Below are 70,627 nucleotides of genomic sequence, written 5' to 3'. Positions count from 1 at the left end.
GTGCACAAGGGTGTGTACTTGCAGGAACAATGTACAAAACTCGTTTTTATTTTATTTGGATTTGATATCCCACTTTATCACTACCCGAAGGAGTCTCAAAGTGGCTAACATTCTCCTTTCCCTTCCTCCCCCACAACAAATACTCTGTGAGGTGAGTGGGGCTGAGAGACTTTAAAGAAGTGTGACTAGCCCAAGGTCACCCAGCTGCTGCATGTGGAGGAGCGGGGAAGCGAACCCGGTTCACCAGATCATGAGTCTACTGCTCTTAACCACTACACCACACAGGCTCTTAATTTGTGCAGAACATGGTGATATCTATCTATCTATCTATCATCTATCTATCTATCTATCTATCGATTCAGACTGACTCAAATCCCCTGGACATATATTTCCAGACACAATAAAAGTATACATTTATCATAAGCAACAGCCAAGCACTCAATTTATTAGCACTGTACATTTCCTACCTAAGAGCTATTTTTGCAATATAAAAAATCCTTCCAGTAGCACCTTAGAGACCAACTAGGTGCTACTGGAAGGAGGGTTTTTTATTTTGTTTCTACTACGGCAGACCAACACGGCTACCTACCTGCGATATAAAAATTGTGAGAGATGCATGATGGAAATCTGCTTTGATTTTAAATAATAATAATAATAATAATAATAATAATAATAATAATTTATTATTTATACCCCGCCCATCTGGCTGGGTTTCCCCAGCCACTCTGGGCTGCTTCCAAAAGAATATTAAAATACTGTGATACATCAAACATTAAAAGCTTCCCTAAACAGGGCTGCCTTCAGATGTCTTCTAAAAGTCTGGTAGTTGTTCTTTTTGACATCTGGTGGGAGGGCGTTCCACAGGGAGGGCACCACTACCGAGAAGGCCCTCTGCCTGGTTCCCTGTAACTTGGCTTCTCGCAGTGAGGGAACCGCCAGAAGGCCCTCGGTGCTGGACCTCAGTGTCCGGGTAGAACGATGGAGGTGGAGATGCTCCTTTAGGTATACTGGACCAAGGCCATTTAGGGCTTTAAAGGTCAGCACCAACACTTTGAATTGTGCTCGGAAATGTACTGGGAGCCAATGTAGGTCTTTCAAGACCGGTGTTATATGGTCTCGGCGGCCGCTCCCAGTCACCAGTCTGGCTGCTGCATTCTGGATTAGTTGTAGTTTCCGGGTCACCTTCAAAGGTAGCCCCACGTAGAGCGCATTGCAGTAGTCCAAGTGGGAGATAACCAGAGCATGCACCACTCTGGCGAGGCAGTCCGCGGGCAGATACGGTCTCAGCCTACGTACCAGATGGAGCTGGTAAACAGCTGCCCTGGACACGGATTTAACCTGTGCCTCCATGGACAGCTGTGAGTCCAAAATGACTCCCAGGCTGCGCACCTGGTCCTTCAGGGGCACAGTTACCCCATTCAGGACCAGGGAATCCTCCACACCTGCCCGCCTCCTGTCCCCCAGAAACAGTACTTCTGTCTTGTCAGGATTCAATCTCAATCTGTTTGCCGCCATCCATCCTCCAACCGCCTCCAGACACTCACACAGGACCGTCACTGCCTTCACTGGTTCTGATTTAAAAGAGAGGTAGAAAAAAAACATTGTGGCTACAATCCAGAAAATGTGTTCAGTTTAATTATATCTTCCATGCTATAAACAAAGCACACATTCGACAGCCCTGCTGGTGATTTAAAAGGTGACTAAATCTGGGGTGGAGGAAAAATGCCACTTCACGATCTGAAAGGCCAAAACAAATTGAAGCTGTAACTTGCCATAGTTACAGTGATAAAAAGAAAGTCTGCCAACATTCTGGAACAAAGAGAAATGTATGCCATAGGTCATTTGCTCATAATTCTTTTAAAAACCGCCAACTGAAGTTAAACAAATATCAACCAAGCAAAGGTGGAGCTCAAAAAAGTGACCCGCTGGCTTAAAACCAAGGGGAGAAGATTGTTCAATTAACCTTCATTTTCTGTATCCCTGTGATCATCTATCTTAATGGTTGTTTTTTTTTTTTTAAAAAAAGGAACACTTTTCACATACTATTAAAACTGAAAGAGGAAGGAAATGGGATTACAGCAAGGAGGGAAAGAAAGTTTTAACCATTGGAATGCATAAGCAATATGTTGCTCTTTTTCAAAATTACCAAGAGCATTCTTAGAGCCAGCTGATGAGCTGGTGGATATGGGACAAGTGTTGCTCAGTAGCCGGGCAGGTGACAGGTTTTACACTATTGGAGGTCTCCAGTACAGCCATACTCTTCCAGAGTTTGGAACCCAAGCAGAAGCATATTAGTGGTGCATCAAAGGAACATAAGAAGCTGTCTTGTACAGTGGTAGCTCAGGTTACATACGCTTCAGGTTACATACACTTCAGGTAACAGACTCTGCTAACCCAGAAATATTACCTCGGGTTAATAACTTTGCTTCAGGATGAGAACAGAAATCATGCTCCGGTGGCACGGTGGCAGCAGGAGGCCCCATTAGCTAAAATGGTGCTTCAGGTTAAGAACAGTTTCAGGTTAAGTACGGACCTCCAGAACGAATTAAGTACTTAACCAGAGGTACCACTGTATTGTTATACATTGGGTTTATATCCCATCTTCGGCAAGGAGCCCGGGGCAGCAAACAGATACACAATTTAAAAACAAAAACATTCTAAAACAGTTAAAGCACTCTTTAAAAAACCAATTACAATTAAAGACATCAAAAAGTAGTTACAGATGAAAACTTTATTCCATCCAATGATCTTGGGGTTGCCAGGAAAAGTATTCTTTAGCCACCAACTGATGGCTGAAAGTTAATACAGCAGTAGAGACAGGTGAACCTCACTAAGGAGGGTCTATTGAGGAAGGACATTTTTTAGTGATACGAAACGGAAGGGGGGGGCTCCTTTCCCCCTTCCTTCTAGGAACATCCGAGGCCCCGCTTATTCCTATGGCCCCGCTTTAGCCAATCACAGCCATGCATTCGTCCTGCAGAAGCTAGCTCAGGGAGCTCCTGCACGCCTCATTTCACCCCAACGTCAAAATCCTGTTACAATGTATCCATTCTGTTTCTGCTTTTGCCCTATAGTACAGAATGGGTTTGAAATCATTGAAATCTTTAGAAATTGATATAAAATCAACCGTAACTCCGATTTCTTCGCTCTCGGTGTCATTCAACTCAGTTCCCCGTGGACTCCATGATGCTATCCCTACTTCCATAATCCCCGAAGCGGCAGGTCACGTACACAGGAACTTCTTAATCCTGTCAGATCGTTTCGCCAAACCTTTCCTCTAGGCAATATTAGGTGGCAGACGATGCATATCTCTGACCCATTGTCTTGCCACCACCGGTACTCAATAAATGTGTATCTATGTATATTTCCCGCTCCGCATGTCCCCCTCCCTCATCCGAAAATGCTAATTAATGTAATCCCACCTTTTCATAATGTATTCATGACGTGTAAAGTATATTCATGATGTAACTTGCGAAACCCAACCTTCCCATAATGTATTCGTGACGTTTCATGCACTGTATTCTGGGATATGGAGGGAAATTTCAAAAGTTCATGTCACCCCTTTCTCTCTGTTCAATCTCGCCTTGAACCTGTTGCGCAATAAACTTGGATCTTCTGCAGTTTGCTCCTGCGTCCGGCTGAGCTCATTTTCTTCCGCAGGGACCCACGGACTTAGTCCGATGAGCTGGGTGGCAGAGTAACCCTGCACCCAGATTTTAGCTGTAACAGTTGGCGCCCAACGTGGGGCTTGCGGTTCTCCCGAGCTGCTGACTGGGGGCCCCGAAATCTTCAGCCGGCTCCGGGCCATTTTGCCTGGGAAGATCCTTTTGGACCCCCAGCCATCTTCCGGGCGGTAATCGAAAGCGCTAGGAGTTCAGCCGGGGAGCAAAAGAGGGATCCAGCCGGCTTATTCATCGATCCCGGGATCATCATAGAAGACGCGTGAGTATAAGGAAAAAGGAAAATCCAGTGCACTGGTGGGAAGGGGGTGGAATCTCCTGGCAACTGAATTCTCTGCCCTCCTCTCTATCGCTCCTTCTTGCCTTTCTCTTGGTCCGGTTAGTGAGAGAGACCGTGGACCGCTGCTCAACCCGAAAAGGGGGTTCTGAGCTCTATCTCTTTTCCTTAAAATCTCCAGCCAGCCGCACCAATTGGGAGCCCGAAAGTAAGACGGAGAGACCCGACTTGAAAGATAGCCGACTCTCTGCAACGGGCATCCCAGTTGAAAGCAAGGGGTTGGAGTTCTCTTTCCGAACTTCCCGAGCGTCCTTGCTAGGGGGCAGGAAGTGGTCTTGCTTTCTGTATCAATCCCAGCTGCACCGGTCGGAGCTACGTACCACGTGTATCGTAAGCCCGCTTCCGAAAGCAAGGGGGATTTTCGATTCAAAAGTCTATCCAGGGATCACCTGATCTGGCACCGCATGGCGCGGGCATCCAGTAGGGCCCCTTTTCCTGAGATGTGACGATAGGTAGGAGGTTGCCAGGAGGGATAGCCCATGAGGAATTGGGCAGGACCGGCAGAGTGGAAAGAGACCCCAGGTTATAGGAAATAAGGAAATAAGGAAATAAGGAAATAAGGAAATAAGGAAATAGGAAATAAGGAAATAGGAAAGGGAACGCAAGGAACCGGATAGCTAGAGCTCTCTAAAACCCACTAAGGAAGTTGCCAGGCAACTAGAAGCCCCCTCTCTTTACTATACGTCCCTGTACTAAGCATACCAAACCCCTAGACATACCAATCCTAATCAACCCCTCTCTTTCCCCCTTCTCTATCCCAGACACCCCCCCCCAAAAAAAGGAAAAAGCAAAAAAGCAACAACAGCAACGCATGCATCTATAAAGGGGTACCCAGTCAACCAAGCGTTGTGAGCCCTACCAGTTTGATTAACTGGTGGTGTGTTTGAAGAGGCAAGGAGGCTCATAAAACCATGTGGGACCTTCCTACTAATTTCACTTAATGAAGCCAAAGGTAGTGGCCCAACTCCTTGCAATAACCAACTAAAGGATGAGAATATATATGTTTACATGTTGTCTGTTATGTGTGTTGTCTGTTAATACATATATGAGAATATGTATGTTTACATGTTGTCTGTTATGTGTGTTGTCTGTTCCTTCTGTCTCTGGCAGACTGCCTTTCTTAAGTGTGCATAGTTTAAACTGCAAGCTTGCTTCAAAATTTTAATCTAAGGAAGCCATGCTGGATCTTAGCAGTCCTAAATAAGAGAAAATGAGAATGAAGTGTGCAAATGTTTACCCCACCTCTTGCTTTGCCCCAACTTTTGAGATTGTGAGTCTACAGTCTTATTTTGGAAGGTGCTGATAACCTAATGTTTCTGCTGCAAAAGCCAACTTGAGCCAACTGCTCTCTCAAGCAAAAATGCAGTGTATGTACTTCATTAAGCATATGCCTATGAAAGTATGGTGTTCCTTCTAAGAAAATTATGTGAGTCCAGTTTTAACTTTGATTTGGTTGGACAGAAGAGTTAGGGCTCCTGATATCAGTCTCTATAAGACGTCCTGGCCTCTTTTCTTAGAAAATGCCCCCCCCCCTTGTTTCATTCTGTCTCTTTCAGGGTTTTTTTCCCCCTTCTCCTTCTTATTCTGTGCCAGGTAAATTTACTCCCGATTAAGCTTCCTTTAAAGGAAACTGCAAGGGGGGGGGGACATAGATTAGGCTTACTATTCCTCTGCAAGTTCAGGAAAAATTGTCACTTTTGTATTCCTTTAAATCAAATCTATGGCTGTTTTAACGATGCTTTATAAGAGATCCTCTCCCTATCTTAGGAAAAATGTTCACTTCAGTCTTTAAAGATAATTTATCTAGGAACTTTCACTCTTTAGTCTAGAACTTTCACTCTTTAGTCTAAGGAAGTAAACTCTCACTCAAACTAGCTTCAAGATCTGCTAAAAGGGTTCTGTATAGAATTGGGTACTTTTATTTTCCTCTTCCTTAGTACATGATAGGCGCATGGCTTGTGATCTCTTCTCCAGTTGTGTCTGTGTACATAAGTATGTGTGTGTTTCTGGTAGTACAAATCTTGCTATGAACCCTGTATTTTAGGGTTGGACTAGATGACCCCAGGTCCCTTTCAACTTTCCCAATTTGTGGCTGATGAGTTGAAATTCAGCCCAGATTTGCTCTTTGTTTTTTAAAAGGTGTGAGGTGAAGCCATGATGTTTGAAGCAGAACTGGTGATATCAGGCATTTAAGTGATTACAGTGTTTATCGTTTTGTCTATTATTTAAAAAAATCAAACTCAAAAGTCTATTAAAAGTTTAAGCACATAAAAATTCATATAGTCAAGTAGAATTAGCCTTGACCAATCCTGTAAATAAAAGGGCAGTAAAATTTGTCTGCAAATGGTAAGGCTGAAATGACTGAGAATGTTAAAAAAAAAAATCCTATGAATTCTAACTCTCTGGCCATTTTTACTCATAAATAAGAGAGCGGTTGATTGTTCCACGAATGACCAGATAAAATGACCAATAATGATAGCCCTTTCCTGTACATAAAGGAAGCACTCCTTTTTTGCTTGGGCTGAAATTGCTAGCTTTGGTGAATACTTAAATTGCTGAGTTTCTCTTTTTTTGTTTTAAAATCTAACCCTATTTTTAAAATCTACCCCTTACCTTTCCCTTCCTTATTCTAATTGAGCCAAAAGATGCAACATTTTCAATGGTATAAAAGGTTTGCTGAGACATGAACTCTGCACATGCACAGAGGCTAGATCAGCTTACAAAAAAGAGAGTGAGAGAAAGGAGGGGGGAGAGAGAAGGTTTGGAGAGCGTGAAACCTATACAAATTTCCTTATGTAAAACTTGGAACCATAGAGGGAAATCATCCTTAATGTGTTTTGCTCCAGGGGCTACTTAAGACAAAAGAGTTACGTACTGGACATGCCAAATTCTTTTCACAGGTAAATATCAAAGCACTCCCACTGTGAGTTCCTCTCTTGAGCAGTTCCCCAATCTATTTCACAGTTTTCCCACTGAGCTTGTCTTTTATCTCGTTTGGTTTTGTGAGTACTATATACCTATGCATTATAGGAACAGCATTCCTGACAGATTTTCACAGGAAATAAAAATTTCCCTTTCAAACAGGATAGTGAAGAGAATTCGGACCCACATAAGCAAAATGTTTAACAATTTGCCAATTGTGTTCAAATTAACAAAGGTTTTGTCCCTTCGTTTCTTCCACAGCCAAACTAAGTGAAGGAAATTAAATGTAAATGATTATAATATTCAAATGGGTAAAATGCTTAACTATGAGTTTGTATTTACAGCCTCCCAAGAAGAAAATTTTAGAATATTCTCTCCTTTCTTGACTATTATCTTCCTCCTTAAAAGGAAAAGAAGGAAAAAACAACAACTAATTATGTCTTCAGATCCTACAGGCCTATTTCCAAAGGATGCTTTGCGGGAGACCAAAATACTAAGACCATCTCCTCACCAGCTAAGCAACCTGCCAATGCATCACAGTGGCCACAACAATTTCTTCCCATAAAAGACTTGAGAAACTGACTAATTGGATTTTGAAGGAAATGCCCTTGTGCCAAGTTTGGAAATACATGTAAAAGCAGCAAGAATTGCCTCAAGATCACATTATTGCCTCAAGATATAGTGTAGAATTAATAATTCGTACGTTTTGTGTATTATGTGTTATTATGTAGGAATGCTGAAGTGTGTCTGATAATGTGTTATCTCCACAAAGAAAAATTTCTGTGTGTAATCGTTTCTGTATAATGTAGGATACATAACTATGAACAGCAGAAGGATATGGCTTACACCCAAGTTTTCCATGGAGGATTCCCATATATTACAATGCTTTCCAATAGAGCAGACTATATTTAGATTAAGTCAACTGATGATCATATTTCCTTGTCCCACCTGGCACCCTGCAGAGTCCAACCTTCCCTACCTATTTATTTATGTATTTAATGTTTTCCTATACATGAAGTTCCCAGATTTTTACTATTTCCTTCTTTCTGTTCCAGAAAACTATTTCAAATCTTTTCTATGACTTCTCTGCATCTCTTGCAGATTCAGTACTGTCTTCAAGTAGCAATTGTTCTGTATTTATTTACTTATTAATCTTGGTTTTCCCGTATAGCTGTGAAATTAATCTAACCACAACCAAATATTATTATCGGAACCATATTTTATCAGGTAGATTTGAAGCAACGCTCCTTATTATTTGAGATGTTTGATTAGGATGCCAGATGAAATTGGGTGTAGATCATGTCCCAAATTTTATTTATTTATTTGAGGACACGACTACCACATGTTATACTATTATTGATAACAAGAAACGTGTATATGCCTTGATGTAGCAAGAATGGTCCCTTATAGAGTTAAATTGACTCATTTGGACAAATGCCCCCTTAAAGAATGGCTTTGGTTTTAACATATTGGTTTTGAAAAGTTGAGAACCACGGGGCAAGATAAATTCAAATTGGACTCTACTGGAATTGGACACGTGTATCCAGGCTGCAACTAGCTTTTGGTCCTTTAAGAGCAAGTGGACAACTTTCCATGAGTGCGAGACCAGAGCCTGCAATAATGAAAAATCCCATAGCTAAAGGCCAAGGCGAAGACCTCTCCCTCACGAGAGGTCCAAACCTGTGCCAGCTATGGTGAATGCCAGGCGACATGGTAAATTGAAAGCCCTGAGGGGATTCAACAGACAGGATGTGTTGCTGTACCACTATGCTGGTGTGAGACCACAGAAGAGCTAGCTTGGCACCTGAAAACACAAAAACGGTGGGGCTAAAAAGCAAACTGCATTTTTTTTCAGTCAGTAGTGGACCTTCCTGCTAAAATGTAAAGCATACACCACTATTGAAAATATTTCTCCCAAGAGCTAGGGTGCCACAAGTAATTTAGCAACAAAATACAAGAGGTGTTCTTTATATAATACCCTATATGCAGCTACCTGCACTGCTATACTTGCAAATGACCGTAAGAGGCATGGCTTGCAAGTCCCTTTCAGGTTTGCATAAAGCCACACATCCCATTCACCGAGATTTAGGGTGCGGAGAAAAGATTTGCAAGTTCTTACAGAACTTTAATGCAAATCTATCTCCGAATGGGGGACTGATACGGAACGGAAGGGGGGGGCTCCTTTCCCCCTTCCTTCTAGGAACATCCGAGGCCCCGCTTATTCCTATGGCCCCGCTTTAGCCAATCACAGCCATGCATTCGTCCTGCAGAAGCTAGCTCAGGGAGCTCCTGCACGCCTCATTTCACCCCAACGTCAAAATCCTGTTACAATGTATCCATTCTGTTTCTGCTTTTGCCCTATAGTACAGAATGGGTTTGGAATCATTGAAATCTTTAGAAATTGATATAAAATCAACCGTAACTCCGATTTCTTCGCTCTCGGTGTCATTCAACTCAGTTCCCCGTGGACTCCATGATGCTATCCCTACGTCCATAATCCCCGAAGCGGCAGGTCACGTACGCAGGAACTTCTTAATCCTGTCAGATCGTTTCGCCAAACCTTTCCTCTAGGCAATATTAGGTGGCAGACGATGCATATCTCTGACCCATTGTCTTGCCACCACCGGTACTCAATAAATGTGTATCTATGTATATTTCCCGCTCCGCATGTCCCCCCTCCCTCATCCGAAAATGCTAATTAATGTAATCCCACCTTTTCATAATGTATTCATGACGTGTAAAGTATATTCATGATGTAACTTGCGAAACCCAACCTTCCCATAATGTATTCGTGACGTTTCATGCACTGTATTCTGGGATATGGAGGGAAATTTCAAAAGTTCATGTCACCCCTTTCTCTCTGTTCAATCTCGCCTTGAACCTGTTGCGCAATAAACTTGGATCTTCTGCAGTTTGCTCCTGCGTCCGGCTGAGCTCATTTTCTTCCGCAGGGACCCACGGACTTAGTCCGATGAGCTGGGTGGCAGAGTAACCCTGCACCCAGATTTTAGCCGTAACATTAGGAATAGTGGCTAAAATAGTGACTCGGACCTTTGGTCCACCTAGTTCAGTATTATCTAGACCAGGGTTGGGAACCTTCTCAGCCTGAGGTGGTGAGAGAGTAAGCACCCTCACGGGTCACTTTGACAATTTAGGAAGTTCAGGGGGAACCACATACAATGTTTCAAATGATGTATTGCAGAAGATAGACATGCTATACTTTATTGAAAATAAAAGCCAAGGCTTAATTTTGTCACTGTTATTTTTTATTGTTCTGTTTATTATATAATAATATCCAAAACACAGCATATGGAATACTTTCCTCACTTCTTGTATATGAATAATAGTATATGTTACCTTTTTAAAGACCTTCATAACAATGCAATAGTACTAAAGCAGCACTTTTAAAAAAGTATAAGATGGTCAAGAATAAAAGCTGATCCCTTTCATGTAGGGACCTTTCAGCATAGTATTTTAACTTTTCCAATATAGTTAAAGTGTGGGGGCAAGTAGTAAAATATTTGCATTCCGCTGCAACCAGTACAAGTAGATTATTCAATGTTAACCTGCACTGATTTATTAGTAGGCTTCAGTGAGAAAATAACATGTATTTGGAACTAGGGATGCACAGACCCATTAAAGTCCAGTCTATCCCAGTTCTGCATGGGTACAAGGCCATTTCCATCTTCTCAAACCACCTTGTAACGAAATCTGCTTAACTGCAGTTTCAGAAGTGCACTCATTATCTGATCCAAGTTACAGTCTGCCCAAAATGAATTATACGAGTTCAGTCAATTTCTGGAAGTAAGTGCAATTAAAATCTATAAGACCAACTTTAGGTAAAAGTGCATGTGTTTATTATTGAAATATTTTATGTAGGGACTAGAAATTTGTTAAGAGTCCTATTCCTGGACTCTGATTGGTAGCTTAACAAATCTTGAATTGGGCTGAGAGTGCAGTGGAGACGCAGTTGAGAGACAGATTTGATGGACCATATCCTCAATATGACTGGTTATGAAATAAACAGACTTGTGCTTTGCAAACATGGTTTATGGCTTTGAGTTTTGATAGGAACTGTTCAAAAACTGTTCTGGAATTAATCTGCTTGTTATGGATGGCAGCTTAGACAGAAGCGACATAATGGTATGATCTAGTTGGGCTTTGCTTTTGCTACGTTTGATCATGCATGTACACATCCCAAAACTGTGGATCGCCTTTACAATTTGACAGTTGTGCTCTCTTTGTTAGTTTGGGGATGATAAGAGTAGAGTTCTTGTGGAAACTTAACAGCACTTAAGTCTTGCCAATATTATTTTTGGCCAAATATTTATTAAGCAAAGATTTTTTGATGAAGCACAAATAAAAAGTTTGTTTGCAAATTGATTGCCAGTGTGGTTGCTGGCAGGAGGCTCTTCTCTCAACTATCCTACAGAAAGCGTGATTTGAAAAAGTAATGTTTGATGAAGAAAGTATCACTCATGATATGCAGGAGCATCTTTTCTGACAACCCACCCTCCTTTCTAAATCTTTAATTTGTTGGAGGTAGATTACCTATAAGTTATCAAGAAGAGTTCAACAAAATGTAACTGATTGTTTCTATATAATATAGTGGAGTGAGCTGATTGTGGCAGAGCTGGGTTATGAATTTGCTAGTTATTCTTGAGCAAATCACTCACTGTTAGATGTCTGGGTTGTGTTAGCACCTGATAAGGCTGTATAGGACTCAAGACCCATAGATGGTTCAAGGGCTTTGCCCCTGTGCACCTAACATCAGGCTCTTCTGATTTCCCCCTAACAGTTGCATGAGCCACTTGTCCTTTTTATACAGGATGCCTAGAGCAAATTATCCAAGACGAGAGGCTAGCAAGGACAATGGATTAAGGATGACTAAAGCGTGAAGCAAACAGTGCAGTCTTTCTGAGGTGGACACCCATTGTCTGGACTCAGGCCACTTTCTTATTTTTAATAGGATTGCATATAGTTGAACTATGGAACTTACTGCCACAAGATGTAGTGATTTTGCTGGAGAACACAGGTGGGGACAGTGCTCTTCTGCTTGGGTCCTGTTTGTGGGTTTTCCATAGGCATCTGGTTGGCCACTGTGAGAACAGGATGCAGGAGTAGATGGACCACTGCCAAGAGGCTGTTCTATGTTCTTAAGTGATGGTCACCAACTTGGATGGCTTTAAAAAAGATTTATAAAATTTCATGGAAGATAGGGTTGTTGACGATAACTAGTTGTGAATCATGGCTGTGTACTACTTCCATTTCTAAGGAGGCTTCCCCTGTTCCTATGTATATCAGTGGGTAGAATCACAGAATCATAGAATTGCAGAGTTCGAAGGCAACACATGGGTCTTCTAGTCTAACCCCCTGTGATGCAGGAATCTTTTGCCCAATGTGCAAATCCACAACCCTGAGAGTCTCATGCTCTACCAACTGAGCTATCCCAGTGAATACCAGTGGTTGGAAAGCATGACTGTGGCACCCATAACCAGCTTGCGTGCATCTTACATTCCTATGAATAGCAGCCTCAATTCCTCATACAGCATGGATGATATTGGGGTTGCAATCCTGAACACATTTAACGAACACAGTGGGATCTACTTCCAAGTCAAGAGGAAAAGGGTTGCACTGCATGAAGCACTTTATATATGAAAGGTGTCCACAAACAGGAAATGCAGATGCCCAAGAAAACCATGGCTCATTTAGAAACACACAAAGAGCACAGCCCTGAACATATTTCTTCCAAAAACACACAGCAACTTGTGGAATTATGAGTACCAATACGAGCTTTGGAAATACTCTTTGGACTGTTGCATGTGCTGGGCTGACAGATACAGCCTTTGCAAACAAAAACTAGCTTTTAAGTGTTCATGTAGTTAATAATGAAGCTTTTACCTTTGGGCAGCAGGATATCCCTCGCATCAGGCAAAGTTTTCAGCAGGATTTCAGAAGCATTTTTGATGTGTTCCTTTGCATTGGAAAAATATTTAACTGTCTACATATTTAATGATGGCAAATGGGTGCGTTGGCAAACATTTCTGTCTCGTTTCTTGCTGGTTTTGAAAGCTTGAGGTAGGATTTTCAGGAAATGGTATTTATGCAAAATCTGGCCTCTGCTCTGTGAGAAAAGGTTACAATATCTGGGGCTTTTTGGATGAGAAAAAGGCAAATCCGGGGTGTGGGGCATGAGGTATAAAGTGTGTAAGGTTATGCATGGCATGGAAAAAACCAGACAAAATATTTTCCCCCTCTAATAATATGAAAACTCAGAATCATCCAGTGAAGCTGCCTGGTGGGAGATTCAGGACATAGGAGAGGAAGTACTTCTTCATACTACTACTACTAATAATTTATTATTTATACCCCACCCATCTGGCTGGGTTTCCCCAGCCACTCTGGGCAGCTTCCAACAGAACACTAAAATACAATAACCTATTAAACATTAAAAGCTTCCCTAAACAGGGCTGTCTTCAGATGTCTTCTAAAAGTCTGGTAGTTGTTTTTCTCTTTGACATCTGGTGGGAGGGCATTCCACAGGGCGGGTGCCACTACCGAGAAGGCCCTCTGCCTGATTCCCTGTAACTTGGCTTATCACAGCAAGGGAACCGCCAGAAGGCCCTTGGCACTGGAACTCAGTGTCCGGGCAGAACGATGGGGGTGGAGACACTCCTTCAGGTATACTGGACCGAGGCCCATAGTTAAACTATGGGACTGACTACTGCAAGATGTGGTGATGGCAACCAGTTTAAATGGATTTACAAAGAGGATGGATAAGGCTATAAAATGGCCACTAATCGTGATTGCTATATGTTGTCTCTAGGATCGAAGGAAGCAAGTGATTGGCATGGTTGGTATCTAATGCTAAGCCATAGTTTGTTTTAAAAAACCACGAGTTTACCATGCGTCAACCACAGATGCTTTTCATTTCCAGCTGCTGTTGTCCCCTACCTTTATAGTTTGGTGAGCACCTGAGACGGTTAAACAAAGCACGGTTAAGGAAGGGTGCTGTTCCCATGTAACATAAGCCACTATTAAACCAAGGTTCACTAGCCAACAACAAGACATAGATTCAGGTGTAAGACATGGTTCGCACATAACACTAAGGTAAAGGTAAAGGGACCCCTGACCATTAGGTCCAGTCGTGACCGACTCTGGGGTTGCGGCACTCATCTCACTTTATTGGCCGAGGGAGCCGGCGTACAGCTTCCGGGTCATGTGGCCAGCATGACTAAGCCGCTTCTGGCGAACCGGAGCAGCGCACGGAAATGCCGTTTACCTTCCCACTGGAGTGGTACCTATTTATCTACTTGCACTTTGACGTGCTTTTGAATTGCTAGGTTGGCAGGAGCAGGGACCGAGCAACAGGAGCTCACCCCATCACAAGGATTCGAACTGCCGATCTTCTGATCGGCAAGTCCTAGGCTCTGTGGTTTAACCCACAGCGTCCCCCGCGTCCCCAGTGCCACATCTTAATAAACCATCAGTTTAGCCTTATGATTGAACCAGGGTGAACACCACTTGCCAGAGAATAACAACAGGGGTTTATTGTGCTTATATACTGCTTATGGGCTTTCCATAGGCATCTGATTGGCTGTTGTGGGAAGCAAGATAGATAGGCTGGCTAGAGAGGTCTTTCGCCTGATTCTGTACGGCTCTTCTTACATTTTTAATCCATGGCATGCAAGATATGTATACCTTCTTATATGGTTACATATCTAAGGAAACAAAATGGCAATTAAGTGCAACTGTTGCTTAATTGTTGCTGGCTAATTTGCAAGCTTGTAGCATAATCCAGTGCTCAGATTAGTTACTTTTCATTTATACAAAATTATTTTAGAGATTTTTGGCCCATTCCAGAACAGGCTGCTATCCTCCCTAGTTAAAAAAAAAAAGTTCCCAGAGCAAAAGTTTTGGTTACATGGGGGATCCCTACGTAATAAGAGGTTTGTTGTTGTGCATACATTACTTGGTTGCTGAATGCCCCACATACACACAAACATACACCAGATTTGTGCACATAGCACAACCAATTGCAAACAACTATTTGTACATTCATATTCTATTTTTCTGGATCGGGAAAGTTCCCTAAAATAGCTTACCATGCCGGAAACTTCGCACAAATATCAGCTGCTGAATACTATGCTGTGACTGCTAAGAAAAACATTTATTATATAGCTGTACTCATAATAGATTTTTGTGGACAGTCATTGTGTAGATAAATCTATGTGGAATTAACGCAGTCAGTAATTCATGGATAAATGATGGATTCCATCAATATGATGAAAGAACTTCAATTAGGATTCTCTTTTTCTTTTAAATTGTCCTTAAAGATCATTTGTTCAAAAAACTGAAGTCTATTTAAAAAAATCTTAAAGAGCTGGGGCCATTCTCTAATTCCTGTATAAGTAAAAGGAAGGACGACTGGAACCCATAAAGTGCTTGTTTCATGTATCCTCTGTGTGCTAAGTCAACCCTGAAAAGTTTTTGCCCCTTAGTCATACAAAAAGTGTGCAGAATTTCCTCACACACTGATGTTGTAAGAGCTTCTAGGGTATTTTTACTTTTTTAAAAGAAGTTTCTGGGTTGTTTTTTTACTTTGATTGGAGGTACCAAGTTGTCACGAACAGACCACAGGCTGTCGGCGAATCCACTGAGAATGATCTGGAGAAGAATGGAAAGCGATTGGTTACTTCCATGGTAAGCGATTGGTACCACATGTCATCTATATGTGCTAATATCACTTGGAGACTTCAGGAGCTTGTGCTTACACAACCCAAACAGCACCACTGATTCATGACAGAGAAGGACAAGTACACTGGGGGATAATCTCAAGATAACCACAAGTACCAAAATAATCTGCAAAGATTGTTTCTTTAAACCAAACCATTCCCACAGTGGTTTGGAATGTGGCTTGGAATGTGCGCAATCAGCTTTTTCCTATGAGAACAGGTTCTTCCTGACCTCAGCTGTTGAGAGAAAAGAAGAAGAAGAGTTTGGATTTGATATCCCACTTTATCACTACCCAAAGGAGTCTCAAAGTGGCTAACATTCTCCTTTCCCTTCCTCCCCCACAACAAACACTCTGTGAGGTGAGTGAGACTTTAAAGAAGTGTGACTAGCCCAAGGTCACCCAGCTGCTGCATGTGGAGGAGCGGGGAAGCGAACCCGGTTCACCAGATCATGAGTCTACTGCTCTTAACCACTACACCACACAGGCTCTTAATTTGTGCAGAACATGGTGATATCTATCATCTATCTATCTATCTATCTATCTATCTATCTATCTATCTATATCTATCATCTATCATCTATCTATCTATCATCTATCTATCTATCTATCATCTATCATCTATATCTATCATCTATCTATCTATCTATCTATCTATCTATCTATCTATCGATTCACACTGACTCATAGTCAACCCTTCTTATTTATATATTTTTTAAAATGGACAAATGGCACCATCCCCAAAACTACGAAGAGAACTTATTCATAACTTGTGACATACATTTCCGACAAAGAAATAAACATGCAAATAAACAGCTACGAGGTTCATTCCTCAAGATGTAGTGATCTTTACAAACTTGGATGGCTTTGAAAATGAGGTTAGATAAATTAATGAAGGATAAGGCTATTATTGGGACACGGGTGGCGCTGTGGGTTAAACCACAGAGCCTAGGACTTGCCGATCAGAAGGCCGGCGGTTCAAATCCCCGCCATGGGGTAAGCTCCCGTTGCTCGGTCCCTGCTCCTGCCAACCTAGCAGTTCGAAAGCACGTCAAAGTGCAAGTAGATAAATAAGTACTGCTCCGGCGGGAAGGTAAACGGCGTTTCCGTGCGCTGCTCTGGTTCGCCAGACCCGGAAGCTGTACGCCGGCTCCCTCGGCCAATAAAGTGAGATGAGCGCCGCAACCCCAGAGTCGGCCACAACTGGACTTAATGATCAGGGGTCCCTTTACCCTTTACCTTTAAGGCTATTATTGGCGACTAGCCAAAGGTGGCTGTGTACCACCTGCAGTGTTGTAAGCAATATACTCCTGAAAAATACCACCTCCTGGGAATCACAAGTGAAAAGAGCGCTATTGCACCCAGGGTTGGCTTGTGGATTTCCCATGGGCCTCTGGTTGGCCACTGTGATAACAGGATGCTTAGCTAGACGGGACTTGTTTTGATTCATCAGGGTTCTTTTTATGCTCAGGTGAAGGAAAGCTAATTTTGAAGGATGAGCTGATTAATCATTTTTAGCACAGCCTAAGGGGTTGATTTGTCTGTTGTCTTTGTCCATAGAGTTTTCTTGGCAGGGATACTGGAGTGGCTTGCCGGTTCCTACTCCAGGTGGATCACGTTTGGTCAAAACTCTCCACTATGACCTGTTCATCTTGGGTGCCCTGCTCGGCATAGTTCATAGCTTCTCTGAGTTCTTCAAGCCCCTTCGCCACGGCAAGGCAGTGATCCATGAAGGGGATCAAACCTCTCCATTCTGAAGGAAATCAGCCCTGAGCGCTCACTGGAAGGACAGATCGTGAAGCTGAGGCTCCAATACTTTGGCCACCTCATGAGAAGAGAAGACTCCCTGGAAAAGACCCTGATGTTGGGAAAGATGGAGGGCACAAGGAGAAGGGGACGACAGAGAATGAGATGGTTGGATGGTGTTCTTGAAGCTACCAGCATGAGTTTGATCAAACTGCGGGAAGCAGTGGAGGACAGAAGTGCCTGGCGTGCTCTGGTCCATGGGGTCACGAAGAGTCGGACACGACTAAACGACTAAACAACAACAAAGGGGTCGATTTATTGAAAGAAAGCAAATAGAATTGCATAGAGTATGTCTATATCTAATAAGATGTTTCAACTGATGCCAACGTTTCGTGGAAGGGAAAGTTTCCAACCACGTCATTCTCAGAGTAGATTCACTGAAATAAAATGCTAACTTGACTCCACTGCTTTCAGTGGATCTACTCTGAGCATAACTTGGTCACGATACGGGTTGAAATCAGGACATAAAGAAAAATGAAGTGCAAGGCATCATTTATCTGCAGGGAATTTTCTTCTTTAATGCCATCAGCCTTTTATGAAGTGTGGAGTTATTGATTATGCTTTTCAGGAAGAGTGTTTCATAAACAAGTGCATTGCTCTGGTTATTTTTTCTTGTGGGAACCTAGCAATGGGGGGTGGGTGGGAATATAGATAAGCTTTTCATTGGTCAGCACACAGAAGCTGTTATACATGACTATTTTCAGATTAATGGAACTTTCCTGCATATCACAGTGCAGCCCGGTTGAAGCTATCTATTTAATAAAGCTATTTATTATTTATACTTTTCTCTATTTTGCAACCTTTGCAGCCAAGTCTCCACTAGGAGGAGGAGGAGTTTGGATTTGATATCCCACTTTATCACTACCTGAAGGAGTCTCAAAGTGGCTAACATTCACCTTTCCCTTCCTCCCCCACAACAAACACTCTGTGAGGTGAGTGGGGCTGAGAGACTTCAGAAAAGGGTGACTGGCCCAAGGTCACCCAGCAGCTGCATGTGGAGGAGCGGAGACGCGAACACGGTTCTCCAGATTAACAACTCACTTCCACCATTAACTTAAAAGTGGCTCAATCCTCAATCCCATACATTTTTACTATGCACTGTGTGCATAGGATTGCAACTTTAGTTTGACTGGCATCAGAAATAAGGCTGCCAACCAATCAGAAGAAAGAGGCCTGGCTGGGATTTTGCTAGTTGCCAGAAAAGAAAGGGGGCGGTGCCAGAAATGGCAGAACTCTGGCACAGTCCTGCCTGAAACGACAGGGTTTCATTCCCTGGCTCCACCATAGACCTGAGTCCCTGGATGTCATCATCAGGGAAGTTTAGAGAAGATTTTAATGTGTGACATTTAAATGTATTTTAATCTTTGTTGGAAGCCGCCCAGAAAGGCTGGGGAAACCCAGTTGGATGGGCAGGGTACAAATAAATAAATTATTAATTATTATTATTATTAGAGCCCCCCAGGTACCAGATTTTTTTTTTTAATCTCAAGTTATCAGCTGCAGCCACAGGGTTTCATTCTCACACATCTGCTGCTATGCTCACAGAACAACTTTGTTTTCAATTTTATCAGTGGTCTATGTCAGGGAACTGCCATCGGAGCCAGAGGGAGAGGGAGGGCTCCAGAGGGATTCCAGAGAGCGTCCCGAGAGGGAGAGAAGCAGCACATCTTCTGGGGAAGGAAATCAGCGTAGCACCAGTGGAGAAGGGGGGCAGATGGGGGAATCAGCGAGGTGGCTCCAAGACTCCTCGCCGGGGACCAGCGGGGAGAGCACGGGTCCTCCGATGCCCACACCCTCCCTGCGCAGAAGGCTTCCGCGCAGGGAAAGTAGGCGGAGACTAGGCGTCAAAGAGCTTCTTTGCTGGAAGAAGTTCAAGAAACGCCCACTGACGGATTCTGCCAGCGATTGAGACAGCCACGGGCGAGTGGCTGTCCAGACAGAAAGGGTTCACTCAGGCAACCCAGCCAGGTGTGATGCCGATTTACGCACGAGCAACCCCTAGAACCATTACAGTCTATTATGATTTATGTTATAGTTGCATTTTTACTTTATTTTTTTCTGGTCCTTTATTAAAAATAAGTGTAATAAAAACAAAACACAATTATTATTCACTTGGCATTAAAGATTCCTGCATTGCAGGGGGTTGGTCTAGATGACCCTTGTGGTCCCTTTCAGCACTAAGTAAAGGTAAAGGGACCCGACCATTAGGTCCAGTCATGGCAGATTCTGGGGTTGCGGTGCTCATCTTGCTTTATTGGCCGAGGGAGCTGGCATACAGCTTCCAGGTCATGTGGCCAGCATGACTAAGCCGCTTCTGGCAAACTAGAGCAGCGCACGGAAACGGTATCTACTTATCTAATTGCACTTTGACGTGCTTTCGAACTGCTAGGTTGGCAGGAGCAGGGACCGAGCAACAGGAGCTCAACCCATCACGGGGATTCTAACCGCCGACCTTCTGATCGGCAAGTCCTAGGCTCTGTGGTTTAACCCACAGTGCCACCCGCATCAGCACTACAGCTCTATAATTCTATTATTGTAGTAACAGAACTCAGTTCTCTGTATGCTGGCCCTTAGGTAGCCTAAACAGGACCATCCATACACAAGAGGGATATTTCAGCAAGCTCAAGGGAAACCAAAGTTATATAATGGTACAAAATGTTTAGGGAAAACCCCTGGGGTGTAAGAGCTAAATAACCCAATAATGGTTGAACATGCTGAATGGATACGGAATGCAGACTGACCAGGTGGAAGGGGCGAAAAATGGAAAACCAGGAGTATCCTGAATAGGAGGATTTCACACTGCAACATTTTGTTGCAGATCTCTCTTGTGTATAACCTACAGATATATAACATAAAACAAGATCTGGATATAATCAAGGACAATAATAGTGTATCTTTGTGAATGGAGCAATGAGCAGGAGTATAGACTGTTGGGGCTTGTAAAAGGCAAATTTTCCAGACTGGAACAAAGGAATGCTTGAGAACAAAGCAAAGAGGAATTCTGAGCGCTCCAAGCATGTTGAACATTCTCGCCTCCCAGTTTTTCAAAGGCTTCATTCATCTCTTACCTCTCTCTCTCTCTCTCTCTCTCTCTCTCTTTGTATTACTTTTAGATCAGTAGTAGTTGTTTTTGCACTTCCAGGTGGTGCCCAAAGCACTTTAATAAAGAAAAAAAGAGTAAGAGCTTTCTTTGAAGTTTCCTGCCACATGCTGAAGAGGAAGGGGTTTTTTTCTGTTTAATTTTAAAATGAAACAGCTTGCCTTGTCAGCAGCACAAGCAGCTGCTGTGGAAACCTTAGAGAAAACCCTGACTCTTTTTGTTCACGAACAAAAACAATCCCAAATATACACACAGATAGCTTCGGCAGATCGTAACCAAGGAGCTGAGTTTTAATTTGGAAGGATTTCAATTATCATCTCTCGTGGTGCTTCTTTTAGCTATAAACCAAAAGAAAATGTGGTGGTCCACAAACTTAGAAAATAGCCCTTACTGCACTAATGTTTCCACTCAGATGTACAATTATGAGACATCAATATGAGAGGCATCCTCAGAACTCATTCACTGGCTTATTCCTCAATGTGATATATGCTTTCACTTGTAAACAATGCCATTTTTCCGTCTGCAAGTCATTCTCAACAATAAAAATGACTTCTATCAGAAGTAAGGGTGGGAATATTTAGTCTCCCAGGATATTCTGCTGGTAGCCAGCAGGTCACATTATCTAGTGAAGGAACTTCAAAGCGACACTCCTGCATGAAATTGCTAAACTAGAATTTATGGATACATTTGATTCTATTTGTTCAGGACCCAAGCCAGACAATGGTTGGCTTTCCCACTACAGATGTTAAGAAAGAATAGCAAAGGTAGGATGATTACTGTTGTGTACGTTCACTGTGCTTATTGTGTACAGTACATATTTATTATATTAATTATATTAATATATTATATTATATTATATTATATTATATTATATTATATTATATTATATTATATTATATTATATTATATTATTATATGTATGGGTTTCTCTGTCCCCCCTACCCCCACAATGTTACCATCAAATTAATTTTAGGTTGTTGGTTAGTCTGAGCAACACTGACTAGCTTAGCACCACCCAATAAATTTCATGGCTGTGTGGGGATTTGAATCTGGGTCGCCCCAATCCTAGTACAATATTGTATCCACTGTTGCACAGTTGCTATCTATTTAGCATTTTGGCTTCATTCTACAAAAGCTTATTTCCCAAGATATCTGGTTAGCTTTTCAGGTGTCTCAGCACTCTTGTCATTTTTGAGGCAACAGCCTAACACACCTGCCCCTCTGGAAGTTGGACAAAAGATTTCCAAACAACTTATCCATTTTGGCTACCATAACATGTGCCTGAATAAAGTCTGGGAAAATACAGAGCTGTCTTCCAAAGGCATTACAGTGGTGCCTCGCAAGACGAAATTAATTCGTTCCGCAAGTTTTTTCTTCTTGCGAGTTTTTCGTCTTGCGAAGCACGGTTTCCCATAGGAATGCATTGAAAATCAATTAATGCGTTCCTATGGAGACCGCCTTCAGACCAGGTCCAGGGACAGTCTGTCCCCAGACCTCTTCTGAAGGCTGGCGGGGGAAGAAGGACTTTTCTCCCCACCGCCAGCCTTCAGAACAGCCTTCTGAAGGCTGGCGGTGGGAAGAAAAGCCCTTGTCCCGCCGCCAGCCTTCAGAAGAGTTCCCGGAGGGCTGCCTAGGCTGCGGATAGCAGCCTGCTGCCCGGTGCGAGGCAGACATCTGCAGCTTGGGGAGCCCTGCAGGACTTCCCCGCAGGGCTCTGCAAGCTGCGGATAGGCGCAGCAGGCTGCTATCTGCAGCTTGGAGAGCCCTGCGGGGAAGTCCTGCAGGGCTCCCCAAGCTGTGAATGTCTGCCCCGCGCGAGGGGCGCTCTGCTTAAGAGCGCCCCTAGCGCGGGGCAGCATGCTGCTATCCGCAGCCTAGGCAGCCCTCCGGGAACTCTTCTGAAGGCTGGCGGGGGAGAAGGGCTTTTCTTCCCACCGCCAGCCTTCAGAACAGCCTTCTGAATGTTGGCGGTGGGGAGGAAAACCTTCCTCCCACCGCAAATCTTCAAAACAGGTCCGGGAACAGAGGAGAAGCGCTGCGCGCCTTCCCCTCTGTTCCCGGACCTGTCCTGAAGGCTTGCGGTGGGAGGAGGGCTTTCCTCCCCACCGCCAACATTCAGAATGCTGTTCTGAATGTTGGCGGTGGGGAGGAAAAACCCTCCTCCCACCGCAAGCCCCGGGAACAGAGGAGAAGCGCTGCGCGCCTTCTCCTCTGTTCCCGGACCTCCCACCACAAGCCTTCAGGACAGGTCTGGGAACAGAGGAGAAGGTGCGCTGCGCTTCTCCGCTGTCCCAGGAGATTTCCCTATGGGCTTTCGTCTTGCGAAGCAAGCCCATAGGGAAATTCGTCTTGCGAAGCCTCTAAAAATCGGAAAACCCTTTCGTCTTGCGGGTTTTTCGTTTAGCGAGGCATTCGTCTTGCGGGGTACCACTGTACAGGCATGTAGTAGCTGGGTAAACAGCCTGGAAGAGCCACTGAGAAGGTAAGAGAAGCTCAAGCAGTACCCACCCATTTCTTCCAGTATACCTGAAAGAGCATCTCCACCCCCATCGTTCAGCCCGGACACTGAGGTCCAGCTCCGAGGGCCTTCTGGCGGTTCCCTCCCTGCTAGAAGTGAGGTTACAGGGAACCAGGCAGAGGGCCTTCTCAGTAGTGGTGCACGCCCTGTGGAATGCCCTCCCATCAAATGTCAATGAAATAAAAAACTATCTGACTTTTAGAAGAAATATGATGGCAGCCCTGTTTAGGGCAGTTTTTAATGTTTGAAGTTTTATTCTGTTTTTAGTGTACTGTTGGAGGCTGCCCAGAGTGGCTGGAGAAACCCAGCCAGATAGACGGGGTATAAATAATAAAATTATTATTATTATTATTATTAGCCCCTTTTCAAGCTGCAAAAAGAACATCATACATTAAATCAGAGCCATGTAAACTTGCCCTGATACAGTATGTGTGGAGTTGCAAGAGTGACACTCGATGACTCCACTGCCCCAGTTTTTATCTACAGAGGGTTTTTTAAAAAAATCTCTAATGAATAGAGTCAGATTCACCAAGTGAGCCTTTTTTTCTGGCATTGAGATACATTACTGGGAAAAACTGCACCCACTGATGTCTACCTGCCATGCATCTACTGAAAACACAGAACATAACAAAAGCTGGCAACTTTAGAGCAGCAAGAAACATTTTGCAAATGGTGTTTGGAGTGAAATCTCAGCAAAGGTTGGGCTGCGTACCTTGATGGTATTACAACAGGATCAGCTGGCATGAAAGATAAGCAGACTGAGGTGGACATAGTCAGGATAAATAAAATAAAGCAGGGGCCGTCAGAGGACCTGCCAAGGTTGCTTGATAACAGATGGGGCCTGGGTTGTCAGCAATCTCTGGGACCTGCATGAAAGAGGAATTTGGACTCACTGGCTGCAGGGAATTGTTAGGGTTTATATAACTTCACTCATTTTTCTCATGCACCACACACACACACAGAGAGAGAGAGAGAGAGAGAGAGAGAGAGAGAGAGAGAGAGAGAGACACCCCTCACTGCGAAGTCCATCACAGTGAAAAGAACACTGTATGTGCCACAGTTTGGATGTCCCTCAAGGACTGTGGCCTCAGTTATCACTGGCCACTGACCCTTAGCTGTTTTTTTCCAAATCTGTGTCAGAGGCCTTCGCTTGTCAACATGATTGTTTAACTTGCAAGTCGGCACATAGATTGGAGAGTACCTTCAACTCGCAAACAAATTCCAGCCTTTTATTATCTCCCTCTGGGATGTCACACAGACAAGTTGAAGGGGAGAGGTTCTGCATGAATGCTGACTGAAGCGGCTGCTGTTTGGTGGGCAGAGTGAGCTGCACATAGTATACCATAGTCTAAAAATAAAAATGTTTGGTTCTTCAGGTTTATCACAGGTCTTTTTGTGCCCTCCTTACACAAGCAATGGTTCAGCACACTCCTATGCATGTTTACCCGGAAGTAAGTCCCACTGTAATCAATAGGGCTTACTTCAAAGAGAGGGTCCATAAGATACGCATTTTTCCTTCAGAAAATAGCATAAAATCAGTGTGCAGTGGTCAGGATCTTTGGATATAGTCAGTTCCTCTTCCATTATTTTCACCTACTCAGTTCTCTGCTCTAGCACACATTTTTATATTGTCTCCTGTTGTAGCATGAGCACCACCATGTTGTGGTCACATGAAATGGTCTTTTGCTGTCCTTTTATACTGAGTGGTCTTTCCCTATCCTGCTACCAAGGACCCCTCTAACTGGAGAGGTCACAGATTCAGCTAAGCATGCACTCTGCCACTGGCTACTACTTCTACTTAACATCTGTTTAGTGCTTTCATGTGTTCAAATCATTTACACGCATCATCTTGTTGCAATCCTTCCCGAACTCTGTCAGTCTTATTGTCCCCATACTGCAGATTAGGAGAGAGTAGCTTAGTCAATTCATGGAACAGATGAGATTCAAAACAAGGACTTCCTGATTTGTCCCCCAGTTTCTTAGTTACTGCTCACAAGCCATTTAAATAATGACCGCTCCCTGCATAAAACGGGGGGCGCCCTTTGCATGGACGCGCACAGCCCCTGGATCTGGAGCGGCACCATCAACACAGGCTTGGCTTCACCTTCCCCCAGGATACCTGGAGGTCTCCACCTACCTCAGTCAGTTGTCCAAGTTGTGCTTCTTTCCCACATCAGCATCAAAAACTACATCATTCGTTCGACCCACATTGCTTCCTCTTTTGAGGAACTGCAGGTGTGTTTGGGGATCAGACCCAATGGAAATTGCCCCACAACAATAATGTATGTTAGGACCCTCTTGGGTGCAAATCCCCAGAGACACGGTGCAAGATTATGGCTTGAGCGTAAGCACATGCCTCGCAAGCTGAACAGAATAGATGCCGAAAAGAAACATAGGAAGAGGACCAAAATGAAATTAATGGGAGTGGCATCAGTGAGGTCAACACTGTGCAGTACAACAGATGTGTAGCAGCTACTGAAACCAGCACACTTCTGGTAACACTTAGCAATACAAAACGTGCATTATTACGTGCTCTGAAATTCTCAGCCCCCTCAGAGCAGCAGCAGCAGTCAATGAAATGGAAGAATGAGGAGGAACGTCACAAATTTTGTATTGCTAGGCATTACATGGAAAAGTGAAGGAGGAGTTGCTACATTTGGTGGTAGCCACATGTCTGATGTAACATCTAGCTGCACCCAGAGAACTATGAAGACCATCCAGTCATGGTAACCATTCAACAGACACTATTCACGTTGACAAAAACTAGGTATTATCTTAGGAACGTAGGAAGTTGTTGTGTGTAGAGTCAGATAATGGGCCTGTATGGCTCAGTATTGTCCACACTGCCTGGGAAGAAGCTCCCCAGGCTTCAGGCAATGAGTCTTTCTTAGCTATGCATGGATATGTGAGGGATTGGACCTGGGATCTTCTGCATGCAACGCAGATGCCCTACCACTGAGTTATGTGCCCTCATGGGAATGCTTGCAAAAATGTGTATAATAGTCAAATTTGCATAGAAAAGTGTCTTTGTCAGGAGAAATTGACACTAAAATGTTGAAGAATTTCCAAGAGGAGTTGAAAATTGCAAATTGCTGCAGAAATGTGAAGAAGTGAATTTAAGAGTGGAAAAATTAGAAACAGAGAGAATATAAATGGACAGATCCTTCCATCCCTACTTCTCCATGAAAGGACCTGTGGACATGGTGGTTTGTTTTCCTTTCAGGAACCAATAAGAGCGAGAACCAGAGGCAGAGTTGAAAGGAGTCCATAGCTGTCAACTTTTCCCTTTTCTTGCGAGGAATCCTATTCGGAATAAGGGAATTTCCCTTTAAAAAGGGGAAATGTTGGCAGCTATGAAGGAGTCACCCTCAGATAGTCTATCCAAGCAGGAAGCAGGAAGTGATGACGGAAAAGGAGTTCAGGGTAGAGGCAGATCAGAAAGGTGGGCTATGAATTTGACTAAAAAGAGAGCTTAAGGTCAAGGACAGGTGGAATGTTCACTCAAGGAAAGGAAATGGCAGATGGTTGGAAACCTTCAACAGTGGCCTATGCAAAGCCGCCACAGGTAGGAGCCAGCCAGGCAGAGACGTGAGGAACAATATGCCCTCTGGTGGCAAAGGTCCACAATTTCTAGTGACTTCTCTAAGGAAAAGAGTAATATTGAAGCTAAGATTCTATCACATACCGGCAAATTCAGGTTGCACAATTAAAACGGATTGGAGCTCCTCCTCCAAAACCAGATTTTTCACAGTAATTAAATTGATGGGGAAATGCACCAGAAAATATGGGACAACATTTCCTTCAGTATAACCACAAACAAGAATGAACGCTCAATAAGTAGTCAACCCTTTTTAATTTTTACTTTGAATAGCAGTTGCTTCAGAATATCTCCCACTCACCCTATTTTTTTCAGAAGCAGGAAACTTTCAGGAGTGGGGTAGCTGCTTATTATTACATTCCTTATTTTGATAGGCAGCAAAATCCTAACCATGTTTGCTCAGAAGTAAATCCTGCTATGGTTCAATGAGATTTAACCCCTTGTAAGGAGTGAAGCATATGATTTTAAATTAATAGGACTCATTTTACCTTGTATTGATCTTCCCACTCCACTCCTAGAGGGTGATTTAATATTCATTCCCCATTTTTCTAGTAAAATATCACTCCAAATAGCTTCCGATCCAAAACAAAAATACAATATAGCACAACGACTTAAAATACCGGATGCATTTATCGTTTTCTGTTTTCACAAAGTCGTGATGAAGGCAGTGCAATCTGTTCTACTACCTCATTGTGCCTCTCTCTCTCTCTCTCTCTCTCTCTCTCTCTCTCTCTCTCTATATATATATATATATATTTAAAGAAAATATTGGGGTGTGTATAACCCTCTTTTCCTACGGCAATGCACATCCCACCAAGTTGTGGGTCTGGGAAAGGAATGTGAACAACAGCAGAGCTACTTCTCACTTTGCAGCAAAGCCAGCCCCCATTATTTTTTTTATGTAGATGGCTTAGGATAATGGTTATGAAAAATGCAGCCTTTGTCTGGTCCTGCAGAGAGCTTTGCTCACCTGATTTGTTGCTGCTCACTTGAGTTATTTTTTCATTCTCGTCCTCATCACTGTCATAATTCAGTGGTTGAATATCTGGCTCCTGCTCCATGTGGTTTACATCACATTCCTGATCAGCAAAGCTCCTCATTGCAACAAGGCGGTGGTGGATTGCTGCGTATAGAGAAGCTGCATCCTTTGAGCTTGCCTGTGTAATGCACAAGACAAATAGGTCTATTAGGTACTGTTTTCCAGTTGACCAGTGAAAAACTGGGCACACCAAAGAGATTCCAAAGTTACTGAAAAGAACTGGAGTGACAGGTGTCCCTTCCAACTGAGCAATTCTGTGATTCTATGTTATTTATGCACTGCCTTCAAATGCTCAGTGTGGTTTTACATAGTAGAATTGTCAGGCGTCGGAGTCGGGAGTAGGTCAGCAATCAAAATCACTGGTGTCAATGAAGTTAACTCATTATTCAAAGAAACCAAAACATTGCAGGCCTAGCGATCACAGCAACTCTTTCCAGTAGGTCTTGCCCCAATGTAGCAGTTGTGAGGACTGAAGGTCTCGCCTTCCCACTGCTCTCTAAGGCTCTCTAAGGTTTCTTCCCTAGCAACCTAATGTTCTGGCGTCTTGCCTCTCATTGCTTTACCCTCTTCATTCCTCTGCTTGTTCTAGGAGACTAGCGGGGAGAGGAGCTGATCACATCAGGAGGGGGAGACTCCCTAGATTCTTCAGCAGCCTGCCTCACTTCTGTCGCCTAGCCCCTCTCCTCTCCTGCCTCCTCTTCTGCCTCCTCGTCTGGGCTGCTCTCTGCCACAGCCTCTTCCTGCTCACTGAAGCTTGTTACCTCTTCAGCTTCCAACATCTCATCCTCCCCGTAGTCTACTCCCTCTTCTCCCTCTGACCACTCATCATCATCTCACCACCAATCCCCTGGCTCTGAACCTTTCTTCCCCTGGGGGTTTCCTTGGGGGGTTCCCCAGCTGGAGCCTCCCACCACACTTCTGCATCCAGCTAGTCCATGGCAAAAAATGGGGCAACAGTTAAAACATCCTATGTAAGTTTTCACTAAGACTCTTCTGGAATACAATAAAACAAGGTTTAGGCATGGATGGGGAACATGTTGTCCTCCTGATATCGCCCTCCAGATAAGAGGACAACTCCTATTATCTTCTTGACCATTGGCCCTGCTGACTGGAGCTGATAATAGTTACACCCCAACATCTGGAGGGTCAAGTGTTCTGCATCCCTGTTGTAGGGGGCAGCAGTAGGCAGTGCTGGGGAACCGGCACCTTGGATAAAGGTAAAGGGACCCCTGACCATTAGGTCCAGTCGTGACCGACTCTGGGGTTGCGGCGCTCATCTCGCTCTATAGGCCAAGGGAACTGGTGTTTGTCCACAGACAGCTTCCGGGTCATGTGGCCAGCATGACTAAGCCTCTTCTGGTGAAACCAGAGCAGTGCACAGAAACGCCGTTTACCTTCCCGCCGGAGGGTTACCTATTTATCTACTTGCACTTTGACGTGCTTTCGAAATGCTAGGTTGGCAGGAGCAGGGACCGAGCTCATCCCGTCGCGGGGATTCGAACCGCCGACCTTCTGATCGGCAAGTCCTAGGCTCTGTGGTTTAACCCACAGCACCACCCGCGTCCCGGCACCTTGGATACAAGTCATCAAAAAGCAATGAAACTACAGACAATAAATATGCAAACAGAAGTGTGAAGCAATTAAAATTTTAAAGCTAAGCAAATAGAAAGGTCTCAGCTAGGGGGGTAGCAAAACAATCTGGCCAGGGACAGTGGTGGAGGAAGGGGGTGCGGGCCGCCTCGGGTGTCATCACTGAGGGGGTGGGGTGACAAAGTGACAAAAATATTAGGGTTTTTTTTTAAAAAAAAATGGGCTCACAAAACTTTTTAGTTCAGTCAACAAACGTAACAAAACGTGGCTGGCACTGGGCACCCCACCACGAGGGCTGGCACTTACTGCGGGGCCTGCAGTGTGCCCAAGCCACGTGTCTCTCCTGGAAGTGACGTGGCGGCTTGGGCGCATGCAGGCTCCAGCTCCAGCTGAGGGGGAGGCAGTGGAGAGGCTCCACGCAGTGTGCCCTGTCCCCATGGGCAGCTCACCCCTCCTGGCTGCAGGACGCTCACGCCGCACCGGGCACCCAAGCGTCTAGCTACACCACTGGCCAGGGAACAGTGAAGCAGAGTAGCGAATCAACCACTGCGTCCCAAACATTGATGCTTGTTCTGGCCAGGGCAGAAGGTGGAGGCAGGGAGGTTCAGGAATTTTTGCTGCAGCAGCTCCTGGTTGGCTCTACCTGTATTAGAAACACCTTGACACAAGAGTCCTCCAAATCTGTAGCCGTGATGCACAGACTCTTCCGGTTTGATCTTTCTATGACCATCTGAGTCCAGAGTCTGGTGTTAAGAATGAGCCTCATGCTCCCTTGATTTCGCATTACTATAAACAGGAGAAAAGGAACATTAGAAAGAAAGGCAGATAATATTTAAATCCCCTTTTCTTAATGGGGGAGATTTCGTACAGTAGCACTGCAAAACTCAAGTTACTCAACTTCTGAACATATGAAGAGTCTGCTAGATCAGGCAAATGGCTCAACGAGTCCAGCATCCTGCTACCCTGGCTTTTAAAACCATGAGAAGTTTAGAATTCCCCATCTCCCCACCCCATCTGATGTCTGGGAATGCAATGTAGTAGAATAAATAAACTCAGTTATCCACTATTCCTAAATCGTCTAACTCAACTACTCACCATTTGTGACAAACACTCCCATTTCTTGAGAATGTTCAGTGTTTTGAATATCTCCATAGCCTGTCTGAATACATGATGGTGTACTATAAACCAAACTTTATGTCTGCAAATGACTCTCTCTAAAAGAGGAAGTACACAAAATTGATGAATATGTTCCTGTCTGCACAATACATTCATTTATTTTTTAAAATCTACCCTTTATAAATGTTATAGTTTTGTCAATGGAGTATCCAAGTTGTTTATACGCAATTCATTTGTAATATATGTGATTCAATAATGTATTAGAAATGAATTTCAAACAAATGACTTGGATACTGCATTAATAAAGTTGTAAAATTTATAAAAGTTAGGATTTTTAAATGAATGTATTTTGCCAATACGAACATATTCATAACTTTTGCAGATGTAATTGAATGTGTCAGTGTTTAATGTTTTAATGTTTGCACTATGCACGAGGAGTGCCTTTTTTCTTGTGTATGTGTAGGTTTCTTGCATGTGTTTATTTACCTATTTGGAAAAAATAATAAAAAATACTGCAGCTGAATCATATATAAACCATGATGTATGCAAGCTTCCCAAGACATAGTGTGAACAATTAATAAATCAATTACTGAATGGGAGTTCATTTGATTAATTGACCCCTAATTTAACCCCCAATTTAAACAAATAAAATATCTGCTGGATTGTGATGTTTATATTCTAAATCCTTTGGCAATATGTTATAGCTGTAAATACAATTTGCTCGTCTTTGCACATTTTCCACATTGATAATTGCCTATGGGGAAGCTGGACTTAATGGTGAAATTAATTCTTACTCAGTCTTGACTGCAGCATTCCACACTGATTGTTGGATGTATCATTAAGTCTCAGAGAGCCACTGCCTCTTTCAGTCCAGGATGATGATGCTTTATTAAATAAAAAGAGCCTGCAGTTGATCTAAAATGGGAAAATTTTATAAAATGGTCAATTCGGACATACACATATATTTTTTTTAAAAAAAACTAAAACTTCTGTGTCATTTATATTCTTACTATTAAATAAAAATGTTGGTGTGTTTTTTAAAAAAGAAATGGCAATTAAGTGGATTGCTATAGCTTATTCACAAAACTTGAAAAGAAAAATAGAACAAATGTCGGAGAAACAACCTGTGGGTTATTTTATCACCTGTCAGACAACTATTGGGTACCTCATGGTTTGTTTTAACAAACCATGGTTTGTGTTATGTGCAGACCCGGCCATGGCCTGTTTTTCAAATATAACAGAAATTCCCTGTTGTGATGTGGGGTTTGTGATTTCAGCCCTCTTGACATAATATGCTGGAGACAGTTCTCTAGTAACACTTCTTTATTAAGGCAAACAAGACTGAAGCCTGAGGAGGGGAAAGCTACATTTATAGGGACAGGGAACTAGCTAGAAAGGATACATTTTGGAGGGAACAATATCAGGCAATCACAGTCCTGCCTTTTGGAGGAAACCAATAAGACAGAGGATCCAAATACAGCAGCTTAAATGAACCAATAGTAGCTGTACCCTTTGAAACCAAAAGGCAGTTACTTTACCCTAATGCAAATACAGACAATAATAATACAGATATAAAATCCTTTAACTCAATACACAACATTCCCCACCAATAAATATTTTAGGAAAAGATATACCTGTAAGACATTGTGCTCTGTTTCTTCTCCTGTAGTAACTTCAACTTTATCCAATAAATATCTTTGTGTCGGTTTGCTAGATACATAAGCAGCAGCTGATTCAACTAGTGTTGTATCCTTGGCAAAAAATGGCGCTATAGAGAAAGGAGAATAATGGAAAACCCTCAGGCTTCTATGAAAGGAAAACCTTGCAGTTTTATTGGCAGCCTGGCCACCATTTTGAATTCTCCACCTCCATCTAGTACGCTGGCCGAGACCCTACCTGCCTGAGCACTGTCCCACCAGAGCAGTACATGCTCCAATTATCTCTTCCTTGGACTACTACAATGGGCTCTATGTGGGGCTACCTTTCAAGGTGACTCGGAAACTACAATCAATCCAGAATGCAGCTGCTAGACTGGTGACTGGAAGCAGCTGCCAGGACCATATAATACCAATCCTAAAAGATCTACAGTGGCTCCCAGTACGTTTCCAAGCGCAATTCTAATTGTAATAATAATAATATGTTGTTCCTGGATGTCTGATTATTGTCTTCCAAAGCAACTACTCTATTCCGAACTTAAAAATGGAAAGTGTGACGCTGGTGGTCAACAAAAGAGGTTTAAAGACTGTCTCAAGGCAAATCTAAAAAATGTAGTATAAACACCAACAATTGGGAAAAAGAGTTTGGATTTGATATCCCGCTTTATCACTGCCCTAAGGAGTCTCAAAGCAGCTAACAATTTCCTTTTCCCTTCCTCCCCCACAACAAACACTCTGTGAGGTGAGTGGGGCTGAGAGACTTCAGAGAAGTGTGACTAGCCCAAGGTCACCCAGCAGCTGCATGTGGAGGAGCGGGGAAGTGAACCCGGTTCACCAGATTATGAGTCCACCGCTCTTAACCACCACACCACACTGGCTCTTGCCTGCAAGCACTCCAACTGGAGAACAGCCTTTACCAAAAGTGTCATGGGGTTTGAAGACACTCAAACTCAGGACGCAAGGGAGAAACGTGCTAAGAGGAAGGCACGCTTGGCAAATCCACACCGTGATCAACTCCTGCCTGGAAACCGGTGTCCCCACTGTGGAAGGACGTGTGGATCCAGAATTGGCCTCCACAGTCACTTACGGACGCAATGTTAAAACTGTGTTTATGGAAGACAATCTTACTTGGTTATGAGTGATTGCCAAAGAAGAAAAAGTATTCTTCTGAGGAGCTGAAGAATGGCAGCCAACTCACAGACAAAAATGCTGGAGACTATTCAAGTAAAATCCTGAAGAGTGGCTTGTTTTCAGGGTGGGGGAAAGAAAGATTTCAGAATTTTTTTCAGAAAAATGTCATCTGAGAAATTTCCACTCAGTTCTGAGAGAGAGAGCATGATTTGTATGCAGTTGGACACAGGTTCGGACCCAGCATCTAGAGTCTGAAAAGGATCAAGCAGTAAGGGATTGGAAAGTCACTACCAGCTAGAGCAAAGAACACTGGTCTCAACTCTAGATTCCTGTAGAGAACCTTTGACCCTCCAGATGTTGCTGAAGAAAACACACATCAGCCCTAGGAAGCATGGCCAGTGGCGAGGGATGTAGTTGTAGTTCATCAACATCTGGAGGGCTATAGGATCCCGACATCTGCTGGAGTTGAACAGCAGAACAGTCTGAGGGCAAATCCACACCAAAAACTTGAAGCACATCCCACATGTGTTTGAAGCACGTGACCTCACCCAGAGAAACCTGGGGACTGTAGTTTTCACCTCACAGTGCTATGATTTGCAGTTCCCTTAAACTACATTTCCCAGGATTCTTTGGGGGAAAGTCACGTGCTTTTAAATGTGTTTTGGCTACGCTTCATAATTAAGTGGGTCTTTTCCCTTGGATTACCACATGCAATCACAATATCATGAAGTGCAAAATGAAAGCTGCACGGTAACAAGTTAATGTTATTTATTTGGTAAGAAAGATCACCTACTTGTCTGCGGAGACCTGGTATGAAAACCTATAGGAGAAGTGGATTTTCCCCCATTGTTGCCACTTTCAGAATGCAGCTCTGAGGACTTTGCTGGCCTCTAGGAAAATTACAGGAAGGCATTGCAAGTGACAAAATCAGAACTACAACTGGGAGCATTTCAGATGCTGATATTTTACTTATTTTTAACAATTTAAAAATGAATGGCATTGTAAAATATGCAATGAGACAAGGAGCAGGTTATACTTGTATGATAGTAACCTGATTTTAATAAAGCAGGATAATGTGCAACTTTTGCAAACATCCTGTAGTAAAATATTCCAGGAATATTTTAGTAGTAAAATAATCCAGCAGATAATTCTCCTCCACAAGAAGCCTTGGTATTCATTAGATTCTGGCCTATGTAAATTGAATTGGGTATCATTTTACTCTGATTTTAAAGTGTGATTTGTTCACTGTACTAAGCCAAGCATTATATCAATCTTTGCACAGAACATGAATAGTATCCTGCCTTAACTAGAATTATGAGAGCTTTTTGAACTGTTCTAAATTAAGGGATATCTATAGTAAAGTCAGAACTTATAAATTACTGTATTGGAACGTTGGATACAGACTTATCTAAGTCTTTTTACATGGTTTTCCCTCCCCAGAATGAGACAAAAATCTTTAAAACATACCAAAACTCTTTCTACTATATTTTCTCCAAACACAAAGTCAGAATGTCTACTGCTTGAGAAAGTTCTGCCTTCAGGTAGTTGGTTGCTTAAAAAGGAAAAAGAAAGAAAGAGTCAGGGGAGAAGAAGCCTAATCAACTTTTGAAAAAAGAAAATACAAGTAAATCTGATTCACATATATGTGTATCTGTGTTTGTTTTCCTGGAGTCCTGCCAGAAAAGCCTAGTGTCAACAATTATTATTTATTTTATGAATTGCTTATGATGGGGCATCCATTTATTGAATGTGATTAAAGCAGATGTAAAACAATTGCATATATAAAAACCATTAAAACATTTGGCTAATATGAAAACAATTTAAAAATAAGGAAAAAAATAACATAAAATAATTTTTAAAACCAACAGGTATGTATATAAAATCAATTTCAATTCTAATACGGATATCAATACAAATATCAAATCCAATACAAATGCAGACTACTTTTGAGTAGACCGTGTTGGAACCATTTGGATTTTATAGGACACTAGGACACCTCTTTAGGGCAATAGCTAGAGTGGCCAAGTTTCAAAGCCAGATGTTCTAAAGTAGCGGTTCTCAACATGTGGGTCCCCAAATGTTGTTGGACTACAACTCCTATCATCCCTGAGCTCTGGTCTTGCTAACTAGGGGTGATGGGAGTTGTAGTTCAACAACATCTGGGGACCCACAGGTTGAGAAAGGCTGTTCTAAAGCTAGAGAAATGATAACTGGGCTGTTCAGAAGAAGATCCCTCCATAGACTGATAGCCTCTGAGGTCCTCTAGTCCAATCCCTTTGCTCAGCGCAGGCCTCTGGCAACTAGAGTTTCCCTGACAGATGGACATCCAGCCTCTGCTTAAATACAGCACAGCACCTTCCAAGACAAACATTCTTGCCATTACACAGTTTCTCCTAATGTTCAGCAGAGATCTGCTTCCTTGCCGTTTCCACCCATGAGTTCTAGTCCCGCCATCTGGAGCAAAAGGGAACAAGTCTGCTCTGCCATCTGCAGTGACAGCCTTCCAGATAATTGAAGGCAATGATCATATCTCCCCTTGATCACCTTGTTCTCCAGGCTAAATGTACTAAGCTCTTTCAACTGCTCCTCGTAGGACTTGGTTTCCAAAACCCTTTGTCATCCTGGTCATCCTGTTTGCTTAATGTCTAGTTTGCCAACAACTCACTTAACCTGTAGCATCCAGAACGAGGCAGAGTTCCATGCATTTAGTCAACACCTGGAAGCTGCTTCGGGGCCAGAACCACCAATCATGCCCCCAAATATTTCTTCTCAGGATGCCCACATACCACTGCAACGTCAGAAAAAGGGAGTCTTCATGTGTACAGTGCAATTGTACACCTGTAGGTTCTCCATATTATCAGGACCCCTGTGAGTTTGGGGTTTCTGATGGTGTGGGCAGCCTATGCATTTATAGCTCTATGTGTGTGGACTTTGCTTTCTGATATTATGTGGGTATATGGGAGTGTGGCAGGAATGTACACAGACAATCATGGACAGGGCCCATTGGCAAAGGGGGTCTTTATTATTAAAGATACTTAAAAAGAAGAAGTAGGCTACTTGAGTGAATGTTTTGTTTCTTCCAGAACCATTTGCCACCCCCAAAATATTTCACTTTGCTTACCTTATTGTTTGAAGGCCTGAAATGTGAAGAGATGGAAGCAGTCTTTCTGAGTCATCTGCCCACAAACAGGTGTCTCCAGATACCTAAAAACAATTAAACCAATTTGGCTTTCTTGTTTTCTCAAAGCGAACACCGTCGCTGGATATGGCGAGTGGCACCTTCAATTACCCTACCATTGGGTTGTCGTGTTTGCGGGCCACTATCCACCCCCCTTTTTTCAAATTTTCAAATTAATTTTCCAAGTTTATAACAAATAAAACACACAACTAAAGAAAAAAGACATTACAATACTAAAAAAGGCAACAAAAACAAACATGTAAACACCTAATACTTTAAGACCTAATTTGCTTTTCATTGTTAACTGACTTCTTCGAATCCCTCCTTACTGAGTTTCATTGAATCACCTTTTTAACAGCTTTCCAATATCCTCTTTCTAATCAAATTGACACCTTTAATTTTCAATCTTCTTCTCTTTTCATAATTATCTAAATCCATTGTATTTTACAATTCATTCTTACTCAGGAAATACTTGGCTTGGTTTGGTCATCTGCCCCCACTGCCAGTGTGAGTGCCTTTAAGAACTGCATCTGCTGCACGAGCCTGTCTATTATGATCTGCCTCAAGGCCAAACTACATGTGGAATCCATCACACGGTTTGCCCATCATTTTTCTTTTGCAAAGGGCCAGTGTGTGGTCCTCATTCTGGATCAGAAACAATGGCATGGAGATGCTTAAAAAAAGGAGGAGGGCACAACTTTACCCCCTTTTGTGGTCCAGCTTCAGTAAAGGAGCTACATGAATATCGTCAGCTCCCACTTCAGATCTTTGCCTACCACATGCCCTAAAGGGGTGCAGTATGGCTTCATGTGGCTAATGTGTGAGTACAGTGGTACCTTGGGTTAAGAACTTAATTTGTTCTGGAGGTCCGTTCTTAACTGAAACTGAAACTGTTCTTAACCTGAAGCACCACTTTAGCTAATGGGGCCTCCCACTGCCGCCACCACACCGCCGCTGAGCGATTTCTGTTCTCATCCTGAAGCAAAGTTCTTAACCCGAGGTACTATTTCTGGGTTAGCGTAGTCTGTACCCTGAAGCGTCTGTAACCCGAGGTACCACTATATCGCAATACTGAACTAGTACCCAGTCCTTGTACTTCTTTGCAAGACATCTGGGTGATAAAAACCCAATTCCAGAAGGTATTATGTATGGAACAAGGCTTCCTATGTGTGCTATATTTTACCTCAGTGTCTGATTCGTGTTTGTCCTCCAGGACATTTTCAATCTCAATCTTCTCTACCGGTTTGCGCAAAGGAACTTGCGGCGGTTGTAAGATGGCAGGCCTTAAAACATCCCGTTGTACATTTGTTGAAGGAAGACCTTGCAGAACAGAGAGAAACAGGGATTTTGTAAAAAAATGTTATTTCTTGTTGCACACACTTCTTATACAAGGGTTTCTTAAAGTCACATAAACGAAGGAAAAACTAATCAATTATGATAGTCATGCCAACTGAACTTCAGTCTTATTTTCACACTAGGAACATTGCAGCTAGGTCACAGAATCACGAGGCTACGCATATACAATATATTTGAATCACACATCCACTCTGGCTAAGAATCATGGGAACTGTAGTTTGTTAAGAGTCCTAGGAATTGTAGTTCTGTGAAGGGTAAACTACAATCCCCAAGATTATTTGGCGCCAATGTACTGTAAATTGATGGTTTGTGCACAGCCATAATTTGAAGGGTTTTCAGCAGAGCCTGGGTGGACACTTATTAGGGAAGCTCTAGTAGGAGGTTTCCTGCATGGGCATGCAGTTGAACTAGATGACCTTGAAGTGCCTTCTAACTCCATCCTTTCTAGATTTTTGGAGGGAAGGTGGTTAAAAACATATTTTGCCCTTACATCTGTCCGCTACAGCCAAAGCATATTTTGCAAATTTTCAAAATCCCACATGCATGGAAAAGCAAATAGGTCACAAAAGGGGCGCATGGTATACATGGTAAATTGAGAGATATATGATATGCCTGAACAACGGGTTTAAATGAGGTTCCTACAACCCTGTCTGCACAATCTACAAGTCCTAGAAACTTCCTTCCTGTCTAGTTCCATGATCATCCACAAGCTAGGGGGCAGTGTGTCATACATGGCAGGATTTCATGTACAATAGAGGCTTTTCTGTAGTAATACCCTCTATTTCCTTCACTTCTAGTCCATATAAAGGGGCCTATGTAATAGCCCCATATAATGGTTCCATTAAAGGTAAAGGGACCCCTGACCATTAGGTCCAGTCGTGATCGACTCTAGGGTTGCGGCGCTCATCTCGCTTTATTGGCCGAGGGAGCCAGCGTACAGCTTCCGGGTCATGTGGCCAGCATGACCAAGCCACTTCTGGCAAACCAGAGCAGCGCACAGAAATGCTGTTTACCTTCCCGCCGGAGCAGTACCTATTTATCTACTTGCACTTTGACATGCTTTCAAACTGCTAGGTTGGCAGGAGCAGGGACCGAGCAATGGGAGCTCACCCCGTCGCGGGGATTCGAACCGCCGACCTTCTGATCGGCAAGCCCTAGGCTCTGTGGTTTAACCCAGAACGCCACCCGCATCCCACAATGGTTCCATTACACTGTAATAACTGTACCTTTTTCTGTTTCTTTCACAGCAGTGTTCTTTTGTAGTAGCGCTGAGGTCATGAATATGTTATTCTTCTTTACTGTAAAACAGTGCAAAGTGTTTAGCTAAATTGGTTTTCTTTTTTCCTCTTTCCTCTTTTTGTTTATTTTGTACTGAGTTTTACCAGTGAGTCAAAACTCCCTCAAGCACTGACAAAATAATAATAATAATAATAATAATAATAATAATAATAATAATAATAATAATAATAATAATAATATACTGGCCTACTAAATCACTGTTTAGTCATACTTCAATTTACCTGGCTGGGGTGGTGGAAATGTTGGAAGGATGTTAAAGGAAGATGATCTTGCTCTTTTGGGGGAAAGCACATTTTCTGGAAACACAAGAAGCAAATCATAATTTTCCCCAAGGGTATTTTACACTTATAACTTAAGCAAATGTAATTATGCCAGCATGTAAACACAATTATAGCACCATGTTTCTTTGATTAAAAAAAAACTTGGCGGATATATAGACTAAGGCAGCCTTCCCAAACTTGCTACCTTCCATATATTTTTGATTCCAACTCCTATCAACTGCAGTCAGGGTGACCATCCCCAATGGTCAGGGATAATGCAAAGTTTATCCAAAACATCTGGAGGACATTTGGTTGGGGAAAGCTGAACTAAGCTTGAGATTATTCTTACAGTTTCTGCCCTACAACCATTCACATCCCACTCTTGTCCATTTCAAGCTATGCTTAACTAAGTACAGTGGTACCTCAGGTTAAGTACTTAATTCGTTCTGGAGGTCCGTACTTAACCTGAAACTGTTCTTAACCTGAAGCACCACTTTAGCTAATGGGGCCTCCTGCTGCCGCCGTGCCGCCGGAGCACTATTTCTGTTCTCATCCTAAAGCAAAGTTCTTAACCTGAAGCACTATTTCTGGGTTAGCGGAGTGTGTAACCTGAAGCGTATGTAACCCGAGGTACCACTGTACCTTTGAAATCAGTGGGAATTAAAACGTGCTGTTCAGCATTTAATTCCAACTGAGTGAGTACAATTTGAAACCAGGTAGAATAAGGGGTTTACTCTCAATGTACAATACAGTACTGGAAAGGGAAATGGGCAAAGAAGTCATACCTCTGTATGACTGGGAGTCAGAAGTTTGAAAAGAAAAAGATGACGGGACTTCCGGGGGCGGCGCGAAACTGTAATGGCGGTCCTCTTCGAGCTCTGAAGAGGGGCTCCGCGGAAAAGGGTCGTTCGCTGCGGCATAGCGACGACCCATCAAGATAAACCACGGGTAGAGGGAGCCCGTGGCCGTGGGACTCGGCGGGCACCAGAAGCTGCTCCGAAAACACAGAAGGGACCCCGTAAGGAGACCCGGAGTGAAGGAGGGGTAGCGGTGCTGTGAGTTCATCGCTCTTTCCGCGGAAGCGAAGCCGCGCGGCTGTTACAGATGAGCGCTGATCCTTCTTCCTAAAATCAACGCTAAACTGCAAGCAACATACCCGTGAGTAAAGGGGTTTAAAATTTGGCAGAAGAAATTCGGTAAATTTGGCTGAAAGCGGGAGACGAGAAAAGGGAAGTCCGTCTTCCGACATTGCTGACAAGATCAAAGCAAAGCTTTTAAAAACGGAAGCGTTTGAATCGGGACTGTGGGAAGCTTAAACTTTTTCGTGCTATAAGATCTGCTTATTTTACTGAGCTGAAGGTGGAAATGGACATTGACTGAAAGAAGTAGTAAATGGTGACTTTCCTCCTATCTTTTTTCTCCTTTGGGCTGTTTTTTTAAAGAGCCAGATTGTCGGGCTGCCAGAGAGAGGGACTGTGTCAAACTGCGGAAACAGTTGCAAAACTTTGCTGAAACGTAACTGTTATATTTGAGCAGAAAAGACTGAATGGGATACTGTTACAAGCACCTTTCATGAAACTTTGTTGATCTATAAAAGGTGCTTTGGGAAACTTTGAGTTTATGAAGGGACTTTTGGACTAATGAATCTACTGTTTTGAAACAATTTGGAACTTTAATGGCGGATTACTTCCTTCTTTGTCTTTGAAACCTGGTGGTACTCCCCCTACAGGGCTTTCGGATTATAAAATCCTGGGAACTGACTTTTGTTTTGAATTCCATCTCACTGGTTGTTTACTTCTGAATTTGCCTTTCCCATGGAACAATAGACAATTTGACCTTGAACATTGACAGATGTGTAATGAGTGGTGCAGGGAGAACAAGAGCATCTAAAGCAAAGGAAGCTAAAGAGGCTAAGGAAAAAGAAAAGGAAAGAAGACAATTCGTACAAACAACGTTGACCCAAGGACGCCGTTCGTCGGTTCCAGCTGTACTGGTGACCCATAGAGAACAAGGGGAAACAACTGAGAAGTCCACTGAGGAAGATATGGCAGCAGGTGGGTCAGATACACTATTAAAACAAATATTGGAGCAATTATCAAGTCTAAACCAGAAGGTGGACGACCAGTCTGTGAAGATAGATAAAGCAACTTCCTCAATTCAAAAATTGACTGACCAAGTTTCCCAGCACACGCAAGCCATAGAGAAATTGCAAGGAGCAACAGCGGAAAATCGGGAATTAGCTGGAGAAGCAATCCAGAAAGTGGGAGTTTTACAAAAAGAGGTTGAAGAAATAAAAGGAGAAGTTAGGCCCCTGCACAAACAGGTGGGTGAACAACAAGTCTATCTGTCAATGGTGGAACTGAAAAACCGCGAGAGCAACATCAAATTGAGAGGCATCCCGGAACTCGAGCAAGGAGACTTGATTGGATACTTAACACAGGAATTCTCGAAGTTCTGGGGTTTAAAGGAAGATACAGATTTCAGGATAGTCTCGGCATATAGACTGGGAAGACTGGTAAGGAAAGACAGATCCAGAGACTGTTTGATAATTTTAAGAACAAAGGAAGAGAGAGACAAGATCCTAGGCCTTCATTTCAAAAAAGCAATTGAAATACAAGACAAAAGGGTGGAAATTTACAGAGATATCCCGAGGCAACTGCTGGACCTTAGAGCCACCTACACAGAATTAGCAAAATTGCTGAGACACAACGCAATTCCCTATAGGTGGGAGTTTCCACAGGGATTATCCTTCACCTACAAAGAAAGGAAGGTTAAAATAAGAACACCTGAAGATAACCAAAAGTTCCTTCACGACCACGGAGAAGATCTCCAAAAAGGAGCGGATTGGCTTCCAGGTTTACCAGCACCAATACTGCCCGGAAGTGGGCCAACGCCTACACCCTCGGGATCTGAGAAAAAGGAAGACACCCCATCTTAAGAACATTTTAAATAGAACAGGATGTCTCTGCAGCTACTTAGTTGGAACATAAATGGCGGGAATTCTCCGGAAAAAAGGAGAAGGATATTTCATATCCTAAAAAAAGAACAATTGGATGTAATATGTCTCCAAGAAACACATGTGACTAGGCTCCACAGGAAAGTATTAATCAATAAAAGACTTGGCCAAGAATTTATCTCATCAGACAAAGTTAAAAAAAGAGGTGTTGTAATTTATGCAAAGGAGAACCTGTCGCCAAAATTTTTATTCAAAGATGATCATGGAAGAATCCTCGCAATTGAAATCCAAACACAAGGGGAAAAGATTTTGATACTAGGAGTTTATGCGCCAAATGATGGAAAATCAGAATTCTACAAGAAGCTGCATGAGACAATGTTGGACTATTTGGACTATGCTAATATCATTGTGATGGGAGATATGAATGGGGTGGTGTCTACAAATATGGATAAATCCCAAAATCAAAACTTAACAACAGACGGCAGACTCCCTAAAACCTTTTTTGAAATGACAGACAATATGGACTTGATTGACATCTGGAGGACAAGGAACCCCTTGGGTAAAGAAGGAACCTTCTATTCTGAGGCCCACTTGTCATGGACACGAATCGACCAAATTTGGATATCTAGAGGGCTGGCTCCGAAAACGAGAAAAGTGGAAATCTGCCCAAAAACCTGCTCCGACCATAATGCCTTAAAAATGGAACTGAGACTTTTTCCAACTGGATCCTTCAGATGGAGAATGAATGACACCTTGTTAAGAGATCAAGAGATTGTGAAGAAGGCCCAAAAAACACTAAAGGACTACTTTGAAATAAATTTGAACACTACGGTGGAGAAAAGAACAATCTGGGACGCAAGTAAAGCTGTAATGAGAGGGTTTCTGATTCAACAGAATTCGATAAAAAGAAAATATTGGAATGGAAAAAAAGAAAAAATTTTAGAGAAAATAAGTGAAGGAGAGAAAAAGCTGAGAATTAAACCAAAGTCAAAAGAGGTGCTAAGAGAGATCAAATTTCATCAAGCACAATATTCGAAACTGATCAATCAAGAGATTGAGTGGAAAATCAAACAAATGAAGCAGAGATCGTTTGAATCAGCAAATAAATGTGGAAAGTTGTTGGCTTGGCAATTGAAAAAAAGACAAAAGTTAAACACGGTTACAAATTTGGAGATTCAAGGAAAAATAGTTCAGAAACCAGAAGAAATAAGAAAGTGTTTCCACAGATATTTCAAAGAGCTCTACGCACAGGGGCCTCAGAAAGAATCGGAAATGGACCAATTTCTGGAAACAAATGGACTACCTAAAATAAGTCAAGATAAAAGATCAATTCTTAACAGCAAAATAACTCAACAGGAAATTGAAGGTGCCATCCAAAACATGCAGCTGGGCAAATCTCCAGGCCCGGACGGGCTCACCTCCAAATATTATAAAACCTTGAAGGATTTCTTGATACAACCGTTGTTGGAGGTTTGTAACCAGATCATGGAGGGGAGGAAGGCACCGGAAACGTGGAAAGAAGCATTTATCACATTGATTCCTAAGTCAGAAAGGGAAAAGACTCAGCTTAAGAACTACCGTCCCATCTCACTCCTGAATGTGGATTACAAAATTTTTGCAGACATTTTAGCAAGTAGACTTAAAAATGTATTAAATGAAGTAATTCACAAGGACCAAGCAGGCTTTCTCCCTGGTAGACATATGTCGGACAATACCAGGAACATTATTGATATATTGGAGCTGTTGAGAATTAGAAACACAAGGGCTGCCTTAATCTTTATTGATGCGGAGAAAGCATTTGACAACATTTCTTGGATGTTTATGAAGAAGAACTTGAAAGGGATGGGAGTGGGACGGGGGTTTGAAAATGGATTAGAAGCAATTTATGCAGAACAAAAAGCTAAATTGATAGTGAACAATGTGGTATCGGAGGAACTTCGAATTGAAAAAGGGACACGACAGGGGTGCCCTCTATCCCCTCTGCTATTTATTTCTGTACTGGAGGTATTGCTGAATATGATTAGGGAGGACCAGTTGGTGCAAGGTATAGTGGTCGGAGCGAAACAATATAAACTGAAAGCTTTCGCAGATGACTTAGTCTTGACATTACAGGAGCCAGAATCTAGCACAAAAAGAGTTTTGGAACTTATCCTGGAGTTTGGTCGGGTGGCGGGATTTAAGTTAAACAAACAAAAAACTAAGGTTTTGGTTAAAAATCTGACACCTACAGAGATAGAGGGGTATCAGAAAGAGACAGAGTTAAGTGTGGTTAAAAAAGTGAAATACCTGGGAGTATCCTTGTCCACTAAAAATTTAAATCTTTTCAAAGATAACTATGAAAAATGTTGGTTGGAAATCAAAAAAGACTTGGATATATGGTCAAGATTGAAACTTACCTTGTCAGGCCGAATCGCAGCTATAAAGATGTGTGTTTTGCCAAAAATGTTATTCTTATTTCAAACCCTTCAGGTCGTGGACAGAATGGAATGCTTTGGAAAATGGCAGAAGGATATCTCTAAGTTTGTCTGGCAGGGCAAAAAGCCCCGAATAAAATTTAAAATACTAACCGACTCAAAAGATAGAGGGGGGTTTGCCCTGCCGGATTTAAGGTTGTACTACGAAGCTGCAGCCTTCTGCTGGTTGAAGGATTGGTTTCTGTTGGAAAACACCGATGTCCTAGATCTGGAAGGGTTTGACAATGTGTATGGTTGGCATGCATATTTGTGGTATGACAAGGCGAAGATTCACAAACTGTTTAAAAACCATATTGTCAGAAAATCAATTTTTGCCGTCTGGATGAAGTATAAGGATTTATTAGAAAGTAAGACCCCGAGGTGGTTATCACCTGTGGAAGCTAAGATTTCTAAAAAAAGGCCCAATATGGAGGCCTATTGGCCAAAATATTGGGAATTGATTGAAAGAGTTGGAGATAATTGGAAGCTCCAAAGCCAGGACAAACTAAAAGGTAAGGTGCGAGATTGGTTACATTATGCTCAAATTCAAGAGGTATTCAAAATGGATAAAAAAGTGGGTTTCCAGTTGGAGAAATCGAAACTGGAGACGGAGTTACTAGAACCAAGGACTAAGGTACTTTCGAGGATGTATGACTTGCTGCTTAAATGGAACACACAGGATGAGACAGTTAAATCTGCTATGATTAAATGGGCACAGGATGTAGGACACAACATTATGTCTGAGGACTGGGAAAGGTTATGGAACAGCGGTATGAAATTCACGGCATGTAGTGCCTTGAAAGAGAACATTATGAAAATGGTTTACCGGTGGTACATGACCCCAGTCAAGTTGGCTAAAATATATCATCTTTCTGATAATAAGTGTTGGAAATGCAAGGAGGCAGAAGGGACATTCTTTCACCTCTGGTGGACCTGCCCGAAAGTAAAGGCCTTTTGGGAAATGATACATAATGAGCTGAAAAAGGTATTTAGATATACCTTTTCTAAGAAACCAGAGGCCTTTCTCCTGGGCATGGTGGACCGGAAGGTGCCAAAGAAGGACAGAACCTTGTTTATGTACGCAACCACAGCAGCTAGGATTCTCATCGCTAAGTTCTGGAAAACACCAGATTTACCCACACTGGAGGACTGGCAGACGCAGTTGATGGACTACATGGAGTTGGCAGAAATGACTGGCAGAATCCGAGATCTGAGCGAAGAAACAATGGAGGAGGACTGGAAAAAATTTAAGGACTATTTGCAAAAACATTATAAGTTGTTTGAATGTTAAGATAGCGCACGATTAAGAAACATTATGCTTCTGCAATTTATTTTAAGTAAATGATAAAGTAAGCATTGATGGAAAAAAACGAGACATATTTGAAACAAAATATTATGTTTATTAAGAGTCATAAAATTAAATTACAAACTTTTGAAATTGGTAACATAATATATTTAAAGGTATAATAAGATGGGAAACAAGATAACAAATTGCTGAACTGGCTAGAACAATGAATGCAATGCTGAGAGGATGTGAGGAGGTCCAAAAGTGAACTGTTGAAGGACGTTAAAGAAAGTTTCTTAATATTTTTTCTTTGTTTATTTTTCTTCATATACATATATAAAAAAATGTTTCTTGTATGTTGCCATGTAAACAAATTTGTTAACCTATGAAAAGAAACGCAATAAAAAATCTTTATAAATGAAAAGAAAAAGATGACGATCTTGGACGTTTTCTGGAACAACCAGTGGAAACTAAAAGGGGGGGAAACATAGTACACATCATCATGCACTGCAATTCCTTTCAACCTCAGCAATACAACAGCCCAAAGGAATCAAACCCAAGGATACACAGCGTGGCATAGTGGTTAGATTGTCAGACTAGGATGTGGGAGACCAAGGTTCAAATCCTCCCTCAGTTCACCGTGTTAAGTTGTGGGTGAACATATCAGACGACACAGCGATTCTTCAAACAGCTCTTGTTTATTCACAGGCCAGGACAGAACTGAACTGAAGGGTTCAGTCAGCCTGCTTATATAGAGCTCCAGTACAATGTAACTGTAATAATTTTCTAAAACTATCCAATCACTGAACGTCACTTTCGATCCCTTATTTGCATAACTATCTACAGTATCCCCCTGCTGGCCCAGGGTGAGAACTTCAGTACATAACACAGCGGGTGACCTTGGGCCAGCCTCTCAGCAGCCTAACGTACCTCACAGGGCTGTTTGGGAGATTAAATGAGAACCATGTATGAGACCTTGAGCTCCTTGGAGAAACAGGTGGGAAATAAATGCATTTTTTTAAAGCAATAAAGACTCTACAACCTGAAAAAAGAGACAAAGCACGTGCTTTCGTAACCCCCCAAAAAATATTTAATACAATTTATTATTAAAATAAAAAAGATCCTTGCCACTTCCCCCAGGTGGTAAGGACCTATGTGATCAGTCCTCTACGTGGAGAGAGGCGGGACTATTGTGGGGATTAAATGATGAGGAGGAGAACCGTGTATGTCACCTTGAGTTGCTTGGGGGAAAAGATGGACTATAAATGCAATAGTAAATAAATAAATAAGGCTGTCTTGTGATTGTCAGAAGATGGCTGATAAATCAAGGGTTCTCCCTAAACAAGGGTAGATTATCCTAGGGTTACAAGTATATTATATTTGAATAATTAAATTATAATTAAAATCTATTGCATGTTGAGGAAGTTGTCCAAGAGAGAGCACGCTCTTGTCCATATCCCACCGATGACTAAGATAATCACATGTCCTGGTTTGCAGAGGGCAGAGAACAGCCCTTTATTCAAAAGGCTGAATAAAACATGTTTTGTAGATATGGCTCTTTTTTCATAGGAATGCAGGTGCTGCTGGGTGTGCAGGGACCCTACTTACAAAAAAAGGGACAAGAATATATGTAGCTGCTTACTCTCAGGTTTGATGCCATATCAGATTTGCTGCCAAACCAGAAGCAATACAGGTATTTATTGGCATGAAAAATCCTGAGGCAGAGGATTGAATCTAGGTGATGTGTTGTGGGAACTGAAATCCCAACATGTTGGTGCCCTGGGTTGGCGACTAAGGTGAATACCTATCTGTTAAATAAAAACGATACTATGTACTTTACAACCAGTTGGGGTTGGAAGCTTTCTTAACAAAAATAAATGATTACATTAAAATACATACATTGTTATTATTTTATTTTGAATAAAGTAATAATAATAATTTAAAAAATGTGCACCCCACCCTCAAGGCCATTATTTATCATAATTATCCTAGTTTCCAAAAATGTAACACTTCTTGAGATGGTTTGACCCCTTTCTGTTTTAACAATACCAATTCCACAAATAGTTTCCATATCTCCTCAAAGTCATTTATCTTCCGTATTCCCCTTCCTACTTTGACAGCACACATTAATTTATCGTTAATCGCTATATCCCACACTTCTTTATACCACACTTCTATTTGGAATCCACCTTGCTTTCCCCATTTCCTAGCTAGGATAATTCTTGCCGCCTGATTACCTTTTTCGGTCTTGCACACAGGGTCTTCTGCAGGCCTCTGGACAGAAAAAGAGAGTAGTCAGCCCTCAGTTGAGGATTGCCAGATGTCAGTTATTTTAAGAGAGACCCCTAGTTGGACACTGATTTTTGCAGACCCTGGAAATATGTGTAACAGAATGCATAGCAGAAACTGAGGCTCAGTCTTGATCATGAACAGATGATGTTGGAGATCAGTTTTCATCAGCCCCACCTCAGTGGCAAAAGTAGACAGGGCAACAAATGTGACTCTTAGCCTTGTGCAATAGACTACAGTGGCACCTCAGGTTAAGAACTTAATTTGTTCCGGAGGTCCGTTCTTAACTTGAAACTGTTCTTAACATGAAGCACCACTTTAGCTAATGGGGCCTCCCGCTGCCGCCGCACCGCCGGAACACGATTTCTGTTCTCATCCTGGAGCAAAGTTCTAAACCCAAGGTACTATTTCTGGGTTAGCAGAGTCTGTAACCTGAAGCGTTTGTAACCTGAAGCATATGTAACCCGAGGTACCACTGTATTTTCTACACACACTAACACTTTCATCTGTCTCCTTCATCCAGACCAGAAAGAGACATTAACAGAGCTTAACAACATATTCTAGCCACACAAAAACACTCAGTGTGTAAAATACAGTCACTGAGGGGACATGGGCTGGGGAGAGGGGAGTGTCCTAGGAAGACTTCCAGGGGGCAGAGACCTCTAGGGTTGCATTTGCCCCCCAGGGCCTGAGATTCCCCACCGCTGCTCTGCATGCATTCAGAGTACAGTGGTACCTTGGGTTAAGAACTTAAGTTCTTAACCTGAGGTACTATTTCTGGGTTAACAGAGCCTGTAACCTGAAGCATCTTTAACCTGAAGCATCTGTAACCCAAGGTACCACTGTACAGTCATACCTCAGGTTAAATATGCTTCAGGTTGAGCGTTTTCAGGTTACGGAATGCGTTACTTCCGGATTTCGCCAGTCGCGGATGTGCAGACGCTCAAAATGACGCCACGCGCATGCGCGGAAGCGGCAAATCGCGACCCGCGCATGAACAGATGCGAGTTGCGTTTGCTTCAGGATGCGAACGGGGCTCCGGAACGGATCCCATTCACATCCAGAGGTACCACTGTAACTTCTAAAGAACGGGTAGGCAACCTAGGGCCCATGGGCCGATGCGGCCCAATCACCTTCTCAATCCGGCCTGCGGACGGTCCAGGAATCAGTGTGTTTTTACACGAGTAGAATGTGTCCTTTTATTTAAAACGCATCTCTGGGTTATTTGTGGGGCATAAGAATTTGTTCATCCCCCCCCCAAAAAAATATAGTCCAGCTCCCCACAAATTCTGAGGGACGGTGGACTGCCCTCCTGCTGACCCCTGTTCTAAACTCTGCTACTATGGCTGGGAACCCAGCTTTTCCAGGATTCCTGATTGCACATCTGCCCCAGGTGTGTACAGATGTATCTATGTATGCAGACTCTCTGCTGAACCCACATAGGCCTGCTGTTGTGGTCCTGCGCCTCCCACCTTGCGCCCTGACTCACCCCAGATGTGTTGTCAGGAGAAATGCAAGAAGGGGAGGCTTCCGTTCGTACCTTGCAAGGGCATTCCTTCTTGAAAACAAATATGGGCTGTGCAATCACGGATCTGCCTTGGGAAAGAAGAAAGACTCCATATTAAACAGTGTGTGAATTCAAATAAGGTTTCCTTTTGCACAATATAAATATAACATGTTTTCATTGATTTGGGATTTCTGAACAGAACTCAGCTATTCTGGGAACGCAATATTTCATCTTTTGATACCATGCCCTCTTCAAATACACACCATTGCTTTTTCTGTTATCTTTCAGGGATGCAGCTGTACTAGATGAAAAAATGTATTTATTATCGGGGACGTGGGTGGCGCTGTGGGTTAAACCATAGAGCCTAGGACTTGCTAATCAGAAGGTCGGCGGTTCGAATCCCCGCAACGGGGTGAGCTCCTGTTGCTCGGTCCCAGGTCCTGCCCACCTAGCAGTTCGAAAGCATGTCAAAGTGCAAGTAGATAAATAGGTACCACTCCGGTGGGAAGGTAAACGGCATTTCCATGCGCTGCTCTGGTTCTCCAGAAGCGCCTTAGTCATGCTGCCCACATGACCCGGAAGCTGTACACCGGCTCCCTTGGCCAATAAAGCGAGATGAGCGCCGCAACCCCAGAGTTGGTCACGACTGGACCTAATGGTCAGGGGTCCCTTTACCTTTACCTTATTTTTACCTTTGTATTCTCTAAAGCAGCTTTGTACTAGATGGGAGGGGAATGTGTTTATTGTTGTGTATTTTATGTTTCTATTCTCCAAAACAGGTTTGGGACCTTTGCCTAATGATAGGGACGGTTCTGGTAGCAGGAGCAGCTTAGATGGTGCTCCAGTTGCCCCATAATCACATTGTTTCAACATAGGATGTGTGGTCCAATTCAGCCATTTGCCTGACTGTTGGCTCAGAAAGTGGCGGGGAAACAGCACCCAGAACCACCTCTTACAACGACTTGTTCATCTTGAAGGACAAGTTGTGGCTCATCCTCTCAGCCTCAAAGAAGGTGCCTTTGCCCCACCTGTGCAACATTAACATACATCCACCCAATCGCTTGGCTGTTTCTTGGCCCACCGGTTTCCTTTGCAGTGGAAACTTGCGCTTCAGCCTGAGTCCATTGCCTCTGGCTTCTCTTTGGGAGTGTGTCCCATGCATGCACCCTCTTTTCATCCTCACCCAACGGCATGGGATGCCTGCACAAATGTCCGATTTCCATGTCATACAAAACTATTCTATTTCAACATCATCTATAAGACCTTCTGCAGATACCATTTTAGCAGGTGATCCATTCAACACACTATAGCAGGGATTAGCAAACTTTTTCAGCAGGGGGCTGGTCCACTGTCCCTCAGACCTTGTGGGGGGCCAGACTATATTTTGGAAAAAAATATGATTGAATTCCTATGCCCCACAAACAACCCAGAGATGCATTTTAAATAAAAACACACATTCTACTCATGTAAAAACACCAGGCAGACCCCACAAATAATCCAGAGATGCATTTTAAATAAAAGGACACCTTCTACTCATGTAAAAATATGCTGATTCCCAGACCGCCTGCGGGCCAGATTTAAAAGGCGATTGGGCCGGATCCGGCCCTGGGCCTTAGTTTGCCTACCCATGCGCTATAGAAATTGGGCCTTCAGTGTCCTGACACCTACCATGTGAAATTCTCTCCTGTTAAATATTTGACAGGTCTAATACAGTCTGCATCTGTATTGGAACTATTTCCAGATGTTTTTAGGTGTATCAATTAATGTTTTTGCTGCCCTGGGCCCCTATGGGAGGAAGGGCAGAATATGAATTTAATTAATAATGATAATGATAGTAAGTGTTGTTCTCAAATCAACAGCAAGCAATTTTAGGTGCTTCTCTTCATCTTCCTAAAAGTAACTTAATAGATGTAACGGCAGGGTTAAAACTGAGCAAGGATGCAATTATGGCCCATGTACCCATCTTTAAACAAACCACAGTTTGGTTATATATGCAACTCTATTTAAAGAAAAGGAATAATGAACTATTTCTCCTGAGCTGTTAATGATTACAGCTCAGTCAAATTGCACAGAGGCAGAATTCTGCATGTGGAGGTAGTTATTGATAACTTAACCGCATGTTTTTAAAAAAACAGAGATAGATTTGACTGCACCCCACAAAGGTATAATTTGTGAAGCCACCCCGCAAGCTTGTATAATTTATATGAACATTGCTCAAGTGAAACTTATTAAAATATTCATCAATTCACCACACAGACAGTTAAGAAACTTTATATAGAGCTTGGCTTAGCTAGCATAACCATTTAACATTCTGAAATAGTTGCCAAATACAGATTGGATGCTTCCTTTCCAGGGTATTTAAAAATATTTATAAGATATATTTAATCTTTCAGTGTACAGTATATGTGTGCATATATGAATAGTCTCCAGAGTATCTGGCATCCTCCTCACAAAACCTATGCAATCAAATATATTCTGTTCTCATAAAACCAGCTGCAAAAATGTGGAATGGGTTGTTAATTATAACATGAAATAATATTATAGCCCAATGGGGAAGTGACTATGCACAGCACTGCAGGAAAGCAATAAATCAGGCATTTGGTATTTGCCTATGCATGCTCAACTGTGTGTAGCATTCAGACGTCCCATTTCACCAGATGGTAGAGTAATAATAATAATTTTAATAATAATTTATTATTTATACTCTGCCCATCTGGCTGGCTTTCCCCAGCCACTCTGGACAGCTCCCAACAGAATATTAAAGACACAAAAAAAATCTAACATAAAAAACTTCCCTAAACAGGGCTGCCTTCAGATGTCTTCTAAAAGTCAGATAGTTATTTATTTCCTTGACATCAGATGGGAGGGCATTCTACAGGGTGGGTGCCACTCCCAAGAAGGCCCTCTGCCTGGTTCCCTGTAACCTCACTTCTCGCAGTGAGGGAACTGCCAGAAGGCCCTCGACGCTGGACCTCAGTGTCCGGGCTGAACGATGGAGGTGGAGACACTCCTTCAGGTATACTGGGCCGAGGCCATTTAGGGCTTTAAAGGTCAGCACCAACACATTGAATTGTGCTCGGAAACGTACACTGGGAGCCGATGTAGGTCTTTCAGGACTGGTATTATATGGTCTTGGTGGCCACTCCCAGTCACCAGTCTAGCTGCCGCATTCTGGATTAGTTGTAGTTTCCGGGTCACCTTCAAAGGTAGCCCCACGTAGAGTCAGGAACAGTGTGTCAAGTGCATGGCAAGGATGTTGAACTAGCTAGGACTTTGGCGCCTGATCCAGGGAGGCTCATCTTATGGTCTTAAAAATGCCTTTGTTTTTGTTAGTATTAATATGTCGAAAAATCAGAAGGGAGCTTTCATTCTCATCTGCTCTTCCAATGACAAGTGCTTCTGCCGTGATCTAATATATAAGGCAGTCTGCATGCATACACACACTCTCAGATACAGTACTGTCTGGTCTCAGCCAAATGAAGGGAATCCTCTTCAATTTGTCAACCCACATAGTTTTAAAGATCCTGCAGCAGGATGTAGGTGCTTCAGGGTGAAACCTGAACTACGACTCTTAAACCCAAATGTCTGCGACATCAGTCCTTTTTATGTTCTCTGTAGCAACTTGCATTCTAATATGCAAACCACCTTGACCTGGAGTAAAATTAATTCTTTTTTTTAAAGTAGTAGACATAAGTAGCTGAAGATGGTTAGAAATGGGAGGATATGTCCGTTTCATTTTATCCTTTTTCCAATTTTAAGTTTCTTTCTCCGCATTTCCACATCACTCTGCATTTTTTTAAAAATCACAAAAATCCACGTGCATTTTAGTGCGAATTTCTCCTAATATACAGTGGTACCTCGGGGTACATATGCTTCAGGTTACATACGCTTCAGGTTACAGACTCCACTAACCCAGAAATAGTACATCGGGTTAAGAACTTTGCTTCAGGATGAGAACAGAAATCGTGCTCCGGTGGCGCGGTGGCAGCAGGAGGCCCCATTAGCTAAAGTGGTGCTTCAGGTTAAGAACAGTTTCAGGTTAAGAAAGGACCTCTGGAATGAATTAAGTACGTAACCCGAGGTACCACTGTACACACAATTTTTTTGCAAAGCAAAACATGTAGAAAATACTAATATAATGTATTTTCAACAATATGTGCAATTTTATGCACACCTTGCTCTGTGCGCCTATGCATTTTTAGATACATTACTTGGTTGCTTTGCAAAACTTCAGAGAAGAAGAAGTTCTGAAGGGTTTGTGTATTATTTTGCAAAGAGTGACTTTGGCATGCTCTCCTTCAAACGCGACCTGAATCAGATTTCTCTACTGTGTCTACTTAGGCTAGAGCAGTTCTGGTGCTGCTCAAACTCAGCAGAGGGCAGTAGTGTCCAGCCCATTGCAGATGCCTTACAGTTTTCTCATCTTTGACTGTAACCTTAAAACTAGAATGGGGAAGCTGCGGGGAACCTAAAGCAGCTGTTGGATTCCAACTCCTCCAACCAGCATGGAATGATATTCAGGGATGATGGGAGTTGGAGTCTGACAACATCCAGAAGTCTGCAGGTCCCCCCATGCTTACCTACAAGGCTTACTAGCCTCATCATTCAGAGTTTTCTTTTAACAAGAACAAAGTCTATAATCTTTCCCAGTGGTCTCTTCCTCCGGCTTTCTTTAGGAAGGCTAAAGTTCAAGCATTAGATGGGACCACCCATTTTTATCATGGAAAAGCAGAAACGCTTTAGCCTTGTGACTTTAAAACATATTGCACTAACGAAACAAAACAAAATAAAGGGAAGGGAAAAAAGGATGTGGGAAACCAAATAACAGACTCACTTTGGACAACCATGAGAGAATGACTGTTTACTAAAAGCTGGAAGGCCGTAGGAAGCTGGCAAGGATCAGAAATGTTCTGTGCCAGAATTAGGAGCAGGGGAAAACAAACTGTTGCAATAGCTGAAAGCTCAGATCTGGGAGGAACTGAGGGAGTGTTTCTGAGTGGCTGCATTTCTGACTGGCAGAAAAATCAGGAGACTAAGATATCACAGTATGTTATAAACAGTAAAGGACTTATTCTAGTCAGGGTGGGTGGGAGGAAACACATATGTCTAGGGTAGCCACTTATATATTACTTCCAAAAGGAAATGTATTATCAAAACAGAGGGCACATTAAATTTTCATATGCTAACATGCACATTGGTGCAAATATAGAAACAGGGCCCCTCCAGACCACTGGCATATTGTTGGTGCATTCTGCAACATATTCTTCACACAATGCATTAGTACATTAGTAGTGGATTTATTCTGCTTTTTTTTCCTGCTGTGATACATCCTCAACGCCACCTCCTTATTGCTGCCTATGGCAGAACGAAAGTGGAACAAAAGTGAACCAAAAGATTTACTGTATAAAACGTGGCAGGGTCTCAGCAGGAAGCTATGGGATATGCACAGACTGGAAACGAAGCAGTGTGTCCATCCCAAAATTTCTGCAGGTGCAAAGTATATGGAAAGCAGTATCTGGTATGACCACCCCAGTAGCACAAATCATCCAGAATGCATGATAACAATGGCATCCAGTCCATGATTACTCTAACTTAGAAAGAAATGCAAAATATCTCACCACAGTGTGAGCAACTGAAACATGGCAGTAAACTGCTAGTTGTTTAGAGTATTATTATTGTGTATATATATTTTTAACAGCCAGGGAAAAGGAGTGGTGTTGTGGAATTTTCAACCCCAGGTGCCAAATTAAGTTGGCTGGCTTTGGGTACTGTGCACCTTTACCGGAAACAAGACTACCGTTTGCAAACAGTCTTGGGCCAAGCCAGGAAACACAGGCACAAACCTGCCGGCATATTTTATATTATAGTTAAAGCCCACATTCGCGAGCTCACGAAAGCATCAAGGTTATATAGGGTTGGCGAGGTTATATAGGGTTGGACATAGCCGGGATTTGGCCTTTGGAAGCAGGATTCAGCGGAAATTGATGCTATGTCCAGGAAAAATCAGCGTTTTTTTATATTTTGCAAAACAACAACAACTTTAGCAACAACTTTGCCCAAAAAAAGTTCAACAACTTTTGTGTCCGGATTTTCACTTTTTGAAATATGGCAACCCTAAAATAATTTTATCATTTTTACCCCGTAAGAAACAACAACAACCCAGTCTTGAGACAACCTAGCATGTGAGGAGGTGACCCCAGATGACCAAAATAGTGATGCAAGTCCAATGCATCTATATCTATATGTACTGTGTTGCCCGCTGATTCTCCCATGCAAATATTCACACACACACACACAAACACACATGGCCGTTTTCCTCTCCATTGGGCTTCTGTTTTCCAAACCTCGCTGACAGGGACACAAGAAGCTGATTTTGAATGAGTCAGATTATTGGTCCATCTAGTTCGCTATTGTTTATACCAGGGGTAGCTAACCTGCTGCCCTTCAGATGTCATTGAACCACAATCCCTATCGTCCCTAACCATTGGCCATACTGGCTGGGGGTGATGGGAACTGCAGTCCATCCATATCTGGAGGACACCATGTTGGTGTCTACTCTGGCTGGAGGTGGCTCTCCAGCGTTTCAGACATAGGTCTCTCCCAGCCATACCTGGAAATGCCCAGGATTTAAATTAGGACCTTCTACATTCAGAGCAAATGTCTACCACTGAGCTTCTACAGCAAGCATGGACTTAATATACATTTGGAGTGAATCTTTGTTCCAGAATGAGAACATCTCATGTGCATGGGGAGAAGAAAAGCGCTTTAGTGATGGCTGCAGAATGAAACTATGGTGGGACAGATGGAAGCAAATAGAAAGGACTGTTCTCCTTCTAACAGTGCCAGCTCATTTGGCAGCCATCTGAGACTATCAGCCAGCTTTAAGGGAGGCAGAAGAGACACATGGCCTGATCTCTTCTGTTGACAAAAGCAGGAGTCGTCCACAAACAGGCACAGTCGCTCACAGAGGCACTCCGCCCTACAAGGACCCATAGGGAGCAAAAGGCAGTGAACGAGGCAAAGGCAAGGGGTGGAGGCAAAGGATACAGGGGCTGCTCCTCCTAGTCCTCCTCCTCCTCCTCCTCCTCCTGAACAACAGCAGGACGCACACTCTCGGCAGGCTGGTTTCAAAACTGGTTGAGACCGGATTGCTCCAGTCCTGAGCAGCTCAGCTACTTTGAGTGCAGGAGGCTGCTGGAAAAGTCTCTGCAGAAGCCTGCCAAATAGGCCGCCTCTGGCTGGTGGGACTGGAATAACCCACCCCTTTCTGCCAAAAGAAGACCAAAGCTCGTAAATAAAGCCAGCCTTGTAAACAATCCTGGCATAACAGGGCTCTTGTTTTTTTTCTTCCTCCTCCTTCCTTTACATAAATATATTGTAGCAAACACATTTTCTTTGGTTGCAGATTTCCCCAACCGTGTGCCCTCAAGTTGTTTAAAACTACAATACCCATCAGGGCCACTAAGGCTGGGGAAGACTGCTTTAGCAGAGAATAAAGAGGAGTGCAATTTACACCTGTGCTGCTCAGACTCTCTCTCTCTGCATTCCTATTCTCCCAAAAACAAAGATCGTTTTCGCAGTACTTTGGGCATGGAACTCCCAATCCAAGAAACCTCCTTGCCTTTTTATTTTATGAAGTGTTTGGAAGACATGGCTTTGGGGGTTGGCATGAGCTGTTTTATCTTGGTTTTATATTAATTTTATTAGTGATTTGTTAGCCTGGTTTATACATAGCACTAAGCCAGGGTTTCCCAATCTTGGGTCTCCAGCAGTTTTTGGACTACAGTTCCCATCATCCCTGACCACTGGTCCTACTAGATAGGGATGATGGGAGTTGTAGTCTAAAAAAACAAGTGGAGACCCAAGTTTAGGAAACCCTGTGCTAAACCCAACTTCCATCAGCCTCAACCAATATGGCTAATGGTCAAGGATGGTTGGAGTTGTGGTCAAGCAACATCTGGAGGAGCATAGGCTCCACATCCCTGGTTTAAGCTATTCCTCCACTTGTACCCAACCTCTATATCTGTAAACATTACGAAATTCTAATAAGCCTCCAGTGACTTCCTTCCACAGGGACCAAACTCAGGATAAGTGCTGTTTGACCCTGAAACTATTCAGTATTTGGGATGGAATTTGGTTCACCTTGGCTTTAAAGGTGATTGCACAAAAGTTGCACTTTCTAAAACAGTAAGCAAATCGAAACACAGACATACTTCACGAGTCACACTTTTACGAATTTTGCAATGCAGTTCTGCAACTAAGAATTGCATACCTAAAAGCATGTAATGGGGTGGTGTGCATATAAATGCATATATTAGTAAAAATAATGTACACAAATGCATTTGTATTAGGGGATGTTGTTTGCAAAATGTGTATATTTGTTAAAACTAAATACAAAAGAAAACCTTCTTGCGAGGAACTTGCACTACAATGCTGATGAATTTCCATCAGGATTTATTTTTTTAAAAAAAGCAACCACAGAAATTTCTGCAGAAATATGTGGATCTGAATTTACGATTGGGGAAATGAGAAACCGAAAGAACAGAAAACTGAACAGTCCTGCTTGTAGACGTGGGCTGAGTGTCACAATATGTTACATATTGAGAGCTGGGGTTGCTCACAGCAGCTAAACTGCTTTCTTTGGCATCTCTTGGGGTGACCGCAGTGTGTGTTCCAGCTGTTAGTAAGAACAGTGCTGGAGTTCGAGCATGTTAAGGGTTTGTTAAACTGAAGCAGCTGTTCATGAATTTGGTCCGGTTCACAAGAATGTTGGGCTGAAGATTCTAGCATGACACAGCTATGGTGAGGGAGCAGTGCTTAAATGATACAGCAGCCAAGGTGGTACGTGGCCCCCTCAGCTACTGTTTTCAATAAAGTTGCGTGGGGCATGGAGTTAGTGGGTTTTATTTAGTGTTCCTGATGCAGCTGGTGCTGTGGGTTAAACCACAGAGCCTAGGGCTTGCCGATCAGAAGGTCGGCGGTTCGAATCCCCGCAACGGGGTGAGCTCCCGTTGCTCGGTCCCTGCTCCTGCCCACCTAGCAGTTCGAAAGCATGTCAAAGTGCAAGTAGATAAATAGGTACCGCTCTGGTGGGAAGGTAAACGGCATTTCCGTACGCTGTTCTGGTTTGCCAGAAGTGGCTTAGCCATGCTGGCCACATGACCCGGAAGCTGTATGCCGGTTCCCTTGGCCAATAAAGTGAGATGAGCATCGCAACCCCAAAGTCATCTGTGACTGGACCTAATGGTCAGGGGTCCCTTTACCTTATCTATGTCCCCCTATAACTCAAGCACTGTAATGGAGAGCTGAAAGCAGATTAAAGAAGAATGGATAAGAAGCCCCCACTAGACCTTGGAGCCCTAAGATCAGAGGTTAACTAACCAATGATTTAAAATTTCCTTTAGCCTATATACTTGTGCTCGTCTTTTGTTGAACAGTCCCCAGTTCCCACTTCTGGAAGCCAGGTAGATTCGCCATGTGCCATACTTTACAGAGAAAAAATCCTCTATTTGAAAGGATGTTGTGTCCAGTCTGGAGCTAAAAAGCCATAAGAAGGGGGAGTAAGTTGCCTATCAACATTTAACACCTGGAGAGCAAGCAGACAGCCAACCTGAACTAATAATAATAATAATAATAATAATAATAATAATTATTATTATTATTATTATTATTATTATTATTATTATTATTTATTTCTACCCCTCCCATCTGGCTGAGTTTCCCCAGCCTCTCTGGGCGGCTTCCAACAGAAGGTTAAAAATACATTAAACTAGGATGAGATACTGCTATTTTAATTACAGAAATTATTTATAAAGTTGCACCTAAACATCCGTATTAGCACATATCTTATGCAGATCTGTCTCCTTTTTTTTGGCAATGAATTGCCTCTTTTATTATGGTAAGGAAGGGGCCACCCTCGATGCCATCTGGGCAGAATCTTACCATTCCACTTGCACAATTTAATTTCTCTCCTCTTTCCCCCCTGTGGCCACCCCAGGCGCTCCCCAGATCTGCTCCAGATGGTTGAGGGAATCTCTAGAGCACATTTAGGGGCACACAGGGAGTGGAGAGGGGGAGAATGTCGTGCAAGCAGAAATCCTTGCCTTGACAAAACTTTCTCATTAGAACTACACTGGATCCCTCCCAATGTCTTTTGTTTGGTAACCAGCATCAGAGGCTGAAAGCTTGCAAATGGCATGTCCTATTCTGCCTCCACTCCTAAGCTATCAGGTTCCTTTCTGGTTCCGTCCCAGACCAACCAGGTTCTTCCAACCTCTACCCGGAACCTACCAAATCTTGCCTTGGCTCCAGTGTTCCACCTATCCTGGCCTTATCCATCGGGTTTCCCCAAAGGACCAGTATTTTAAAAACAAAACAATGGAAAGCATTCAGCCCAATGACTGACACAGGCTTCCTACCAGCTTCAAAGATGAAATAACAGACACACGCATCAGCAAATCAAATGCTGATTCAGCCATCAGTTTTGCCAACTCACTCACTTCGGAGAGGTAGCTTTTGGCTGCCAACCAATCGACATCATCCATAGCTGACTTCTGATGCAAATATGTGGAGCTGGCTTTTTCAGAGCTTGACCTTACCTTTCAGAGGAAAGGTATTTCAAGTGGGGACACTTGACAACCATATGTCAGGAGTGCTCTGATGGTGTTTCCTGCTTGGCAGGGGGTTGGACTCGATGGCCCTTGTGGTCTCTTCCAACTCTATGATTCTATGATTCTATGACTTCCAAATGAGCTGCCATGCGATAAAAATCGAGCATCTTTTTTCCCACCCATAAGCACATTTACTTGGAAGTAAGCCACACACTTCAATAGAGCTTGCTTCTGAGTACATGGTGCATAGGACCGCAGCCTTAGGATCAGAGAAGTACCCTACATTGTTTTCTTTCATCTCCTTCATGAAGCTCTGGTGTATGGTTGTCAGCAGAAATAGATTGCTTTCTAGGCACACGTCCTGGTGGTTTTCCACTTATCCAACTCCTTTCCAAGGGGAAACTTGCTCTTTAGCAATAGATCGGAACAAATGGCAATCTAGGGGAAACTGGAATTGCCTTTTGCTCAAACTGAGCGCTAAAGAGCAGTTTTCCCCCAGGGAAAGCAGGGGAAGTGTAGATAAGCCCATATTTAGCATTCTGTTCAATGCATGCTACTTTGTTTGGTCTAATAGTGGTGCCTTTCTTTATCTTTTTAAATTAAAGATAGTAAGAAATAACACTAAACTTTTCAACATTTCCGTTTTGAAACTAAGCTGGTTGCGGTGTATTCACGGCCTGCTTTGATGATTGAATATTTAATATATTTCACTTTACTGTTCTGCTGCTGCTACTGAGTTTATCCCCCCTATTAATTTATGTGCTTATGGTTTTATGTAAACCGCCACAGCCATCAAATGGTAAGGTATATATGTATAAAATAAATACAGAGCTACTCATTAATTTCCAGTCTAAACTTGAAATACTCTCATAAATTGATTACAATTTATAACCATCTTCGTTCCGTTCCCATTCAGCTTGTAGAGAAGCTATCCTCTTTTCAAAACGAGTTCTGATTACTTTTACATTTAGCAGGTATTCAGGCACTTTAGTGCATTAGCTGCTGGTAGTTTGTGAAATAGTATATGTTTAGCTCGTTTTACCGACACCTACGTTGTTGCCAAGAATCTCACTAAAGCCTTTGAGCTGAAAGCACGACTTGCCTAAACCTGTAGCGACACAGACAATAGGGTTTATTTTAGAGATGGCAATTAAACTTATCGCAAGGTAAAGACTATTATTACTTCTCATTCATGTGTGACTACACTATTGATTACATCATATATTGTAACCATATATTGTAAGGGACATTTGGGTTGCTAGACCAAAACGTCAAAAATACAGCACGATTGGAATACAATGCAACTGAAATAAAGGACATTTATTGGGTTTGGAAGCTTGGCGCTGCTTTGAAATAGCCTTCTTCAACCTGGGGTACCCTAGATGTTGTTGCACTACAACTCCCATCATCCCTGGCCATCAAATCCAAAAGTTAGGGGTGATGGCAGTTGTAGTCCAACAACATTTGGGGAATGTGAAGGTTGAAGAGCAACCATGACATTATTTTTAAAGCATACTTTAAAAATTTGATGCGAAATAATTTAGATCCTTCAGCATGAAAACCCTAATAATTAATATAGTAAGAGATATGCTGCAATATATGATGAAATTTGCAGTATATTCACACTTGGCAGGCAACGAACACTGTCAACTGCAATGCTTAATGAAGTGTTTGGGAGAACAGGTCGTCTTCTAACGATTGGAGATATTTTTGGATGCTGCATCAGAACATCATCATTTAATCAGAGGCGCTCTGACAGCACAAACTGGGCCACTAGATCACAGAGTTCATGCCAGACATGAAACAGGGAAGACTCGGACATCTACAGGATCACTAGGACTTTAAGTTTGACCTTGCATTGCAGCTTATCATGTCATGCTGACAGATCTCAAATATATACTATAACGAGGTACCATAAGTCTAGAAAAAGTTGGCACCATGCAATTGGTCCCAAGCGTCATCAAACAATTAGGGAGCCAAAATATTCTATCATTGCACAAATCACAGTGAGCTTCATAGCCAAGAGAAATTTAAAGCTGGGTGTCTCTGTGTCTAGTCTGAGACCCTACCTTCTGCATTATACTGGTTTTCATCTTAGTGCAACTGGGCTATTCTTTCTTATCTGTGAACCCCATTGGGTATCTTTGGGCTAACCGCCATCTCTCTGCCTAAACTACTTCACAGAGTTGTTGTGGATATCCAACCTATGCTGTTCTAAACACCTTGGAAGAGAAGGAAAAAACATACTGTATTTAGCAGTACAATCATAAATGGGCACATGTGCTGCAAAATATCTAGGATATTTTACATCTTTTAGAAGACATCTGAAGGCAGCCCTGTTTAGGGAAGCTTTTAATGTTTGATGCATTACTGTATTTTATTATTTTGTTGGAGGCCGCCCAGAGTGGCTGGGGAAACCCAGCCAGATGGGTGTGGTATAAATAATAATAAATTATTATTATTATTATTATTATTATTATTATTATTATTATTATTATTATTATTTAATAGAAGTTGGTGCTTGGCAATGATGAAAGAATGGCAGTCTGAACAGAACAGATTAACATTTGAAGAGGCAGACAAATCTTCTGAGTAAATGTCAATTTCCCTGACATAGCAAAATGGATTGAGGGGTTCATAGAAAATGGGCAATGCCAATCCATAAGGTGTTTAAACGAAGAAGAGCTGAAGAAAATTTTCTTCCTTGTACACTGATCAATTATTTTTAATTAAAAAAAATCACTTTCACTGAAAAAAAATACAAGAAGCAAGACAAATCATGCAAATGCATGTGTAGTTTATTCAAGAACCAAAGAGGTGCAGCAGGTGGAGATGAGCTGGAATGTGAAAGGTCAAGCGTCAAAACCCCACTCAGGCATAAAACTGATTGAGTAGCCTTGGGCAAGCCATAATACGCAAACCATGATCTTTAGAGTACTGTATTCCCATTACACCAGATCATGCCTGTGGCTTGTGGCAACTTATTACTGGTCCATCTAGCACAGTATTATTTGTATTGACCGTCAGTAGATTTCATGGGTTTCTGAAGTTTTCCCTAGCCCTTCCTGGAGATGCTGGCAGTTGAAACTGGGTACTTTTGGTGTGCACAGTTTGTGCTCAGTTACTGAAATACAACCTTTTCAGTGGAAAGATGATTGATATAATTTATAGATAAATAAAGCAAGCTATCTCTCAAAGTAACTTGAGGACTGAAAGTCAAGGTTGCCCTGTTGGATAAATGAAACTGCAAAAGTATACAGGGCTAAATTAGTCAACATCAAACACTTTTAAATCCTACTGACTTCAATGGAAGAGTTAAGCATAGACTCCAGTCAGGAAGAAACCATCACCCTCAATGCAATGAGAGCACAGCATACTCTTCTAATCTGAGTTAAGGTGCACAGGATTTCACCCTAAATCACTGGAATAAAGGGGTTCTGAAAATGTTTAACTTAGGCTTTGCTATGTAGGCAAGCATAACCATAATCCAAATAGTGTTCATGTTAGTATATATAATCTCCATAGTTTATTACGAGTACAAGGTATGATATTTATTTCTGCACAATCTGATTGTGACGGTCATCATTGAAGGTATTTGCCTTGTGAGAGCACACAAGGCTTGAGCTGCAAATGGGGAAAAAAGTCATTTTAAACAAATGAAAAAATAAAATGCTTACCTTCATCTTTGTGTTTACTGTTGTCCAGCGTGTGGAACATGTACACGTTCGTTGTGGTGTCAGCTGCTTGGTTCATGGTCCATGTGTCACTGGGATCTCTTCTTTTGATGAAATGAGACAATTGAGACCTGTGCTCTGTGCAGGAAGCACCTATTCCTGCACACAAGTCATTTACCCTACTTGCAGGAATTTGCTGATTCCTCATCACTGAAGTCCATAGAGCTTTGCAAATGCAGCTGACAGAACACTGAAAAGATAAGACTTATTTTCTCACCCTCTAAAAGTGGTGGCTGCAGCTTCCCAAGTAAGTAGCTGGCCAGATGTAACTTTGTGCAGTCGTCAGTGATGCTGCAACCTTCTTCAGAATCCCAAAGCAGCTTCTTGCAATTGAACGTTTGAAAAAATAATAAAGCAACTTTAAAGGGCTGGGGGAGTGTCGCAGTTCCTAGGAGAGCAAGCTGCTCACTCAGCAAGCTCTGCGCTTGCTGTTTCTGACAGCTCAGACTAGAGTACTTAAGAGAGAGGCAGAACTCTGGGAGGGGATATGTAAAGCCACGAAGATTAACATAAAGAGGGTGGGCCAGTAGGGAGACTTAGATTTCCTCTGCCCGGGATTTACCAGTGGTGAAGTGGGAGATCACCTTTCTTGTTCTCTCAGCTGCAGCTTTGATAGAGGAACGCCTTTGAAATTACTGTAATAGGGTTTCTGGTTCCTTGCTTGTTGGAATTACTATAGTAAAATAATTGTGCATTCTGAAAACGGAAGGCTTGGGCAAAGTACAGGAACATCTGAAAACAAAATGCACACCCTCCAGCCTTTTTCAGATATAACAGGAATACACACTCAGAACTCACCTAAGTGTACCATGTGTACAGATTGCTAACAGTTCTGCTTCATCTATGGGCTGATCCAGAGTTTGTTCTTGCACCATGCCTAGAAAGCGCAGTTTCCCACTTATCCTGCACTTTCTGGACACAGGTCCAAGCAGTTTTAACTTTGCCCCAACACTTTCCCCCAGAAAACTCACAATAAATCACAGCAGACGTCAATCCACAGAAAACCCGATTGACATTTGCTCCAATTCAACTGGAGGGTTGTGTTTGGGGAAACTCCCTTGAAGGCATGAGTAGCTCTTGTGTCTGATCTGGATTCGGAACAACTGAATATTTCAGTCGCAAGTGATGCAGCTGAGCAGACCACTGTAGGGGTCATGGAAGAAAAGATTCCTCTTGTCTTCCATGGCCTGCTCACGGTGGAATGGAAGAGGCAGGAGGGGCCTGGGAAAGGGGTGTGGCCTGTGATCAATACCCGGGGTTTAGAGGCCAGGTGTTCCTCACACCTGGAAGGTGTCAGAACAGGAAGATGCAAGGGCATAAACACTGAAGTAGGTTTGAACATCACCAATTTCAATTTATTCTTCTAGGAGCAAAGGAAAGCTCTGTCACTTTGAGCAGTATTCTTATTATTTTATTTAGGCCCCAGCCACTCTGTATGCTTTACTAAACGGCAGGGTGATTATCTAGAAGATGCCAACCAAGCATCTGATTTTCAACACCTCATTTATTGCTTCCAAATCTGACCCAGTGATATTTACTTGCACACAAGTGAGGGGTACTCTAGTTACTGAGGTTGCTCAGTTTAACGCGAGAGTGTTTTGAAAAATAGCACAGATGCCTTGGGTAAAAGGAAGCCAAGGAAAAGCTAGGTTGAGTCTTGACAGGAAAAGTAGTCAACATTCCTGTTGTTTTACATGTTTTTAAATATGCTATTTTATATTTAATTGCATTGTTTTATCGCTTTCATGTTTGCCATCCTGGGCTCCTTTGTGAGAAAGGGCATATGGCGTTCGTACAAAGCCCCTGTCGTTTCACAGACTATTGACCTGTACACCACTACTTTATTCTTCAGCTGCCACCAATTTTGTGGGGGGGGACCCAGGGCTCCCAAGCGAAGTACTGAGTCTCAGTCAGGTAGAGTTAACAATGAAGATTAAACTTTATTTCAAACACAAACAATTTTTAAAATATATTCGAAACGCTGTCACTCTATTCCCTCTCAGTCTTGTCCCTGTCTCTAACTCACTCTGACTCCTCTATCTCCCCTCCCAAAAGAACCAACCAAACTAACTGTCAAAACCTCTGGGCTGAGCCTCAAAATCAGGTAGGCTCCGCCTCTGGGCTTTCTTATTGGTCAACCTATTAACCCTTTCTCTCCCCCAATACAAACGTATCCCCAAATAATGGACAAACGCCACAGGGCAAGATATAGATATTTGTTATTATGGGTTGCCTCCAACTAACTTATAGCTCCACTGAAAATTAAAGGGCTTTAATCATGTCCATTCATTTCAGTAGGTCTGCTCTGAGTAGGACTTACCCATGGGATACAATCCTATGGGTACAAAATGCATGTTACAATTTAGCAATTGACCTAGGCAAGAAAGTTGGTGGAAGAAGGGAAACATAGCTTCAAACCTACTTATTTTATTGTATTTCTACCTTTCTCCAAAAGGAACCCAAGCAATCAGAATCCAGGAAGATGCCAAATAATCATCACTATAAATATGGGAGAGACTGACTAATTTGGCGGTCAACAAAAACAGGGCTGGGATATTGTTAAGGGCTGGCACAGGCAAGAGCAAGCGCATCCCGCTTCACTGATTGAGGTGAAATGGGAAGTGCCGCCTTGCCCTGCCACTGCCACCACTGTACCTGTTGCTGCCACTGCTGCTTCTGCACTTGCCCTGCTGCAGGCTGAGAAGAAGCACCAGTATCAGCTCCAATTTTGGGTGTGATCCTGCTGCAAGAGCTTGTGCAATTTCAACTGATACTGGTGCCACTTCTGCACGAGCAACGGGGCAGGCAGGCTGCTGCTTTGGGGACTTCAGCCACCTCAGTCCACCTAATAGCTGAGTCAGCTCTAGGCACAGGACACCTAAGTCTCGGGTCTTTTGCACTGAGCCGAAGATCTCCTGCCCTTTCCCCCATTTTAAAACTTTTTTTAAAAAAATGATTACAGGACGAGTGGGCAAACTGTAACATGCTACACCAGTGAGACCCCACCCACCCACCCACATTCTTAACTTTGGGGCCCAGAAAATCCTGTTGGCTCAGAGGAAGCCCTGACAATTTGCCCCCCACCCCCGGAATGTTGGCCTAAATGTGCACCTATGCATATAAAACCAGCATATGCAACATTTATGCAAATTTGTGTCATGGGCTTGTGCACCCTAAGTCAGTTAAAGACCTAGTAACACCTCTAAACATGATATAATTATTATTATTATTATTATTCCACCCAAGCATCTCCAGTTGCTACCTAGAGGCTCACCCTCACAGGACCCCTTCTGTTTCTATTTAAGTTACAAGGTGAAGGTTAGGAGGTGCATTGCTGGTTGGCAATGGGCCAAGTAATCCTGGAATGATCTTTGGTTCAGCAAGTTCAGCAACATCTGTCAGACTGTTGATAGGTGTACCAGGCTAAGATTCTGGAGATACATCCAAGTTGGTGGGACTTAACTGTATGAGAATTTTTCACTGGTGGTACGCTATCTCCCACTTCTAGCAGCTCTGCAACTGAGAGCTCAGTAAATGCCGTAGGACAAAGCTTTCCCAACTTGTCATGTTGGTGACATGCTTTTTGGACATGCATCATTTCGTGAAACAGTGGTTCAGTTTTCCTAGCAAGCCGGAGGTTAAACTAACCCCTTTCCTGCCCCGGGAGGAGAGCAGGGAGCGTTTGCGCGACACACCTGCACACTGCAACTGAAACGCTAACGTGCCGCGACACACAGTTTGGAAAGCTCTGCTGTAGGAGTTGCAAAAAGCAAAGCAAAACAAAAAACAGCTCCCAATTCCTTGTCTATGTTCAAGCCTATTATATTTTTCTGCATAGCCAGAGATTTACAGTACAATACCCAGCTGCAGTCCAATGTGATACGGTCTAGGAAAGGTATCGTCACATTATATTGCTGCGCATTTGAAGTGGTGTGGTTGTTTCTTCTGCGAGTTTCAGGTGTAAATGGCTGGTAATAAACCAAATCAATCTTGATGTGGGAGAACAGAAAGCATAGAGTAAGTATGGGGAGTCTGTAGACCTCTGTATGTTGCTGGACTGCAAGTCCCATCACCCATGACCAATGGCTATGCTAGCTGGAGCTGATGGGACCTGAAGTCAATAGGCTCCACACTCATGGCATAGGGATGGCAGGTTTCCCCACAGAAATACAGTGGTGCCCCTGGTTACAGATGCTTCAGGTTACAGACGCTTCAGGTTAGAGACTCCACTAACCCAGAAATAGTACCTTGGGTTAAAAACTTTGCTTCAGGGTGAGAACAGAAATCGTGCGGCGGCGGCATGGCGGCAGTGGGAGACCCCATTAGCTAAAGTAGTACCTCAGGTTAAGAACAGTTTCAGGTTAAGAACGGGCCTCCAGAACTAATTAAGTTCTTAACCCGAGGTACCACTGTACAGAGAGAATTAAGAAAGGGAAGAAAGGATACGAAGTGGGGAGGTGTTGTGCAGACTAGACTGAGGTGGGAGAATGTATGCATGTTTACTTACATATGGAGCTACATAAGGAGCCCCTAAAGACATTTCAGAAAGTCGTTTAGATTAAAGCAAGGCGTTTTTGTAGGCAAGGTATCAATATTATCTGCTCAACACAATAGAAGCAACACAATGGCAGGCCCTGACAAAGAGAGCTGCTCCTCAGCAAATATTTGACTGCCATGAGACAGCTTGTAGCCTTACAAACTAAGGGATTTATGGTAGTCATTGGGGATTGATGTGGAGTTGAACAGAAAGGGAAAGAAATGTATACGTTTTTCAGTTTTTCATATAACCAGCTTTCCATGGCCACAAGATATATGCTATTATCTGTATCAGAACTGTCTTTTGCTACTGGGCCTAATACAATTTGTTGACCTTGGTCTATAAAGTCCTAAGGTTCAAATATCTGACAGACTGCCTCTTCTCTTACCTGTGAGCCTATGTCTTAAGAACTGTGGGAGAGATCTGCTCATAGTTCCACCAATATGTACAGTTCACAGAGCAGTGCCTTCTTCACTGTGGCACCCCAGCTGTGTAATTCACAAAGTTTCAGTTGTTCCCAATGTTCATTTTCTCAGGCATATAGAACTGGTTGATAACTGGGTTGCTGCTGGATCGTCTGCAGTGTTGGTAATTCCCCACCCCACCCCCCCCGTTTTATATTGTTGGTTTTGTGAGTGGGTGTGCATATCTGGTCTATTGTTATGTACTGTCCTAGGAATTCTTGAGTTAAAAGCCAGGATCCAAAATTCAGTAATAAATAAATAATATGTTAATCTAACTTCTATTATCATATCTGCCCACACACATTTACCTAACTGTTGCAAACATTTATTTCTCCTGAAATGCAAACCTAATGCATGTTTACTCAAAAGAGAAGTCTAGTTTTTTGCTATGATTACCAGGTGGAATTGGGTTGTGTGGATGTCACAAGGTCGTAACACATTTCTTATTTTATTTATTTTTCTAAAGCATTTTTATACTGCCTTTCATCATATCAGATTTTAGGGCAGGGAACAAAAAATAAAACATGAGAAAACTGTAGATAAAATTTTATAACAGACCAAAACCTTTTTTCCTTTCCCCTTTTCTTCAAAAGCAGAGGGCATGCACATTGCTTCTGAAGTAATTAAAAGTCACACTTCCCTTTAATTTCCAATTTCTATATTTACCTAATATCTATCTACATACAGTAAAAATGCAAGAATGTCACCATGTTCAAACACATCCTCATCAAGCAAAGTGTTCCTTATATTTCTGGGAATTTTAAGATCCTTAGTTATTACTGTTGCTTGAAGAGCTTTTTTAGTAAACTTTCAAAGGAGATCGCCACTCCACTCCAATGTGTTTTATTACAGAGCTTCAGTGTCACTATTTTATTCTGTGCATATTTTTTTTCTTGCTCCTTCTTGAAGACTGTGGTGACAACATGAGTAGCTTTTACATATTTGATAACTTCTTTAGCTCTTCTATAAATCCTTTGAAGGGTGTCCAGTTACATGAAGTCACTAAGAAGTAAGTTTAGCCTATGAGATGCACATCCTATTGCAGTAATATGTGGGTACTTGTCCATTGTGATTTCCCATGCAGCTTTCATATTACCTGCTTTGTCAGTTAGCAAAGCAAATACTTTACTGCTCTCAATTTTCTTCTAAAACTGTACATATTTCACTGCTGATATACTCTGCAGTATGTCTGTTCTTGCCAGTTTCAATGCTTCTATAATAGACTGGTTGAGGTGCTGTTATCACAAAGTTGATGATTCCTTCTCCCCAAACATTTGTCCTCCCATCTGTAAGTACTGAAAGGCATAGTGTTTCACTGATTTTTCCTTGCACAGATTCCATCACACGCTCATGTTCTGACTCCAAAAGGGGTTTGATCAAGGAATGTCTGCTTGGCAAATGATATGATGGTCTTAATAATTTAAAAGCTTCCTGCCAAAATGCATTTTCAGTTATTGACAATGCTGATCCAGA

At 42.6% G+C, this 70,627-nt stretch overlaps 1 protein-coding gene across 7 annotated transcripts; it reads right to left on the bottom strand.

The window, feature by feature from the left end:
- Positions 1-10,341: 10,341 nt before the first annotated feature.
- Positions 10,342-64,612, bottom strand: RANBP3L (RAN binding protein 3 like). 7 transcript variants are annotated; one of them, XR_014012875.1, is made up of 17 exons: positions 64,097-64,612; positions 49,792-49,898; positions 48,251-48,287; positions 46,451-46,483; positions 40,105-40,149; positions 39,281-39,355; positions 38,987-39,058; positions 37,588-37,724; positions 36,348-36,430; positions 34,694-34,778; positions 34,020-34,116; positions 32,075-32,208; positions 31,235-31,355; positions 29,968-30,110; positions 27,666-27,852; positions 23,810-23,963; positions 10,342-15,606 (listed from the first exon to the last, which is right to left on the bottom strand). XR_014012875.1 is itself a non-coding variant. In XM_081212971.1 (16 exons), exons 1-16 carry the CDS (start codon positions 64,299-64,301, stop codon positions 15,563-15,565), a joined length of 1,605 nt encoding a protein of 534 aa, XP_081069097.1. In that variant the 5' UTR covers positions 64,302-64,611; the 3' UTR covers positions 10,342-15,562. The 7 variants fall into 7 exon arrangements, 5 of the variants coding, with proteins under 5 accessions (XP_081069097.1, XP_081069098.1, XP_081069101.1 ...); XR_014012876.1 differs by lacking the exon at positions 23,810-23,963 and having other exon boundaries at positions 10,342-13,271; positions 13,627-15,606; positions 64,097-64,611; XM_081212971.1 differs by lacking the exon at positions 23,810-23,963 and having other exon boundaries at positions 64,097-64,611.
- Positions 64,613-70,627: the final 6,015 nt, after the last annotated feature.

This window comes from Podarcis bocagei (genome assembly GCF_964188305.1).
Source record: "Podarcis bocagei genome assembly, chromosome: 11".
NCBI classification, from domain to species: domain Eukaryota; kingdom Metazoa; phylum Chordata; class Lepidosauria; order Squamata; family Lacertidae; genus Podarcis; species Podarcis bocagei.
The sequence above is the reverse complement of the archived record's forward strand: the minus strand, read 5'-3'. Positions and strand labels throughout refer to the sequence as shown.

Bases quoted from the DNA above. Each gene is read 5' to 3' on its own strand.
- RANBP3L (XM_081212971.1), bottom strand. From the start codon at position 64,301: ATGAGGAATCAGCAAATTCCTGCAAGTAGGGTAAATGACTTGTGTGCA. The intron at 40,150-46,450 runs CGTCATCTTTTT...CCCCGGAAGTCC, and splicing joins TTCCAGAAAACGTCCAAGAT to CGTCATCTTTTTCTTTTCAA. The intron at 39,356-40,104 runs GTATGACTTCTT...TTGTGTTTCCAG, and splicing joins TGACTCCCAGTCATACAGAG to AAAATGTGCTTTCCCCCAAA.